This window comes from Phaseolus vulgaris, chromosome 9 (genome assembly GCF_000499845.2).
Source record: "Phaseolus vulgaris cultivar G19833 chromosome 9, P. vulgaris v2.0, whole genome shotgun sequence".
In the NCBI taxonomy this organism is placed as follows: domain Eukaryota; kingdom Viridiplantae; phylum Streptophyta; class Magnoliopsida; order Fabales; family Fabaceae; genus Phaseolus; species Phaseolus vulgaris.
In genome coordinates, this window is record NC_023751.2 from 24,769,629 (window position 1) to 24,830,576 (window position 60,948).

General features: G+C 32.2%; 5 protein-coding genes across 13 annotated transcripts; 3 read left to right on the forward strand and 2 right to left on the reverse strand.

Moving 5' to 3' along the window:
* Nucleotides 1–22,281: 22,281 nt before the first annotated feature.
* On the forward strand, nucleotides 22,282–23,732 carry LOC137820449 (F-box protein At5g50450). Its single transcript, XM_068624551.1, has 3 exons — nucleotides 22,282–22,536; nucleotides 22,644–22,806; nucleotides 22,898–23,732. The coding sequence occupies exons 1-3, from the start codon at nucleotides 22,400–22,402 to the stop codon at nucleotides 23,615–23,617; spliced, it is 1,020 nt and encodes a 339-aa protein (XP_068480652.1). The 5' UTR covers nucleotides 22,282–22,399; the 3' UTR covers nucleotides 23,618–23,732.
* Nucleotides 23,733–30,769: 7,037 nt separating this feature from the next.
* On the forward strand, nucleotides 30,770–34,983 carry LOC137821485 (uncharacterized). 4 transcript variants are annotated; one of them, XR_011082818.1, is made up of 7 exons: nucleotides 30,770–31,192; nucleotides 31,296–31,544; nucleotides 31,741–31,819; nucleotides 33,567–33,645; nucleotides 33,736–33,863; nucleotides 34,526–34,631; nucleotides 34,721–34,983. XR_011082818.1 is itself a non-coding variant. In XM_068626095.1 (5 exons), exons 1-5 carry the CDS (start codon nucleotides 30,884–30,886, stop codon nucleotides 33,791–33,793), a joined length of 774 nt encoding a protein of 257 aa, XP_068482196.1. In that variant the 5' UTR covers nucleotides 30,770–30,883; the 3' UTR covers nucleotides 33,794–34,117. The 4 variants fall into 4 exon arrangements, 1 of the variants encoding a protein (XP_068482196.1); XR_011082817.1 differs by lacking the exon at nucleotides 34,526–34,631 and having other exon boundaries at nucleotides 34,673–34,983; XR_011082816.1 differs by lacking the exon at nucleotides 34,526–34,631.
* A 7,565-nt stretch (nucleotides 34,984–42,548) lies between these two features.
* LOC137821013 (uncharacterized) lies at nucleotides 42,549–48,629 on the reverse strand. The gene is made up of 7 exons (XM_068625402.1): nucleotides 48,152–48,629; nucleotides 47,881–48,064; nucleotides 47,522–47,772; nucleotides 47,000–47,114; nucleotides 45,331–45,423; nucleotides 44,868–45,011; nucleotides 42,549–43,110 (listed from the first exon to the last, which is right to left on the reverse strand). Exons 1-7 carry the CDS (start codon nucleotides 48,544–48,546, stop codon nucleotides 42,994–42,996), a joined length of 1,299 nt encoding a protein of 432 aa, XP_068481503.1. The 5' UTR covers nucleotides 48,547–48,629; the 3' UTR covers nucleotides 42,549–42,993.
* Nucleotides 48,630–51,119: 2,490 nt separating this feature from the next.
* Nucleotides 51,120–56,786, forward strand: LOC137820103 (uncharacterized). 6 transcript variants are annotated; one of them, XM_068623920.1, is made up of 6 exons: nucleotides 51,120–51,406; nucleotides 51,674–51,844; nucleotides 51,933–52,022; nucleotides 52,236–52,355; nucleotides 52,450–52,520; nucleotides 56,089–56,434. In XM_068623920.1, exons 1-5 carry the CDS (start codon nucleotides 51,233–51,235, stop codon nucleotides 52,471–52,473), a joined length of 579 nt encoding a protein of 192 aa, XP_068480021.1. In that variant the 5' UTR covers nucleotides 51,120–51,232; the 3' UTR covers nucleotides 52,474–52,520; nucleotides 56,089–56,434. The 6 variants fall into 6 exon arrangements, with proteins under 6 accessions (XP_068480021.1, XP_068480020.1, XP_068480023.1 ...); XM_068623919.1 differs by lacking the exon at nucleotides 56,089–56,434 and adding an exon at nucleotides 56,481–56,786 and having other exon boundaries at nucleotides 51,144–51,406; nucleotides 51,665–51,844; XM_068623922.1 differs by having other exon boundaries at nucleotides 51,144–51,449.
* Nucleotides 56,787–57,067: 281 nt separating this feature from the next.
* On the reverse strand, nucleotides 57,068–60,373 carry LOC137820102 (SNF1-related protein kinase regulatory subunit gamma-1-like). The gene is made up of 6 exons (XM_068623917.1): nucleotides 59,825–60,373; nucleotides 59,148–59,320; nucleotides 58,621–58,791; nucleotides 58,247–58,522; nucleotides 57,647–57,810; nucleotides 57,068–57,540 (listed from the first exon to the last, which is right to left on the reverse strand). Exons 1-6 carry the CDS (start codon nucleotides 59,988–59,990, stop codon nucleotides 57,243–57,245), a joined length of 1,248 nt encoding a protein of 415 aa, XP_068480018.1. The 5' UTR covers nucleotides 59,991–60,373; the 3' UTR covers nucleotides 57,068–57,242.
* Nucleotides 60,374–60,948: the final 575 nt, after the last annotated feature.

Consider the following 60,948-nt stretch of genomic DNA (forward strand, 5'->3'; position numbering starts at 1 on the left):
AAATGAAGCTAAACAATAGGAAAAAAAAATTTCATTGCATTGTTTGTGTTATAAAATTGACAAACAATTCATTACCGAATTTCAATTTAAATGCAATACTCAATTGACAAGATTACTAAATTATTATCCGTAATTATTATAATATACTTTAAATTTAAATATCTTACTGGTACACGAGTCCTCCAATTCGGAATCCAAAATAACTTATTTAAATAAGTAGTCGGACAATTAGTTCTTCTTTATGTGAATGAATTTGATGAAATTAACCTTTTATTACCAACTTAGGTATATTCTTATGTACTAATTATACAATTATGTGCTTATATCTTTAATGTTCATCTTTATGAATAATTATAGGAATGAATGTACTTTTAATGTTGATTAATTTGAGATTTTGAAAATTTGTAACATCACAACATTTTCAGCCGATGCTTCCTTTTGTCTAACATGCTACCCTAGGAAGTGAAAATTTCGAATTGGTGCCTCATTTCATGAAAAATGCAATAAGTGTCCACTATTTAAAGTTTATTTTACCTCCTACTTTTATTTTAAGCTTCCTCTCAAATCTCACTCCACACTTTGACCAGCTTATTCCTTTCTATATTTGCATCATGTCATCCTTCCCACTTTGTTCAACCTAAGATGGAGGTGGTTGTTGTAAAGCCCATCCCAAGGCAAGTGACAAATGAAATGGTTGATCCGATAACCATTAGGGTGATAAATGTCTAATTTCAGCAATATTTCGTATTAAAATACAGGCACTTATGAGTATTAATTGCTAAAATACATATAAAATAATCCCTAATTTATGAATTTATATATTTTTTTTACATTTTTTATGATTTTTATTTGAATAAGAACATTTTATTCTCATATTTGGTGTTAATTTCAGGTTTCTAGGAAAGAATGGAGAGTTGGACTAAAGAATAACGATATAAGCTAAGAGGAGAAAGCTGCAAGGCCCAGAAACGCACAAAAAGAAAAAAAAGCCCAAGTTAGCAGCGGAGTATCTCGCTTGAGCGAGAATGCTCCAGTGAAAAATCTTCATTCTCAAGACAAATACCTTATTTGAATGACAAAAATGATGTAGATGAAGTACACGTTACACGTCATCATCACAATGAAGTTATATGGGATTAACATTTCCACAATAGAAATTAAGCTATGTTTTTAATAGCTTTTCTATTTAAAAATTGGTTTTATTTTATTTAAATATTTATCTTAAACATGTTTTATTTTTTGTAGGTTGATCACATGGTTGACTCATCAAAGAAGACTAGGGAGCCTACACAATCGAGAAATCTTGTCATTAGGTGTATGGGTAATAATAGAGTTCCATTTCAAATAGACCCTCAGATTGGCAAGGCTGACCTTAATCATGCTCAATTTGTAAGTTATTTAGGAGTCCTAACTCGATCTAAGGTGTCTATCTTGGTACCAGACTAGGACCACGTAACAGGAGTAGAGAAGAATCTTATTTGGAAGGATATTTGGTAAGTTATTTATTTAAAGGTTATTAAATAATTTATGTATTGAAAATGTTATTTGCATTTTAATGATTTATTTATTATAATATTTAGACAAACTTTAAGTTTGCGACTTCGAATTTGGTTTGGAGCAAGATATTGTCTTAAGTAGTTACAAAATGGAGGCAATTCAAGACAAATTTGACAGTCTATTACATCTTTGGCAAATACAAGGACAAGTCTCCTTGTGGGAAATATTGTATAGATGAAAGGGCATGGTCTCAATTTGTTCAGGGTCGAATGGATCTCTCATTGTAGGTTTGTGAATATTTCATTAAAAAATGTTATTAAATTTTATCATGAAATTCATAATTTATGTGTATGATGTACTTACAGGAAAAGAGGAAGAAAGCTCAAATCATTTCATAAAATAATGTTAACCCCCATAAACTGACTCAGGGAGGTTATGATTTGTTAGAGAAAAAGATAATGGAAGAAAAGTTCAAGAGGCAGTAGGCAAAATTTGGTTATGGTGAACTTATTGTCCTCCATCCCCTCATAGTCGACATGAGAAATGGAAGTTGACCAGAACTAAAGCAGGGGGTCAGATGTAACATCCCTAAATTTTCCCATATCTATAACCATAATCTGTATGAAATATTAAAATAAATATATAAACATAATACAAATATATCTAAAATTTCATTATTATAATTTTTCAAATTATCTCTCTCTTCATAAGACTTGAAACATTTACATAAAATTTAAAACACAATTTCAAAAGAAAAATAAACATTTTCCCTCATCCATCTTCTCACCGAGAAACTTGATCACCTGTAACATCATTTGTTCCCGTGTAAAATACACGATCATCACAGATCAAAGAAAAACAACCACAAAACAAAACAAAGGGTAAACTAGGTATTTTTAAAACTTATAACACAAATATGACTTTAAACATCCACATAAATTCATCCTTTCTCATGCATTTCACATAACCATCAAGTGTTTATCAACAATTTCAATATTCATCTTTCTTATGACAAACTTCTACTGACTCATAACACATAGATACTTGACTCTACTTCCGGAAGACTCGTGCGTTGACTTAGACTCAGAGATCTGCACCTGTCATACTACATCACTATGAAACCCACACAGCTATGCGCATAATTAATCTCAATATCATCTCTCCCCTAGTATGACAGGGTTAACTCATATAACAGGTCAAGTTAGTTATCTTTCAAACAAATTACCATTCATATGAACATCCTTCGACTCTGACCACCTGAATAACTTCATCTATATGATTTCATTATCTCAGTAGAGTCAGAATATCTCCTTCTAGACGAATCCCTAGTCAATGCACATCCTAAACAATCTTAACACAGTATTTTCTTTCCTGAAAATACTATGTCTTGATTAAAATTCATATTTTGAACCTCATAATATCCACCATTAAACAATCAAATCATACCAATGTTTAGAATTTCCAAAATACACAACAATTAATTGACTAATCATATAAATGTCTAATTAAAGAGATTTTCAATTAACTATACATGAAATAAAAGTTTACATACTTTATAAGAAAAACTATATAGAAATAAATAAATAAATCTTTTAAAAGCAAATAAAAATTAGTTTAATATTTTTATTTTTATTTATTATTATTATTATTTTAGACTTTTGCTTGAGCTAGAATTCGCTAGCTTGAGCTAAAATGCACCAGAGAGCACCCAGAATTTTAGCTTGAGCTAAAATTCGCTAGCTTGGACTAAAATCCTCCAGAGAGTATCCAGAATTTTAGCTTGAGCTAAAATCCTCCAGAAAGCACCCATAATCTTTTAGCTTGAGCTAGAACTTGCTAGCTTGAGCGAAATCTGCAGAAAAATTCTGCATAACTTAATATACTTATTAGATTATAAATCAATATCTCATTCAATTCATAAATTATAAATCTACACATTTCATTGACAGTTCCTATTCAGCATGATACAATCACTCTCATTGAATCATTGCGCTATTATGTCCATCTATACATATATATGATTTATGATTCCAAAACCATTTAAATCAAACAACCAATTCTCAATCACAACAGTTTCAATTTCAATCAAACTAAAATCTACTCAAAACAATAAATCTTGCAGCAAAATTTGGAATTGGTGACCACGTCACACTGACATTCAAATCTTCTAACCTAGGGTTCTATTAAAGATTTTAAACTAGCTTCCCTTACCTGGACTTTAGCAGATGCTCACTAAGAGCTCCAAACCCACCAAAAGCTTAAGGATACCCTAACCTGCACCATAGAGTCATGATCATAAATCTAACTACATCACTAGGACCCTGAGCTAACAGAGACTACGATCCGGTGAGAGATTTCCGTGTCAGTGGACAACTTGCCCAATCAGAATCACACCACCCAAAGAGTTGTAAGTTGTTCTCTCGAGGTAGGAGTATTCCTTGTCCAGTATGTCCCTTTAAATATCGAACAACACGAAGAGCAGCTTGCCAATACTCAGAGCGTGGATTTTGCATAAATTGAGATAAAGCTTGGACATTGTAGCAAGGTCAGGTCGAGTGAAACACAGATAAATTAACCTCCCAACAAGTCTACGATAAGTAGCCGGGTCAGAAAGAAAAGAACCAGTAGCGGAGCTCAATTTGTGATTTTCTTCACATGGTGTAGTGGCGGGCTTCGCACCCAACAATCCGACTTCAGTAATGATATCTAAGGCATATTTCCTCTGACAAAGGAAGATTCTGTTGGGGGAGCGAGCAACTTCAACCCCAGGAAGTACTTGAGGCGGCCTAAATCTTTCATATGAAAGCATTGATTTAAGTAGCCTTTAAAACATTGGATGGCAGTACCATTATTCCCTGCAATCACAAGATCATCAACGTAGACTAGCACAACCAACTGTATGTCATTATTATTGAGAGTAAACAGGGAATGATCCTTCGGGGATTGTTGGAAGCCGTAACGAGTGAGAGAAGAAGATAGTTTAGCAAACCAACACCTGGGGGCCTATCGGAGGCCATATAGAGACTTTTAAAGCTTGCACACTGCCCCTGGTTGAGATTCTTGGAAGCCAGGAGGGAGTTTCATATAAACCTCATCATCAAGATCACCATGGAGAAACGCATTGTGAACGTCCATCTGATGAAGCTCCCAATCTTTTGCGGCTGCTACTGTTAGAGTTGTGCGAATGGTTACCGTCTTTACGACAGGAGAAAACGTCTCGTTGTAATCCAAACCCTCCACTTGATGATTGCCAAGAATTACCAATCGAGCCTTGAATCTTTCAATTGTTCCATCCGAGTTGTATTTGATTTTGTAGATCCATTTACACCCAAGTGCCTTCTTTCCAGGAGGGAGAGCGGTGAGTTTCCAGGTGTCATTGAGTTCGAGAGCATGAATCTCCTGTGCCATAGCATCACGCCACCGGGGTTCTCGGACCGCTTGAGAAAAGAACAGGGGTTCCTGCTCGGTGTGTAAAGAGGCAAGAAAACTTTGATGATGGTTAGAAAAGGAATCACAATTCACAAAATCATGTATAGGATACGAAACACCTGAGGATTCTGTTGAAGGAGGTGACGGAACAGAGGGGCTTGACGGTATCGTGGTGGCTGCGACAAAATCGCGTAACCGTACGGAAGGCAGCTTCGCGCGATGCCCTCGCCCAAGGGGAACCGCGGCCGTCAACGGTGGTGAAGAAAACCGATGGCGCCGTCTCCGTCGGACGCGGCGGTGGATCCGCGGGTAGCGTCGAGGCTTCTATACACGGATCAGAGTCGTTGATAGTGTGGTCGAAGTCATCTGTGAGGGTAGCATCCTCCTTGGCTGGGATGGGAGATGCAATGGGTTGGTTGACGATGCATTCATCTAGGTTTGAGGAGGCAACTTCATGAAGAAAATGTGGGTCCGTTCCAGTTTCTAAAGAGTAGGCAATAATTGGGTTTTGCAATTGTGGTGCAGTGTCCATCTTTTTGGCTTCAAAATATGGAAATTTATTTTCGAAAAAATGTACATCACGAGAGACAAAGAAAGTTTCTGTTTCCAAATCAAATAATTTCCATCCTTTTTGGCCATATGGATACCCGACAAACACACATTTTCGGCTACGACTATCAAATTTATCCCGCTGTCTATTTTGATTATGAGCATAACATAATGAATCAAATACTCGTAAGTGCGCGTAGCTGGGTACACATCCATGGATCACTTCATAAAGGGTTTTTCCTTTTAGAATGGAGGATGGTGTGAGATTGATTAAGTAGCCTGCAGTCAAAACGCATTCCCCCCAAAATTTAATGGGAAGATTGCCTTGAAACCGTAATGACCGAGCAACATTCAGAATATGCCGATGCTTGCGTTCGACGCGTCCATTTTGTTGCGGGGTCCCGACACAGGAAGTTTGGTGAAGGATACCTTGTTGAATGAAATAGTGTTTTAGACACATGAATTCGGTTCCATTGTCAGAGCGAACCATTTTAACACATTTGTTGTATTGCCTCTCAACGAGTGTGAAATTTTTTTTCAAAGTCACTGATACCTCTGTTTTTTCTTTTAACAAATAGATCCAAACTGCCCGTGAACAATCATCCACAATTGTCAAAAAATATGAAGCACCACAGGATGAAGGAGTTTTATAAGGACCCCATAAGTCACAATGAATTAAATCAAAAATATTCAAAGCTTGATGCGCACTTAAGAAAAACTTATCTCTCGTTTGTTTCGATTTTTCACAAACTTCACAAACTGTATTCAACTCATCACGAGTACATTTCCCACTTATATCAGGAAGCATTTGCACAATCTGAAATGACGGATGTCCTAATCTTTGGTGCCAAAGTGCTAGTTGATTTTCCATCTTGACATGACATGCTTGAGTCTTCCGTACCCCACGATACCAATAAAGCCCATCTTTCCGTTCACCTGCTCCAATCAGCGTCCTCGAAGTGCGGTCCTGTATAATACACAATTTATCAGTGAATGTTACAACACAATTTTCTTCATCCGTCAATTGAGGTACTGAAAGTAAATTGCATTTTAATTTGGGAACATAAAGGACATTTTTCAATTCAAGTCCTTCTTCAAGAGTCATTGTTCCCTGTTCGCAAGCTAGAACACGTTCACCATCGGGTAACCCTACGGGGCACCTTTGTATAGTTTCCTTTTCACTCAAATTTTCCAGTGACCCGGTCATATGGTTTGATGCCCCACTGTTAATAATCCACAAATCCCAAATGCTCTTACCAGTCATTTTCTCTGATTCATTTGATTTTTGTTTGCTGATCATATCAACCAGTACCTTCCATTGTTCATTGGTCAGATCTGCCATTTCAAGTTTCTTGTCGTCATTGTTGGCTTGACTGTTGCTTCCACTAGCGTGTGCCACATTTGCACGTGTCGGGTTACCTTTGTTTCGCATCCCTTGGCGTCCCCTGCCGTTCCATTTGCCTTCACTTTTTGGTCTGTCACCCCACCATTCGGCATATATCCGATCAATTGGAAGCATCCCTTCATGTCATGACCATTTTTACCGCAATGACTGCACGTCATTAATTTTTCTACCATATCTCCACGCCCTTTTTCTTTGTAGTTGGCCTGCATCGCGAGACCCACGACCAACCCCCTTTCTTCCGTTGATTTGGCCATCATTCTCACTCTTTCTTCTTGTACCAACATAGCATGTACGCGGTTCAGAGACGACAATGGATCTGAGGCCAGAATGTTTGATCTTACTGTCCCGTAGCTTGCGTCATCCAACCCCATAAGGAGTTGATGAACCTTCTCCTCCTCCCTTCGTTTTTCCAACTGAGCACCAATCCCACACTTGCATCCACCACACGTACAAGATGGAATTTTGTCACTGTTAGCAAGCTCATCCCAAAGGACCTTCAATTTTCCAAAGTAAGTTGCCACCACCATTCCCTCCTGCTTGCATCTTGACAAGTCCGACCTTAGTTGTTGAATTCTAGGTCCATTCACGACTGAGAATCTTTCTTTAATGTCTTCCCACAAGTTATGTGCAGTCTCAACATATGCTACTGTGGATCGTAAGCTTGGTTCAATGGTGTTTAGAATCCAAGATACAATCATGGACTGCACGGTCCACCAATCTTCAAGGTCGGGTGCCTCATCCTCTGGTTGGATATGTGTTCCATCAATGAAGCCCCATTTTCTCCGGGCACGAAGCGAGATCTTTACTGCTCTTGCCCATTCGTCGTAATTTTCTCCGCGCAATTGGACTTGCGTGATTATGTTTCCGGGATTGTCACTCACGTTGAGATCATATGACGAGTAGGTCTTCTTAGCACCTCCTCCTTCGTGCTCTGCTTTGTTGGCATTATTCTTTTCTGGTGCATCTGCCATGGTTGTGCACCGTTGCCTTTGCTTTGTGTTTGTCGGGTATCAGAGTTTTGTGCTCTGATACCATGAAAGAATATTCTCTGTTTTATTCAATCTGTCCTTCATCTATAGCAATGATACATATATATAACCATAGCATTAGAACCGTACAGATTCTTTTTCTCACATAACATCTGTAATTAAGACTAATTATAAACCCATTAATAGTGATTATATTCCTATAATTAAGTCTAATAATGATTTTGTCCGGTAATAGATACCCTAATCTGCACCATAGAGTCATGATCATAAATCTAACTACATCACTAGGACCCTGAGCTAACAGAGACTAATTCTGAAGATAAAAACCTCACATGCAAACTTAAATTAAAAGGCAACCCAACCAGATCAAAACTAACTCAAAGGAAAAAGAGCCAAGAATTAACTTACTCTATCTAAGATTTTGATTGGTCAAACTTGTAGAGTTCACTGCCAGGAGTCCAATGGCAGACTCTGATCATCAAACTGATGAAAGAGGAGGTCAGAATCTAAGAGAGAAGGGAGAGGAAAGGAAAAAGGGAACAAAAATGAACATACTCTATGAAAGATTCTGATCGGTCAATCTTGTAGATCTCGCTGCCAGGAGTCCACTCGTGGACTCCCATCATCAAACAAATGACCGAGGAGGTCGGGATTTTAGAGAGAAGGCAGAGGAAAGGAAAAAGGAGTTTTTAGAGAGATAATGGTTCTTTTTTAAAATGAAACTTGAATAACTAAATTTCTATTTATATAGCCTTTTCACTTTAATAATAAAATATTCAGGTGTCATTTTAATTGTACCATTCCTACTCTAAGACTATTTTTCTCGGTCCTTACAGATCACATATAGATTTTCCAACGTATTGTAAATTCATAATTACATGTCTTATTTTTAGTATTATACACTAATCATTACATATTGTATTATTCTTACAGGATTTGCTAGTGGAGCAAAGCTCATAGGGAAGTTTTGTTCCTAAAGGTCGAGATGACATCTTGATCATGGCTATTGGGACTGAAGAACACATTGGTCGTGTACGTACAATTGATTTTGGTGTTAGGGTGAGACAATACTTTGGATCAGCTTCTCGATCCAGCTTTTCTAATGCAAATGTCAATCAGAGTTGCACAATTGATAGCGAGACTGACTCCACAACTAAATTAAAACATAAAAGAACAAGTTACTAAAAAGTTAAGAGTTGAATTCAACAATGATATAATTCACTTAAATAAGTAGATGTAATTACTTTAAGAAACTATTAAAATAATTAATAATTAAAAATATTTCATATATATTAGTCACATCAAATTAACTCCCTTATATATAAACAAAAAAAAATGTGTTTAGTAAAACCAATAAAATAGTTACTAGTTTATTTGGTTAATTTATAAGTTAGTTTGAACAACATAAAAGTGTTTGGTAAATACATAAAAAATAGTTTATTTTATGAATTTCTAACTTATAAGCTATAAGCTACTTTAGCTAAACTTCTAACTTATTTAATTTTCTTGTATTACTATCTCTTATATTTTAATTAATTTTCTTAATATCCTTACCTTTTACATTAAATGTTAAATTTACGGCCAATACACTTGTTACTAGCTTACTTGATTAATTTATAAATTAATTTGACTAACATGAAAGTGTTTAAAGTGTGTAAGTCACTACAAGAAAATCATGAAATAGAAACCAATTTGAGAGACAAAAAATAATTAGTTGTTATGTTACTAAATTAGAGACCATTTTAAAAACTAAAAATATTTATGATTTCTAAATTAGTTTCTATTATTGTTAAATGATTTCTAAATTGGTATCTAATTAGATACCAAAGTTTTTGCTACCAAAGTTAGAATCTAAATAATTAGTAGTTAAAACTTTGACAACTAATTAGATAACTATTTAACAATAATAGAAACTAATTTAGAAACCAGTTTTTTTTTAGTCTCTAAAATGGTCTCTAATTTAGTAACTATAGCAACTAATTATTTTTTTTCTAAAATTCGTTTCTATTTCATGATTTCCAATATAGTATTTTGTAAATACTTCAAAGTAGTTTATTGTAAGAACTTTTAACTTATAAACTATAAGTTATTTTAGCTATTGTTATTTGTTATTTTTTAATATATATTTTTATTGTCTTTAATTTCTTTCAATGTATTATTATCCGATTCAATTTAGAGAGATAATTAATTATTTCATTATTTTTAATATTTGTTATTTTTTTTTTAAAAATTATATATTTAAAATTAAAAAAAAATAACAGAAGAACTTGAAGTAAATAATATTTTATTATATAATGTATTGTGAAAACTTTTATACATGAAAATTACAGAAAATAAAATTAATGTATCAGCAGCTCAAATTAAGAAAATAAAAAATTTAAATTTGATTAATATTCATTATGTCAGCTCATTTAAAAAATAAATAAAATACTATTTTTTTAATAAAAAAGTAATTAATTTAATAAAATCTAAAATTATAATTACATAATAATATACATTTGTTTAGAAACATAACTTTTATTTATATAATAAATACAACTTATATAATTATATTTTTTTTTTTACATTTAGTGATTGGTTTATTTATAAGTGCAATAAACTAGTTTATTACCATATAACTTATATATAACAAATTTATTACCTAAACACGAATTTATAGGTTAATTTTGCAAAACAGACTCAAAGTCTAGTTCCTTCTGTTTTGAATCTTCCATCAAATAATGTCAACTTTAACCCCTGTTTTTAATTACCTTAAAATGAGTTTTTGGGTTTGAATTTATTAGAAGAATAAAGGTTAACAAGATTTTCCGGTGGAAAGAATAAGAGTCAGTATATTTAGCTTACTTTTAAATTTTAGATTTTGGTAGTGTTTAGTTTGACCCAATGAAGTTCAATAGTTTCTTAATTTGTTATGTTTAATGTGTGATTTGTTAGTTATGTTGTAGCTGGATGATCACGCGATCTTTCCATTTACAGGTTTTCTGTAGAAAAAATTGTAAACTGAAGTAAGGCTTAGGGTGTAGAATTGTTCCACCACTTGCAAGGTGTTTGTTTATTTGTTTGTGAGAATGTCACCTATATCTAATTTAATATTCATAGTATTAATTTATAGGGTCTTTACTTTGACACCTTTCTAGACTTGATGAGGAATAGGCAATCAAATTTGTTCACTTCGCAAACTTGTACTTTTGCGTGCAAGGGAAGGCAACAAGGCACAAACCTACAAAGTTTTCTACCTGTGTCATATATATCATTCATTTAGGCTCATGCTCAGACATTTCAGTGAAGACAAAAATATGGAATATGGTAAGAGATTTTGTTAGGTTTCCCATTGGCAGCAAACACTTTTGCAGGTGCCTCAGGATGAGAAACATGACTTGGCACTCACACACACACCTTTGTTACTATTTTGGCATGGGAACAAACTTGGTGACTATTCTCATGCATCATCTCATGCTCTTTTATAGAGGGTGGTGTGGTGGTATGCATACTAGTAGTACTGATGGAATCTACAAATCTAAAGTGACCCATGCGTGAATGGCTAATTTTCACACACACAAAAGTGCCTAAACTTCTTTGCCTCCTTTGTTTCACAGACCATGAACAACCAAAAAAGTTGATTGGTTCAATGTGGAAATCCTTAGGCAGAGGGCATCGTCTAAAATAATTTTGGTACATTTTTTCCTCTCAAATATTTGAATGTAGGTGTATGGATTGATGGCTAACCACACCATTGTGATGAGGTGCTTTTTTGCTTCTTTTGAGGCTCACATATCCAAGCATGCATGTGGAAGCAATTAGTGCTGTAATTATGCCTTGGAGTGTTTATCTCACTTACACACATTGTGATAGCATCATTTGGAAGGTGCCAAGTTCCCTTCTTCTCACTCTCCTTGTCTCAAGCATGCTCCCACCACACACCCATGTGGGGTTTCATTAATCACTACACATCTTTTGCATTCCTCTATTTTTTACCCCAACCTTAACACCTCAAACATACATTTCTTAAATGTTCATTCTTTTAACTTCACTTTGTAATCAATAAAAATTGAAAATTAGATCATATAATTACATGAATGACAAAAATTGAAAATTAGTGTGTTTTAAAATATATATTATGTTAAAAAATATAGTTTTTTCATAATATCTAGTTCATACAAACTGTATTCATAAGTAGATAGTATTACAAATTAGTTAATAGTTATAAAAATACTTTAAATTTTGTTGATTTAATATTTAATTTTTATTATGAAAGTAATTTAAAAAATTGTGAGTTTAATTTTAATTATTAAATATAATTTAAAAATAATTTAAATAAGTAATCAAAGGATAAATTTCATATGTATTTTATGTAATGTTTTTAGAGAAAACTTATTCTTTTTATTTAGGGATAAATTTAATTCACTCAACTTTGAACAATTTAAGCCTAAACAACAAGATTTTGTTTATTTCTTCCAAATTAAATATTTCTACCAATACCTTTAAAACTAACAAAAGAATAACAAAGAGCAAGAGCAAGAGAACGCGAAAATTAAATATAATCTTAGAGAACAATTTATTCAAAATTAAACTAAATTAATTACAATTAAAATTTAAAAGCATGAGAGATTAAACAGTTGTATCTAAACTATTTCTAAAAGTATTTATATTTGACAATTATCACTACCTCAAAATCAAAGTTTTGCTCGTCTTTGAAAAACAAAGAAAAATGCATTCAAATCCTAATGGAAAAAAAAAGGCATGGTATAAAATTATTGTAATCTCAAACATGATGTTCAAAATTCATATTAACTTACTTTAACACAATGTGATGTCAATGATTACAAATGATCAAATCAAACTTAAAAAGGATCATTATCTCCTTCCTTTCAAGGGTAAGACTTTAGAAACACTAGTTGGAGAATATTATTATTGTTTATGGATGGTTATTTTTTTTTTTTGGATACAATCAATTTTTTTTTTTTATAATGGACTCTAAAGGGTTGAATAGAATATTATAATTTTTTCGTAGTCAATATTATAAAAATATATTTAGACAATGGTTTTTAAAGTTCTTAGGCAGTTATTTAAGAATCGCAGTCTATGTGTATGTCATTTATAGTTTTGAATTATAGACTAAGGTTAAACAACCAGCTAAAGTTCCATTAAAGAGCGTTTCCACGTGGTAGAACCTCCTCAGGGAATATAAGGTTTTCATGAGGCTGATCTTGAGCTGCCATCCATGCACGAATACTAGTCTATAATGTAACTATAGGCGGCATTTATTAACAAAACCGATGCTTATATTGTAAGTAAAACAAAAACATAGAAGACCCAGAGGAGAGCATATACAACGATTAAGGACAAAAGCGTCATTTATACTTTTTTTTGGGTCTTCTATGTTTAACTACATGGAGTCATCATAAACTACGGTTAATCTAAAATTGTAGTCTATGATCCACTATAGGCAGCGATTATGTTCATACTTGTGGCTTATAGACTACAATTTTGGTTATGACCGTAATATATATAAAAAAAATTAATTCAAGTTGTTTAATGTGTTTCCTCATCTTAGTTAACCTGTTCATTTTAAAAGCCCAACCAGACAACCAAATTCACATCTATTCAAACAATCATATATATATATATATATATATATATATATATATATATATATATATATATATATATTGATAAATCATTTACATCCACCAATATATATTCATATCTACTCCTATCTATTTGGCTAATTTTGCATACATTAGAAGCATGTAATATAACATAACACTTAAGAATATATATAAACTAAACCTATATTATTCATCAACTATCCTGGGTGTTATAAAACATAATGAAATATGTGGCTCAAGCATTCCTCCCATAGCCGAATGTGGCCAAATTTAGTGGTTCAACTTCCATAAAATACTACAAACAGTATAAGTTGAAATTAGTGTTTAAAGTACACAAAGTTTATTATAAACAATAATTTAAATATCCTGCTCCCAACCTCTGTTAATGCCAAGTGTTATAATGGTAGTCATTCATGGCATAACCTAGTAGTCACACTCGTACCCTTTTGGTTGTTTATTACATTATAATTCAATATTAATTGTTAATATTGTATTTTGACAAACAATGAAGAGAGGAAGACATAAAAGTTAATTAATGAAAATTACAAACCTTTAGGATCAACCATTTAAGCTTATAACACTTTGAATTGTGTCAACCTCTCACTATGTTATATTCATGGTATGAGCTAATTAATAAAAAAAACTTGTTAAGAGACGTTTAAGTATTATACATAGGTAAGTTGATAATGTAAATACCCGTCCACTACTTGCTTGAGATATATGGGTGGCTTCTTGTGCAATGAGTAGAACCACACAACAGTGTTATCATTTATGGATAACACAAGTAACTGCCAGTGAACCCTGCATCATCAATGAAAATAATTAGTCAAATTTTATGACATGAAATACTAATAATTAACGACTTATTAAGTGAACTTACTTATTAATATAAGGAGCAAATATATTTTTCCCCCTTGTATGAAGACAATTGGTGATGTATGTTTGGGTTTCAACTTTCTTATTTCCCGTTGAATTAATTAAATTGGGATCCATGAATTCATAGACACCACGTTTCCCCTCATTAATAATGACTTCAAACAAATACATACATATATAATTAGTTAAAGCATAATCAATATTTAATTATATAAAGTAAAATGATTTATAGTCAAAATGACTTACATCATCTAAAACTGAATGGCGGGTATATTCAGCTCCTAGTTGTCAACTGCAAGATATAACACATCAGTCATGTATATGTATAAAGGGATGTTACTACTTCTTCCAAAAATAGTGGCATCCAACGGAACCTCAGCTGGATTTGTACCTATGAGCAATCTCTAATAATGCGATTATAGGATTGTCAATGGAAACTGGTTGTTTCTTTCCTTGTGGACTTGGTTTGACGCGGTTGCTACAAAATAAAGAAAATTTTCATTAAATTAAATATAATACATAAATATAAATTATTAACTACAAATTAATTTCTTACCAGGAATTCAGGAATAAGTCAAACAAGGTGTCTAGGCCAAGCTATAATTGTCATAAATGTCTCGACCACAACAGTGACCTCATTATTAGGTAGAGCAACATGAGTATCAACAACTCGTACTTTCTCTACCATGACCTTTACCACATCAAGGGGGAAATATACATTATGTAAGGTAGTGGCCCCTTCAAAGATATTCCCTAAGGCCACCGAGGAGTAAATTCGTCCCAGCAACATATGGAGTTCGTGGATTATTAATGACTTTTATCTCAGCAAGTGTATCGAGTCAAAAGTAATAAATTATCCCAGAGGACGGATATCGAACCCACAAGGAACAGTTCTAAACTCTTAAATATAATATTCTTTAAATATTAAAGGATGTGCAAAAGTTTGTTTGAAAGGCTGTTTATATAATGAACTTATGTAAGAAATTTAAATGAAACAAAATAAATGATTAAGATAATTCAATTGAGAAAATTAAGATTGGGGTTAATCCTTCTCACTCGTCTGTATTTTCAATGAATAAAAACATATAACATATAAAAATCATCATATCAAATTATTAAGATTGTCTCCTAAATATTGATTCCTCGCATATTTATAAAAACATTCTTATCAACAGATATTATAAAAAAAATAACATCTGAAATGATCTTGATTGGGAGAGTTTGGGCGAGTTTTCAATGTTCCAACTTTGTCTTTCTCCTTGTCTTAAACTTGTCCATTCCTCCTTTAGCCCTTTGTCTCCATCTTCCCCTAGATTCTTGAAATTAGCACAACATGGAAATAAATTGTTCTTATTCATCTCATAATCCAAAAATATGTAAAAAGGTTCAAATTCATAAATTAGAGGTTGAATTATAACTCTATTAGCAATTAAAGCTCATAAGTGCTTATCTTTTTGCATGAAATATCACTAAATTATGGTACATATCAATTGTCAGTCTCTTGAGGTCCATTAAAAGCTTTTTTTAACCTCCAGTAAGGATGATGATGACTAGATTTGGATTAGGGTGGGGTTTCTAAACCTACCCAAGGTTTAATTGGGCTTAATTTGGTCCACATAAAAACCCTAGGTTGATCATAGTAAACCCTAACATTTAGAAGCAAGGCACATGGATCACATTTCCATCACATATCATATGTGACTTGAATTAGTGCCTAGTTTTTTGAATTCAAAGTTCCCTCCATTTGCTTTGTATTTTGTCGACCAAAACACCTATAAATAAAGCTACAAGGCTTAACATAATTCAAATCATATTGAATATTGAATAGAGTTATGCTGCCAAATTTGCTAGCCAAACTCTTTTGTCTCACCTATAGCTTGGTTACACGACTCATTGATCTCTTCTCCAATTCCAAGTGATTAGACTTCACCTATAACTCATATTTGGAAGAAAAGCAAGAATGAGATCTGGAATGGATTAGTAAAGAAGATATCTACTTGATAATTCAAAACAGAGAAAGGAAACATTTGAAAACTGTAAAACAATATCATGAGACAAATTCTGAATTCAATTTTTTGCAAAGAAAAGAATATTATAAAAGTGACTTCTGAGGAAGAACCGGGATGACATTTTTCATCACATTTGTGTTGAGTTTCATAGTCGAATAACGCTTTTAGACCTAGATTTATTTTTCCTTTGCTTTCATTTTGCCTCCACGTGAAAGGTTAAACTCTTTTGGGTTAATTATCTTGTAATTTTGCAATGAATTCTGAGTTCTTAAAATTCTCTATAGCAATTTGTGTTAGAAGGTATGATCTATTTGAAATTTGGTTTTTGTTAAGGAATTGTTAATCTTTTTGAGAATTCAATTCTCTTATTTAATTAGAATTCTCTCTTAGTTCCCTAGTTCTAATCAATCTCTTAGTTCAAGGGGTAAAAGATAAACATCTCACAACTAGACGCTTGGAGACAACTAAGTTATTGAATACATCAGTAGAAGCTTATTTTTCTGATAACATTCCGTTGAATTTGATTAGCGCTTGTTTGATTAAGTTTTACATTTGTGTGATAATTGAAAGAGTGAAAATCTTAAGATAATCAGTGAATAATTCATTGCTGAATGAAATTGAGAGTCAACTTTCTTTCTTTACTGTTTTATTATCATTTATCTTAATTTTCTGCATAACACCTCAAGCCCTCTTTTATCTTTATTGTTATTTCTAACCTTTTGCTTGCAAATAAGTTTTGAACATTGATTGACTGAATTTACTATTAGATTCGTTGGAATATCATCTCTTTGGTGTTAGATGGTATAACACTGGTTAAACGGTCTAGAATTAGTTAGATGGTCCGCTAAAATTATTTTAATTTGATTGATAAACGACAACTATCAGTACCTTTCACAAATCAAAATTAAGGCTGGTCCAATTCGCAAAGTAAAAGTTTTTGCACCAACAAATGAAGGGAACTAATATTGAAGGTTGAGTGAGGAATCACACACCATATTGAATGTTGGCAGTCAAGTCCCTAGTACCATAGTTTCTACTTCTACTCTTACCTCCTACAACATCTTTCCAACATTGAATCTTTATGTTCCCTCCCATTTGTGTACTAACTAAAGATGAATTCTCTCTCCATGATATAATAATAACATCATAGTTTGTTTACAACCTCATTTAAAGCTTACGGCTAGAAAGTTAAAAGTAATGTATATTGTACAATAAAGTAAAGTTGGCAAAGTTGTAATTTTAATTTTGAACTAAACTTACCTTTTACTTTGCTTATTCTCTATCTCTCATATATCACAATAAACAACTTCCGTTGTATAGGACATTGTATCTATGGATTACTAACTAAATTGGAAGTTTCGTATTTCTTTAGATTTTATATTCAACTTAGCATCTAAAAATAATGTTGAAGCTTTAACAATGGCTTTTTCTGTATGCTAATATTTATTCAATTATGATTTTGCATAGAATTTTTTTTGTTAAACCATCTCTTACACTTGCATATCATGTTCCTTATGAATGCAACCATGCCACTTTTATAAGTTTGTTTCTCATATTGTCATTGATTAGGTGACTTCATTAGGTTCAACCTTAACTATTAAAATAGTTAGCAACACAAGAATTGAGGATTCTCAGTTTAGGTTGTACAACCTAGTAGAAATTATGTCTCAAGTTCAATACATATAGAATCAATATTAATTATTTCTTAAAAGATCGGTTAATTTTGTTTTGTGTCTGAGGCTAATTTTGATTATGCTAGCTTCACCATTCAAAATTCAAAAGTGTTTTTAAACTTTTTCTAATTTTCTTCTATATTTTTATGTCTTCGAGCAACATATTTTTATGTTTTATGTTCTGTATCTTAATTGTTTATCTTTGTATAAAGGTTAGAACATTCTAAAGTGTCTCGTTTAATTCATTAATTTGTTTCTGATAAAAAAAAACAACACAAGTTTATTCACATATATTTAAAAAAGTTAAAAGAGGAAGAGGAAACACGTGAGCTAATTATGAACCCTGTAAGATCAATCTACATTCCTAGAGGATGTTTGACAAGAAGAAGTTCTTCCCTATTATCTATCTTCGTCCTCACACACCACCATTTTTCTCTTTCTACTTTTATATTTATGTAATTTTTTGTTTTCTAAATTTGATATTTTAAGCAATAACTTTAAAATTAAGAAATAAAGGTAAAGTGTTATTAAACTTTATCTATGATTTTATACTCAGATCTCTCTCTACGTGTATATGTGTGTGAATATGGATATATACGATGAGCAAAAAAAAAAAGGATATATGTGCTAAATATTCCTTCTAGTTTGGTGTTGTGTGTTTCGTCATATTCCACAAACGAGTTAATAATTTTACAAGAAATCAGGGGAAAAGACGCACACAAACACATTAAGTAGAAAAATCATAAAGCACCACATAAATTGGCAAGCATCCAGTGACGTCACATCCTAATTCAACTTCATAACCTTTCTAGATGTCGCAAAAATTTAAAATTCAGTAAATAATATTAGGTTTAAATATGTTTTTTTATTCCTGTATTATAATATAAAATTAATTTTTTTTAATTTTAAACTTTACACTTCCTATATATTTGTATTAAGGAATGACTCATTATATTATATAATATTATAATAATTTTATGTTAAAAATTCGTTTGTTATGTAATAATAGAGTTAGATATATTTTTTGTTTTTGTATTATAATATAAAATTAATTTTTTTACCAGTTCATGTATATTAAAAAATACTCACATAAATGTTATAATATTGTAATAGAGTTAATATTAAAAATTTGTTTAAATAAAAAAATAACAAAAATTCATTCCAATTATAAGTATACAAAATTAAAATTTGGATTATAAAAAAAAGCTAATTTCACTTAAATAGAGAAAAAAAATATTATTAACTCATATATAGTAATAATAATAATAATATTAAAATATAGCGAATTGTTATGAATGAATCAATCTTTGTCCACTAATTTTATACGAAACATAAAGAGGTGAGTTTGGTAATTACAAGGTCAATTTCTTAAAGTAGTCTTTCCATTTGTGTTATTAGGTTGACCAAAGAAAACCATCTGTTACCTTAATTATTGCATTTACGTGTCCCTAAGTGCTGGAAGTTTCAGTTGTAACCAAAAGTCAGAGTTCAGAAGAGATCAAAATTAATGACCATTTCCTTTTGCTATTGTGGCCACCATCCACTTAGCATCATATAAATATCCAACCCTAACCCTAAATAATCCCTTAAACCATCAATCACGCTGAATGGTAGATGATTTTCTCTTTCGTTTGGTGCCTTTTGCTTATTCATCTAACTTTCTTCTTCTCTTGGCTCACTCAATATCTTTTATATACATATTTACATCTAATACAATCAACAAACAAAACAAAAAAGCACACAAGTTGTTTTCTACCAAAGCCTCGAATATATTCATCTCCTTTTGGTGGGACTGTGTAGGAAAGGAAAAGGATTTGTGTTTCACCAACTCCACACCTTCAAGCCTTATCCAAATCCACATTAATTTTCTATGGGATGTAACTTATTCCAAATCATTAATTTACTTTACTCTTCTTTTCTTGGCACGTCCCCACCAATGCATATAATAAATATCTATCTAATTGCTTTAACTTCATCTTCAAAATTCTTTCTCTCATCCCAACTTGTTTTTTATTCCACCATCAACAACTTGTGTTATGCGTAGAGATGTGAACGTGTAACAAAGATAAAATAAAATAAAATTGGTTATTCCTTTCATGCATATCTTCATGCCATGCTTCACCTACCATGTTAATTAAACCCTTTCCTTGTTCTCTACTTACCCGTGAAAAAGTTAGATCATGTGTGCAATGCTTTCTCCAACCAGTCCCATCATTTTACTTCGTTCCTTCTCAAACCTAATTTACATTTATATTATGAGGAAAATGATGTAAACATTAATATTTTCATTTTAGCCAAAAACGTCTTTTAAAAAATGCCGCCTAATTTGAGTGATCAATTAGGGTTGTTAAAGCTTCTTCCAACACATGACATGACGTATATCATAATTGATTAAACAACGAGCTTTGTTTTCCTCCATGCCACACCTTCTCGTGGGCCATTTTATCGTTTTTATTTATTTATTTTATTATTCTATCAGTTTTTTTATTTATTTTTTCCCTCTTCGTATGATTTTCTACATACATAAAATTTGAAAAAAACAATAGAAGTCAATCCAAACTTAGTTTATTCGAGTTGTTTTTTTTATGGTGAAACTGAATTGATAACTTGAGTGGTCCTATTTTTCAAGGATATTTATTTGGACCAACTCAAGTGTAGGCCTTTGGTAATGAAAAGACATTGAAACCTTTGAACAAAACAATAATAATAAATATATATATATATATTTATATTTATATATATATATATATATTTATATATATAATTTAATTATGGTATATAGAGGATTGAGTGTGAATGAAGGTGGTGCTTTGGTTATACGAAAGACAACAGTTTTAAATCCAATGACTCAAACAGACCAATCCAAAGGTATTAGAATTATAGAATATGATAAGATCATAATCTCATTAATTATATCATATTCTTCAGAGTTAATCAACCTATTATTATTCGGCAGCTAGGATAATAAAGTCAACTCAAATTCGACACAAATTCAATACCAAAAACTGTTGTTATTTGAAAAATTCTTAAATTAAAAAATGTCTACAAAAGAATAGTTATTTTCTTTATAGGCCAAAAAAAAAAGATCTTGCAGTAACAAGCTAATGTATTATCTAATCTAACAAATAAATTAAAATGAGGTTCAATTAGGTTTTTGTTAGATCCAATTCAATCCAACACATTCTTCGTCGAATTGGATTAAGCCAATTGAGTTTTGAATTTTTTTTAATTTATTAATTTTCAAACGCTTTATTGTTAGCATTCTAACTTTTTTTTTTAAATAATAAACTTGCTCTTTGTAAACTTAAACAAAAAAAAAGTATAACTAAAAAATAAACATCTAAATAAAAACAAATTAAAAATGAAGAAGTTTAAATGGTCAAACAATAAACATTTTTTAGTAATAATTTTGGTCAAATTACTCAACTAGTAAGAGTTTAGGTCTGCTAAAATTAAGTTAATAATTTAATTCAATTATAAAAAAATCTAACTTTATTTGTTTATACTATATTAAATTATTGATTATCTATAAATGTTTCTCCGATCCATTCAAGAGATAACAAATATACTATTAGGAGAAGAGTGAAAAAAAAAACGTATCTTTATCATATATCAATAATACAAAAAAAATATCAAATTAAAAGTGTATTGAAGCAGAAAGCTAAACGCATAGATGTTAGTTAAGAGAAGGAAAGGGCACTCGAGTCCCTCCTCATTGCAACTCCACTTGCTTAACCCAGATGAGCTTTAAAATGAACCTCGGTTTTGAAAGAAAGATTTTTCTTTATTAATTTAAATATGTTTTTCGGGTATGAGAATTTTGATTTTATTTTAAATCCCAAATTTATACTTCTTAAATTTTTATTATAGGAAAATTGTTAAATTAAATATTTTTTACATAAAAAAAAGAGCATATTTAATTTGAATTAATTAAAAAAGCTTGGTATGGTAAGAAGTTTATGATAGTTTAAGAGGGGAAATAGAAAGCGCGAAGAAGAACGCATGGTGGTGTGAGGGTGTGAGTTGAGTGGTCCCTTTGACCAGTGGTGGGCATCCACTCCAAACCAAAGCTCTTCCTTCCTGCAACTTTGCCACTCACCACTGCCACTTCATACCCATTATTGCCCTTGCTTACGTGCCATCACAATTTCACGTCTTGCCAAATACAAAACAATAATAATAACCAGTAACCACTATCATATTATCATTAATTACACAATTAATTAAAAAATAGAAAACCGACGCTTCTGATGTCTGGTGGGTCCACTAGCTTTTCCTCTTCTCCAAACTCCAATATAAACTCCTCCACCCTCTCTTCCCATTTGTTTCGCCGTTACAAACTTCCACCAATTTGAATGCCAACATGAGAGCTCCATTCAAGCACACCAAGAAGAAAAATGATCTCTTTGAATGCCTTCCCGATGATCTAGTGGTTTTCATTCTCTCCAAACTCAGCTCCACCGCTTCCTCCCCTTCCGATTTCATAAACACCGTCTTAACGTAAGTCTTCCTTCTTCTGAATCTTTACCCTTTTCTTTAAACTTCCTCTTCCAACTCCCATCTCAATGTTCCTCACGAAAAATGCTTATTTTGTTCATAAACAACAGATGCAAGAGATTAAACCGGTTAGGCCTGCACCGTCTTGTGTTATCCAAAGCTGGGTCTAAAGTGTTCTCCATAAAGCCCAGAAATTGGTCGGAAAAGACTCACACTTTCCTCAAACACTGCGTTAACGCCGGCAACGTCGACGCCTGCTACACTCTCGGAATGGTTAGTCCTTCGACATGAAATAAATTGTGAAAATCGAATATTTTATTTTAGTTTACGTGATTGTTTAATTAATTTATTTATTTGTTCGCAGATCCGATTTTACTGTCTGGAAAACCGAGGGAGCGGGCTTTCGTTGATGGCGAAGGCGGCTATGAAGCTGCATGCGCCGGCTCTGTACTCGCTGGCGGTGATACAGTTCAATGGCAGCGGCGGCTCCAAACACGACAAGGATCTACGCGCTGGCGTGGCTCTGTCGGCGCGTGCGTCGCTGCTGGGCCACATCGACGCGCTTCGGGAGTTGGGCCATTGTCTCCAGGACGGTTACGGCGTGCGGCAGAACGTTGCGGAGGGGAGGCGGATGCTGGTGCAGGCGAACGTGCGGGAGCTGGCGTATGTGCTACGCGAGGTGACTCCTTCTGCTTCTGAATCTCTCATGGTGACGTGGCGGACGCCAATGACGTGTCAGAGAGATGTCACAGCGTTGTTGAGTGACTACGGTTACAGAATTCCGGTGCCGGAAGTGCAACCGGTGAATCGTTTTTTGAGGGAGTGGTTTGAATCCGGTAAAGGAAAATTGGAGGAAGGATTGAGGTTGTGTTCCCACATTGGATGTGGCCGACCGGAAACTCGGCCGCAGGAATTTCGACGCTGTTCTGTTTGTGGAAAAGTTAATTATTGCTCACGTGGATGTCAAGCCATGGATTGGAAGTTAAAGCATAAAATGGAGTGTTCGCCCACTGAACCCTACGCCGAAGGAGATGCTGGCGTAGACCTAAATAACGAGTTTGCCATACCAAACGATGCCGTTTGAGGATGAATTTTAACCGACAAAAAAAAATAGTTTTACGTACTGCGTACATATGGGTTAATTTTTTTAATTTGTATTTTAGACAACAAATTATAAATATTATATGAATGAATGGGCAGCGATGTGTTAAGTGTTTTTTTTATTGAAAGGTGTTGGCTTTAGTAAAGTTTTTTGTTTGTTGAGAATGGGTAGATAAGTTGAGATTAGGATTTCTTAATGGTATGGTTTAGTTTAAAAGTGGAAGGTGGTGTTGTGTTATAGATTGCGAAATGAGGAATATTGATTAGGTTACTAGTTATGAGGATGCAAGGGAGATTTGGGTGGGAACTTGGTATGATTAATTAGAAATGGAATGAGTAATGGGGAAAGGGATGGGTAATATTGTGGGGAAGGGAAAGGATTGAAAAGGAATAGCATAAAGTAGAAAATCCAAAACCACATTGTCACTCCTTTCTCTCTGCTTTCTTCAGTATCTATTGAGTGGAGAGTGAGCACATCCATTAACTATTTTTGGTTCAAGTTGCGCTATCAAAAGATTATCTACGGTGCCAGTTCCCCACCAATTAAGCTACAACTTATTCATCTCCTCACTCTTTTAAAACCATTTTTCTCTACCAAAACAGTTCACTCATACGCAAGCGTTATTCACTTTTACAAATTTTTAAAACTCAAATTTTATCTGTATCCGTGTTTGCACAGAAGTTGATATAATATTTTATGGTTAGTGAAAAAGTGGTGTGTAGGTTTAAAATAGAACTGGTGGATGCACGTGGATGAGGAGCGTCGTATACGGTACCAACTACTCCTCTAGCAGCACAGTACCAGGTAGCATGATGTAGATGAATGTTGAAAAGGCGATGGTAGAGTGACATTTTCCGGAAGAGAGAGCCAACACAGCAGACAGCGGAGGTTCCATCTTGTTTACGTTATCGTTCTTGTCGCCACACCGCAGAGGACCCTTTCCTATTCAAACCCCTCATTCATCACCATTTTGACGGTTACCATTGCTCAACTTCCACATCCTTCTCTTTTCCAATTATTTAACCAATTTCCTTCTATTTTATTCTATTTATTAATAAAACCTCTATTCTATACATTTAAAACATTAATCATACTACTTTTTAAAAACTAAATCAACTTATTCACTTTTCGAAAAATATGACACGGATAAATCCTTCCTCTCACTGAAAAAATCATAAAATAAAAACAAATTTTAGATACCAAAAAAATCATAAAATAAAAATAAATTTTAGATACCAAGAATAATTAGTTGATATAGTAACTAAATTAGAAATCATTTTAAAAATTAAAAAAAATTGATTTCTAAATTGATATCTAATTAGCAACCAATGTTTTTGCTATCAAATTTAGAACCTAAATTATTGGTAGTTAAAACTTTGATAACTAATTAAATACCAATTTAAAAACTATTTAACAATAATATAAATTAATTTAAAAATCATGTTTTTAGTTTCTAAAATAGTCTATAATTTAGTCACTATAATAATTAATTATTATTTTTCTCAAAAATTGATTTCTATTTTATAATTTTTTTTTAAATTCGATTATTATTTCTTTGTTTACTATTTTTTTTATCTAAATTAAATACAAGCCAATCATGTTGTTATATTTTAAAAGTTACATTTTATTTAGGGGTGACAAAGTGGGACGGACCGGATCAGCATGCGGCCTATTGAAAAAAATGTAAGTGGGTTGTTTATTTCAACTCGTTGGCCTGCTTAGGTTTACCCCATATAACCTGCAGCCCGTGTGAGCATCCCGTGCGAGCTAAATGCAGGACGGGACAAGTTGGTCGGCATAACTCGCATAACTTTAAAATATAGATTTTTTCTACACTTTTATATTTTCTTTATCTAGCCTTATATTTAACATTATGAAAATTTTAATAATATCTTACTACACATTTCTCATAAAAATAATATTATAAGACCATTTTCTTAATTATCTAAATAAAAAAATCAAAATTTTTATTTAAAAATTATTTATTTACGAAAATATTGTCACCCCTACTTTTATTTATTCAACTTTTACCATAATACATATGAATGGAATACACTAAATAAATAATAGTCACGCGATACTGCTTTTATTATTATGTGGTTTTTTTTAGATTCCATAATTATTTTATATTTTATAGCTAATTTGATTTAAATACTCTGAGACCTTATGGTAGTCACTGGAAGAATCAGTGCAAACCCCCATAAATAAGTTTTCTATAGAACTGAAACAAGATTCTGAGTTTAATTATAATATTACAAGAGTACATATGAGTCTAAAATGGTGGTGTGTGGACAAGGATAGCCCATAGTTAGGTGGAACCTAGTTAAGTGGCTAACCATGATTAATTATATGATTAAATTAAATTAAACTGCAAATATAGTTTATTTGATGGGAATGGGGTGGAGTATCAGTCTCGTACAAAACTGGAATGAACATCATCTACTTAAGGTTATACTTATCCAATTTGCAAAATTATTATTTTTAGACTATACTAATGTGAAGATAATTTACCAGTTTAAATTATATTTGATTTGTCATGGATAGTTTGCATCTTCCAGTGAACGGGTCATGTTGATTTGACCTGAAATGACATCTTATGTACAGTAAATAAATAGTGACAAACAACATTTTTCATCCTCTAATAATATCTTTAAGAATAATAAATGGAATTTGGATTTTTTGTAAATGAAGTTCATTTTTCTATAATCTAAAATTATTTTGCATAAATTAACTTGTAAAAATTATTTCATATATTTTTTAAAAAAAAATTAAAATTTTATTTTCATATTTGTAAACTAATTTAAATGGTTGAAGAAATTCTCCACAATCATTATAAGAGTAAAAAGAAAATAAGTGTAATTCAAATAAAATCTCAAAAAATTAATATAATTTCTCTGTACTTTAACAGGCGTTTTGGATTTTAAATTTATAGTTTTTTTAAATTTTTATCACCTAAAATTACGCTACTTATAAATTTTTAATAATATATATATCTTAAAATTCTAGTATAATAGAAAAAGTGTACCAAAATATTCAATAAACGAAAAAAATAGAAATTCACAAATTTGGATCTTATCTATGCAAATAAATTGTGGCCGACACCCCACAAAAGATCAACGTAGATAAGAAGATAATTGATTAAAATAAGCACCAACTCAACAAAATAATTCTATAAAAAAATTAAATATATTTCATTGTGTGAAGTAGATTTCTTTTTGGTTCCCTAATTCAAAAATGATTTTTTTGGATTTTTAAAATATTTTAGATCTTTTATCTTCTTTTAACCTCAAAACAAATTTTATTAAAATAGTTGCAGTGTAGAAGATATACTCATATGGTCTAACCAGAAACAGATGCAATAAGTACCAAAACTTAAATTATTCCTCCCAAATTATTCATATCTATACTACATTTAGGTACATTTTGACTTTTTTTTATATTATAACCACTATTAGAGAAACTCATACTTGTAAAGACTACTTGATAATGATCTAAGCTCCTAAACAGCAGAAACAAAGACAGAAAATAGAGAAACAAAACAACAAACAACAACCTATATATACTAGCAATTAAACTTCAGTACAGATTCTCTTTAGAAAATTTCAGCCCTATTTGAAGAGCAAGATCTCTGCACTTCACCTCTCATACATTTTCATCTCATAAGCTTCACCATGAACTGATGAGATGAACTCCATCTCATCGTATAAATAAGTTTCATCTCACAAATTGTTCAAGGACTCTCTTATTATAAAACAAAATATCTCCTATCAAGCTCTTCGATCTCTTTGTCATTCGATACTTTGGCTTAGTCTATTCGCTCGTATAGCGTGGGATATAATAAATACACAATTATGTTCAAGTTAGTTATAGTTATACTCGGATTTATAAGTTTAAGATTAAAACAGTCATAACCTTGAAGGTCTCTTCCTATTCATAATTTTCTAATGGGTTTTTCTCTGCAAAAGGATTAACGCAGACTCAATACTTGTTTAACCCTCATTTAATTAGGTTTTATTTCCTAATTAGAAAGCTTAACAGTGTCTTATTTGGTCAAGAAGTCAAATAGCTCAGTATATAGTTAGTTGATCTCTAGATTTACCGAAACCTGGCAGTATAAACTCCAAATCAGCATATTTGTTTGTCATATAGAGCCTAACTCCTAGTTCTAGAACATATACCTATATTTGAGGATCATATTACAAAAGCCACTTGGAGGAATTCAATCCTAAGTTCATCATCAATAAGAGACATTGCACATAATCCATCTCAACATTTTTAAAGCAACTTCCGTTTCTAATTCCCACCTCAAAAATTGTCTACTAAAGTTTGCAACTAAGTAGATTTGTTATTGACATATACCTATATTTGAGGACCACATTACAAAAGGATATTTTGGAAGGATTTAGTCTTCAACCTCAACCATGACCAAACCATAACTTATTTCTTGCATTACACTTTCTTAATAATGAAAGGATTCATTTCTAAAAAGCATTTCATTTTCTTATCCAATTACACCACCATATAAGACCCATATGACAACATATTTCGTCCTTTCGTTGCCTGCCAAAGCCATGATGCCAGAAGTTCTCAACAGTACATAAACCTTTATATGCTCTACAAAAGAATGTGTACAAAAGTTTCTTCATAAAACCCACATAAAGTTCATAAGATCTTCTATGTGTGACAAAGTGTTTCTCTTCCTCAAGTTTTCTTTTGTTGGTAATCTATGTTTGAGGTTTGAGGAGTCTCTTATGTAACTAGTGATCGACTACACTAACACACTTCCATATAAAAACTTCATAGGCTTAAAGATCTCTGTGTTATATCAACCACACAATTAACTATTTCTAACTTTCCACTCCACACTAAACCATAAAAACTATTAGGCCTTCTTATCCACCCCAAAACCCATTGCAAGAAGACACATGAACTATATAAAATTCTATTTTGGTTGAATTTGAACCAACCACCTTACACATATCCACCAAACTTTTGAAAAAAAAACGACACATGGAGTGAATAAATGCACAGAAAATTTAAGATGCATTTTACAACCAACACCTCTCTTATCATCTCCATTCAATCTCCAAACAAAACCAACCACTTTCAATGGAACTAGTTTACTTCAAACCTTTTCCCAATCAAAACATGCCCCTCGATTTCACCCTATTTCAAGACCACCAACATGTTATATCAAACACCACCTCCAACTGTCTTTATTAGAAGCTACCAAAGATCACTGCCCTACCATGACTTCCAACCTTCTTACCAATTCCAATTCCCACCAAATCAAATCTCTATTCTACCACCAATTCCACTTCCTTTTCTCTCCTCCCAATCCCTAACATCTGACTTATTAGGACTTGCCCCAATTGGCAATACTTCATAGGCAAAATACCCCAACTTGCAATATAACACCATCCACATTCATTAGCAAGCTCTTTGTGAAGATAAACTTTTAGCCAAAAATTACCTTATGAAATACCATCTTGATAATTAGAGTGTTATATTGTAAATGAGATATTTTTGTACTCTTCAAATTTGGTTCATAACACTCGAGTTAAAATTGCCTTACATGACTATTTATTTTGACTTTACATCTTTACCCTAAAGTAATCTTTTCAAAATATTTATTCTAATTGTATTCAGGTAAACTAATATTTAGATAAAACAATTCAAAATAACTTTTCTAAAAAAAAATTAAAAATACATTTAAGTAATAAGAACAATTATTAATTTCTTTAGAATGATTACAAAGTTAAATTAGTTAGAAAAAACATCTATTTTTGTTTATTACTTCTTCTATTACTATCACATAAATTATCCTAATTCTTTTGTGAAATTATAATATGTTGATTATGATAGGTTGTCCTGTCGTGATATGTGTTTTTTTATATTTTTTTTTATTTTGTACTAATAAGGATGGTAAATATGTATGTAAACCTTTATACACAGTAAAAAATACTTAAATAAAAATTAATTTTAGAAATAAAAAGTAATTACTTATTATATTAATTAAATTAAATATTATTTTAAATTTTTTAAAAATATTAATATTTAAAATAATTTTTATTATTAATAAATAATTTTTAAATTTGTATTTAATTAGCTTTCTAAAGTTTTAACTAATAATTATAGAAAATTAAGAATTAGTAACTAAACATTAACAACTAATTAGATATTATTTATTAATCTTAAAAATTACTTAAATATTATTAATTGTTTAGTATTTAAAATAATATTTAATTCAGTTAATTTAATAATTAATTTTTTTCTAAAATTAATTAATTTAATTATTTTTTTACAATGATAATTTAGTTGAAGATCGGAAATTCTTACATGTGGAAAGGGTTCAAAGTACTATTTTCCTCCCCATTTGTCATAAGATGATACTGCACTGGTTCTATAGATCATAAGTCTCCAATAAGAAACATTTGTGTTGATAGTTTCTATTATTGGCTTTTGTACTGGGAGATTCCATAACTTTTCTTGCCATTTATCTTTTCAGAGGGAAACATGTTCTTTTTGAGGCTCACTTACATAATTAATCTGAAATTAAGGAAATGGAAATATATTCTTCTTAGTGGAAAAAAACTACAGTTTTCAAGTTTACTTCTGGCCTAATAATCTATTTCTTTAAATAAAAAACTGGATCATAAACTTTATTTGAACTAGGGATAAAAGTAAAATAAAAATGATTTGAATAAAACATGTTTATCCTAATTGATGAAGGTATTCATATTAGATATTTAATTATTCCATATAAAGATTGTATGTTGAAGCTTTGCCTAGAGTTCATGGATTCCCAAGTAAATTATAGTAATTCTTATGAATTATTATTATTATTATTATTATTATTATTATGTTAAACAATATTAAAAAAATGCATCGAGTTTAAATTGAATCATTTTAATAAAACTAAAAATTAAAAATTACATTGATTAAAAAAAGAAACGACATTAAGTAATTATAATTTTTTTTACTAAAAACTGATAGCCATGACTTGTTCCACATTATATATTCAGAAAGTTAAGTAAGTTAGTTTTAAAGATCTTTAATAGATAAAATTGTAGAACTATAAAACTAAAAGTAGTTTTTATTCTCAGTATATAGTGATTATTTTTACGAGAGAAAAAAAAAAAACAAAAAACAGAGTGAGTCCAGAAGGCAAGATAGTGTGACAGTGGGAAAGAAGAGGAAGCGTTGTCGTTTTAGTTTTAGCGTAAAACGCTAAACCCTTTGAGCCTGATGTCGACCTCCGAGGACCCAAATGTAACAACGGCACAAGAACCAGAGCTAGAGCCAGAAGCAGAAGCAGAGGCAGAGGCAGAGGCAGAGCTAGAACAAGAACAGGATCAGCAATCAGAAGAATGGGAGACGATGGCTCGAGCGTGGCTCTGTTCCTTCCCGGAGGCCAAGGAAGTGAGCATGGCCGAAGTGGAAGCGTGGATCGACTCCAACCTCGCATCTCTCCCCGAAGGCCTCCGTTCCATGCCTCGCCCTGATCTCTCAAACCGACTCATCTCCTTCCAGAATTGCATCAGACTCCCCAACCAGGTTCTAACCAATTCCACTTTTCCTTCAGATCTCGTTTCCTTTAATCGCACGCGCCGCTTCTTCTGTTCTCTCTCTCAATTTGTTACGGATTTTGGTCTTTCAGGAACGGGAAGCGAGTCAGCTTGATCTTCCGCACGCGCGGTTTCAGCGCACTGACCAGTGGATTCCGGTGTATTCGTGGCTGGAGACTTTGGATAAGGAGGAGGTGGTTAAGTCCAAGGAGATTTCTGACTGGCTAACGGAGAACCCTAAGGTCCAAGAACAGTTGTGCTCTCGGCATTCTCGATACCATTTGATGCACTACATTAAGAAATGCCATCTCAAGATATTAAAGAGAAGGGATAAGAAGAAGGTATCCAATTCCTTCCATGTTCATTTTATCACATTGTGGTTATCTGGTGCTCTTTTGATCCTTTGCATCCGCGTTTCCCTTTAACGAAAGCTCTAAAACCTAATTATCTGTATCATGGAATTGAAGATGGTTTTAATGTTTATCATGTGTGAAATTTTTGTTCAGTGTTGACTTCGTATGTTTGTTTACTTCACAGGGTGTAGAACAGCCTGACAAAGACTCGCCGTTGAAGGTTCAGAAAGATGTGGTGATGAAACACCCAGCTCCCCTTCCAAGTATGCTTTATTCATCTTACCTCTAAATTGTCTATGCTTTAGGCGGTGGAATCTTTGTTTCTTTTGGAAACTTGTTTGTGGGAAAAATTATTAGATTGCTTTCAAATAAATGCAAGTGTAAATCCTCGTGGTAATCAATTTAATTTTGTGCACGTGTAACATAAAAGTCAATAGTATGCTATGCTGACAATTGTGGGATAATGGAGCAAAGCAGCCCAGGTTTGCTACTGGACTCAAATAGCGGAGCCGTTTCAAATAGTGGCCGCAATAGTTGTTTTTTCACGTGCTATAGCCCTGATACTGTGATATAGGCTTTAAAAACTATTTTTTTATCTGTTTATTTTTTTGGGTAAAAAAATCCACACAAAACTTATCTCTGTTTGAACCTCTATTCCTTCTTTGGTTCATACTTTATAGAACTCTTTGTTTTCTCCCGTGTTCTGTTTTTTCTTCTTCCTTTAGACTTTCATAGTTCACATTCTACTCTTTTCCCCCCTAATTTATTATGTTCTTTTTCTATTAATTTCATTAATATCTTCCACTTTTGACTTCATTAATATGTTCTTATTTCTCCTACATTGATGGGGATTGTGTTTGTAAAGTGTGATTTATTGTTCATCATAAATTCCTTTAAATTCAGGATTATTTTTTTTTACTTTTTTATTATGTGTAGTATAAATTATTTAATTTGCATCATTATAATATTTAAAGTATCGCTCCTCCTGCTTCCAGCTATCCTGCTAGCGTTTTCAGAGTTAGCCGTCATGCTCAGCTATTTGAGATTGATAACTTTGACGTGTGATAAATTTTTTCTGTTTTCAATATATTGTGGATTGAGCTACTGTGTAGGGTACAATTTCCATGTTTTTTTCATTTTCCTGTAGCCTTTTACAGGCTTTTGTGTCAGTTTATGTCTGGAAAGTGTTGTGGGAAACCACTCTTAGTTGTCTGAGGAGGGAAATTGGGTGGGTTAGTAGATTATTCATGTTGTTTGATTCTGTTTATGCTCTTATATTTTTGGTCTATCTCCATATCCTTCTCTGCTGACTGGACTAGTGAAAATAAATACTGTAGATTTGTTTTACAAGGTTTGTGAGATTATATTACCCAGAAATGACATTTTCTGAAATGTTTTTCAAAATTCAGATCATGGTAGAAGTATGTGATAGAAACTAGTGAGCGGTTGTTAATCGTTCGGTTGTAAGGTTACTTCCATCCTCGTTTCCCTTGCAATGAGAATGCAGCATCTCTTATCATCTAATTAACAATACTATCCCTGGAAATGCAGAATGTCCTAGGATATCGTTCAAAAGATGTTATGACAAAAATGGGAATATCATATTTCAAAATTCTTTTTTTCCAAGAATAACTTAAATGATCATTTATCAGAAACAGCCCAACTTTTTCATTGGAATCTGGAGTTTAGTTCTCTTTACCAATTTCATAACCCCTCCCCGTATATTTGTTATTTCTACTATTATACTTTCAGAACTGCACAAATTGTATTCAAATGCTGCACTCTAGAAAGTTCCTATTTAATTTCTTTGTTCTTTAATTTTTTTATTTCCATTTCTATTCTGGCTCGTTTTTCATATTTTGAACAATATATCTCTAATTCTGCAAAATGTCAGACTGTAAAAAGATTGTGTAATTTGAATCGTGCATGTGTTCTATGAATTATTCTATAATGCTTTTTATTTATTTATACTTGTGTTATAGGTATTGATCTTTGCTCCAAATTTTCCAGGTAGTTCTGTAAGTAACCTGCCCAAAGATAGTGATTTATACTTGGCCAAAAAGAATGAAGCCTATCGTAAATATGAGATGTAAGTGAACTAGCAGATTTTCTTGGTATGGCTACGTAGGTATTACCAGTTTATCAAACTCCAGTTTTCCTCACATTAATTTTGTTTCAGTTTAGTGGAGTTGGAGAAGCTACTTTCCCCCACATTCTCAAAGCAACCTAGCATATAGATCATGAGTGTATGGTGTCTGCAGATTGTCATTCACTGTGCAATGCTGTCGCTCCTAATTATTTAACTTGGTAGGTGCCTATTCTCTTTACCTGGAATGGTAGATCATAGTTGTTAACCTATGTAAAAAGTAGTGCAGAAGAAATATTTTTATCATCATCTGACCATTATATCAACTTCAGAAATGAGGAATCTGAACTGGTCTAAAGTTTCCCAACATTAGTAATTAGAGATTTTTGTGAGCTCCTGTGAAGTGATGAATACTTGACAGTAGTTAGGGTTATTCTTGGTCAATCAATATAAATTATTACACGAATTATTTTAACCATTGCTCCAATTGCTTGTCGTAAAAATTCAAAATTTGTACTGCATACATAATGTTAATCATCCCAACCCTCGACTCATAATGGAAACAAACCACTTGTTTAACATGCTTCCAATACTTATAACTGTAAATCAATGACCCAATTCAACTTTTGATAGTTATGAAACAAATTTGTAAATTTAACCCAATAAATTTTCACGGCGTAGTTTTGTTATTTATTTTAAACTCCTTAACCCTGTCTTAACATAATTCCGAGGATAATTCTGGATATATTGTTAAACTTGGCAATGCCGCCTATGCTTTTTTTGTGGCCGATGCTTGTTATCATCCTTTGCAACAAATTGAAGTATCAACTATTACCTGTGAACTATGTGTCTTTCATAGTTTCTGCAATGGGTCCTTTTGCAGACATGTATTAAACAGGGGCAAATGTATATTGAACTCCTGGAAGTCATCAATTGTAGAACTAGTCCTTAGGACATGTTTATTTTGGAACACGAAGGCTGAAAAAACGGTGCTGTTAATTTTTCATTGTGTATATTATGCTTTATGCAGAGGAAAAAATTACAGTAAAATGGCTATGAAAAGCCATCTGTTATGCAGGCCAGCTCCAAAGAAGAGGTTTGCAGAACTAGCAAAGAGTGGATTTCATACTATTTTGGTGCACTAAGTGGTTTGTTGTATATTGCACTGTGTAAGAGAGTGCATTCCGGTGGTTAGTGGTTATAGGCAGATGAAAAATATTTCTACCTGCACGCCATCTCTCTATAAAGGCGTCTAACAATCCTTTGTATGTGTGCATATAGTTAAGCTTGACAATACCGCTATAGTTTATATGCAACCATGAGGAGCACTCATTTTATTCATTTTTCTCCTATGAATTTCAACTCATCACAATCCTACAATAACCAACCAAAATAATATTAAATTTCTAGTTTACAAAAAAGTTACCTTCACGTATCATATTTCAATATCACATCATTCCATAGTTGCCTCATCATATGGTTCTCATGACTTCCCAACAATAATCAATCCATTGGCCTTTTAGGATGCACTTCATCCTCCAGATCGGGTTGGGATTCAACCTCCACATTTTGGGCTTCTTCAGATTAATCTTCAGACTGTCTCTTCCTGCACCTCTATATCTTCTTCTGGCACCTCCATATCTTCTTCTTGTACATCCATATACAACATGAAAATACATTTTTATCCTTCTTGTGCCATTTCCATAGAATAACTTCTGGATTATGTAATCTGGAAACGCATTTGAAAAAAGACTTTTGGATTACATAATCTGGAAGCTAAAAAAAACTTTCGGATTATATAATCTGAAAAGTAATCATGCATATGAAAAAAGGTTTCTAGATTATCCGGAAATTAATTATAAATTTAAAAAATGACTTCTGGATTATGTAATCCAGAATATTATGGATGGACATTTTTGGAAATACGAAAATATATGGAGGTGAGAGAAGAAGGTATGGAGGTGCAGGAAGAAGCCTAATCTTTAATGTGGTCATGTTTATAACATGTCATCTTCTAACTAATGTTATCGGTCGTACACGATTTCCTTGTACACTTCATTCCCTAGTTTTCACCTTTTTTGCACATGCATCGTTACAATTAATACAAAACACTTTATTACACACTAAATCAAGCACTCATTCAAGAAAAAACATTGGAAAAATAAAACCATGTTTCGAATAGACTTTCCAAAACTATTTTCCATAATTCCAAATCCAAATCCAGAAGCCTATCTTAGAAAGTCCATTCCTGAAACATGTTTCGGAATTCCATTTCTTGAATTCAATTTGCCCTGCACTCTCAATGCCTTCCGGATATATGATTCTGCAAAAATTCTGAATTAAAGATTTTGGAAGTAAAAATAAAACAAAACTTAATTCATCTTCGACAAACAGCGACTCCAAACCTTACCACTAACCATCAGAATGCATTCTTACACACTGGAATATACAACAAAGGGAGGCACTGCTACGCTAGGGTTTATTTAAAACCTCCTAAGATGATTTTCGTCATTTCAAGTTTATGATGGGATCCCCAATGTTTTTCCTATATTTATTTCATATTTTGTTTATCAGGCCTAACAAAAAATATGTCTCATAAGAAACATGTGTATGTAAAGAACTCGTCTAAGAAACAATTTTACTATAAGTAATACGCAACCAAAATGTGTTCCTTTTGTGTTAGAAAGTTGTATACCTCTTATCAAAGTTGAGGTGGAACTCTTTGAGATGTAAGTTGAGATTTTAATTGAAGGTTTGTTGAACTTTGTGAATAAAGTATTGAAGGGAGATCTATCTCTTGAAGATTTTTTTACGCTCAAGTAAGTTAGAACTTATACCTTAGATAAACATAATAATAATTTAGTGAATGAGATTGAAAGCGAAGAATAAAGCTATATTTATAATTTTTTAGATTTAAATTAATATTGTGTTAAATATATTTTTCTTTCATGTACTAAGCATCACTTTCAATAAGTATCCATTAATTAGTTTGCCGCCAAAACGCAAGAATATACAGAACTATTTTAGAGAATATAAAAAATGACAAATCTTAATTAATTTATCAAAAATGATATCTAAATTGTACGGAGTAGACATAAAAAGGCTAGTCAAGTAGTCTAAGATATTTGGGTAAAATAGAGTAGTTATTTAGGTTTTGTAGTGTAGGATGGGATTGTAAATAGTTACAAGAGTCTTACTAGGGTTTAAAATTGGGCTGATCCAAACTCAATAGAAACCCTAGGTTGGTAATGGGAGAAGGTAGGTGCACATATTAATGAAAACAAGTTTATTTACCATCACTAAATAATTTAAATGCTCAAACTTATGGTTATTTACATAATTTTGAATATACAAGTGTGACACTAAGATAACCCGTGATCACATCCCACCAGTTACATCTCAAATATTCACATCAACAAATAAAAACACAACTAAATTATAACAAACTAATTACTGTAAATTTCATTTTAAAAACTAATTTGTGTAATATTAAGTTAGATTTAGATTAACCTTTTTGAAGATAATATTATAATTTAGAGTAACAAAATTTATGGGATATATTATATCATTTTCTAACGATATGTTATTAGATTATATATAAGTATTTAGTCACTCATTTAGTTCTCCGTATAAAAAAATATGTCAAAGATACTATATTAATTATAAATATTATAAAAGATCTAACTAGTTTTCAAGTCTTTAATAAATTTAGGTATTTTTAATTGAAGTTTTATTAAAAAATTGACATGTTAAGTATTTAAAATTATTATATTTTTCAATTGAATTTTTTTTTCTCTCATTGATATTGTTATCTTACTTCATTATCTTTCTTGCTTAATGTGAGATTGTGTGGTTATTAAAAAATGATATTATGACCATAAATAATTTTTATTGTTTTAATAAAAGAAACATGTTGGATAATCAAATCGTCATATTCTCTTATGACTTTCATGTCATCACGTATAACAATCAAATAATTATCTATCGTCCGATGACAACAACGTCATTCTTTTGTTAACCAATATATTTTCAATAAAATTAATAAAAATTATTTATTGTTTTATATTAACCGTAATATTATTTTATATTAATCACAAACTCATATCTCTTAACACGATGAGACAATTAAGCAAAATAAGAATGATGTCACTCACTCAATTAATAAAAAAAATTACTCAAGTTGGAAATATAGAAAAATTACTCAGCTGAAAATACAGAAAAATTAGAGTACTAAAGAGATAAAAAAAAATTAATAGAAACTCAATTAAGAAATATTCAAATTTATAAAAAATTAAAACTGAATTAAATCATAATAATATTATAATTACACTTAAAAACTCATTAAATAGCAACCAAATTTAGAGATCAACAATAATTAATCACTATATTACTAAATTATATACTATTTTAGAGACTAAAAAATTATTTATATCTAAAGTGGTTTTTATGATTAATAAAAATTTATAAAATGATTTATAAATTGATATCTAAATTAATTATCAAGATTTTAACTACTAATAGCTTAAATTCAGAGTTAGTCTCCAGAAGACTAATAGAGACTAATTTAGAATATAAAATAGTAAGTAGGTAAAACTTTGGGAGACAACTAATGGTTTAATATCAATTTAAAAACTATTTTATAAATTTTTATTAATAGTATAAATTATTTTAGATACCAATAATTCTTTTTAAATTTATAAAATAATATCTAATAATATCTAATTTAGACGAATAGTAACTAATTATTTTGATTTCTAAAATTAATTTTTATTTAATAATTTTTTTTAATGATATATAAATAATTATAAACTTTACTTGTAGTTATTTTATATTAAACTATATAAAGTTTTATTTTTTTTTTTCTAAATGTTGAATTATTTCAATTTCCTTGTGTCACGGGTTACAAAACCTGCTCTAATCAATTCTTAATTTTCTCACTTTCCTCAATTATCAGTCTTTAAACGTGTGAGGCACAATTATGTTTTAGATTAGAATACAGAACAGTGCTACTGGGAAAGGAAATTTTATACCAAAATGCTATCAAGACCTATGAAGCTTAGACACTTCTTTTAAATTGCGTGTCATAGACACCGACACCCATATGAGACTTGTAGGACATGCATATGTTAAGTGTTTAATTCAAAAATTATTTGTTGGATTTCTTATAATTCTAGTACGGTTCTAATACAATTTAAAAAAAAATATATTAATTTTCTAAAAACTCATAAATTTTTATTATAATTATAAAAATAAGAAACAAATCCTTTTGAACCAGTCATTAAAAATATCTTTCTGCTCCAAAAAATAATCTGAAACAACTTATGCACATAAATCTTTATTGTCAATTTATATAATTCATAATTATATAATATATAATTATTTTAGATACTATACGTATTTTCGTTTCAGTATTCATCTCATATTTGTATCAGACGAAGACTAAACAAGTAACCACTAAAATCAAGTTTCCTTATTATAAATTTACCACGAAGAAAGTGAAGTGCATTGCATTATTTTAGCCTACACTAAGGTTTTTATTATAACATATTAACATAATACTATTTTTAATTAAATACCAATTTATTGATAATGTTTTAAAAGATTTAATATGGACATCCAATCCTTAAGTGTTAAAACATTAAGAACAATATTTTTAAAAGCATATTTTAAATATAAAAATCAAATTGCAATTTTTTAAAAAACAATTATGACAATTTTAAATTGAAACGTGCATTTTAAATTAAAATACCCGTTTCATTGTCCCATGTTAATTAATTCGTGATTAAAACAAATAGGCTGGAATATATAACTTATTTTAAAAAAAAAACCTTATATTATCTACAAAAATACTTTTTTTCTCTCCATAAAAATTTAGCTCCTTAATTTTTTAAATTAGAGTAATATATATCATCGACTATTAGCAGAGTTATCAAATGATCTGATTCGACTAAAATATTTATTTTAAAGTGATCTAATTCATTTTCCAAATAGGTTGTAATTTTTTTTTCTAGTTCGACTCTATTTTGGGTCAAGGAATCATTTTTACTCATTTTTATTTTTTTCAAATAACAAAATAAAAAATCAAATATATTTTAAATTTTAAGTTATATTATCAAATTTTAATTTTAGATATAATTATGTGGTATAAAAATATAAATTCCTTAATATGTGTCCTACAAAAATAATATTATTCTTATTTTTTAAATATAAAAATTATTTTATAAAATGAATAGGCTTGGCATAAATTTATTTAAGCTAACAGATTAAACAAACCAGATAAAAAAAAACATCAAATTCACTTTAGGTAATAATTTTCTTAGTCTGTAATTTATTTTATGAAAAATTTAAATCGGTTTATTAGATTGAGTCTATTTTGATGTATACAAATAATTACGCATAAAAAGGAAGATTACAAGTTTTGGGCCTAGAAGTCAAAATAAAAGTAATGACATCATACAATAAATACTCTAACAAAATAAACTTGACTACTAATTTATTGTAACTTGTTTTCTTATTATGAATTTTAATTTTTCTATTGAAAATAAATTCGAAGGGTGAAGATTGGGTATTTTTCAGGGAGCAAGCTTTCAGTTGGTTTTCAATAAAAATGAGAAATTCACTTGGAAAAGACTCTCTTAATGTTTAAGTCAGTAGAAGTACAAATGTGATGATAAGTTCTTAACGGTATAAGAGTTAAGAGTATAAAATAAAATAAATTGTACTCCCTCCCTGAAAAGTAGGTATTTTTATAGATTTCTTAGGTAGCAACGCTTGGGTTGTCCATATGATTGTTATTTATTACTTCATAAATAGTCGATCATCAGTAAAGACTTATTAAATAGGTCATTTTATTCAAAATTGCCATTAATGACAATGAAGACTCGATTAGGGGATGTATCACCTGAGCTCTTTGACATTTCCAATCTTAAGGCAGGTAGGTACACAAGTCCCCCCAGCTCAGAAGTCGATGTGATAATTTGGTGATGAGAAACCAAAGGATGAACGAGTTATTGAGCATTCAGATTCATGTCCTAATGTGCCTGGTGATGGTTGGGAGAGGTGGTTTGGTTTTAACAAGCCGAGTAGGTTGTTCCGCCTATATTATTTATTTTTGAAATAATAATAATAGATATGTATAGGAGTTTTCTTTTCGTGACAACGCATCATTGTCGTGGCAGTTAACATCACATCTCCTTAATTTGACACGAGTATTCCTCTTCTCAAATCATTTATTGACGTCTTTTGAATAGACATTTTTGGCGCTTTTATAGTTTTCACTTTCTCTTTTGTTGTTTTCATTTCTTCTTCGTAGCACTTCCCATGTAACCATCTTTTTTCACACAGTTTCTTCCTCTGTAAGGTCTTTGCTTTTCGCATTAGATACATTCTCATGGCCTCTTCATTTATACCTTATGCTTCCTCTGATAGTTCCCTTTCGTCCCCTCATAACCAGAACCCCTTATATAGTGAGTCTTTGTCGATTCAGACTTTGTCTAACCGCTTGGAGGGAGTCTTTGCCTTGTAAATCATCCTTCAACTTCTATTGTTCTAAGGGATTGTGGGGAAGGGAGGCAGACCAAACAAGGTGCGATTTCCAATGAGGTTTTTAAGAAACACAAGGATATATTTACTCCCATACCCTATGAAAATTACCTCTAGGTTTCTGGTGAGGTACATGTGTATCCCTCGGAGTTTACCTCTCTTTGTCTTGTGGAAAAGCTAGTTAGTGTTCATAGTTTTTCTACCGATAGGATGAAGAAGTACGCTAAGAAAAAAGCTTGCAATGCAGAGGATAGGGTTTATCTGAGTCTTACCTGAGATGGTTTGAGCTTTACTTATGTTTGTGTTTCCATTAACCTCCTTCGAAGGTTGGATGCTAACCATGATGAACATAGCCTCAATCCAACTTCACCCTAACAGTTGGGCATTTTTTAAGTCATTTCAACTGCTTTGTGAATATTTGCACATACAACCTATTGTGAATAAGTTTATGTACTTTTATGAGTTAAATCAAAACCCCGAGGTCGATGGGTGTCTTTGAATGGTGCCTAACTCGGTTCTCTCTTCACCATCTACTCCTCCTTCAAAGGTTTCAAGACCCTAGGAGGAGGATCTTTTACCACATTGATGGTTTTGTTAAATTTCCTTTATATTGGCAAAAACTCTACAAGTTTAAGTTCAAAGTTGAACACCTTCTTAATGAGTAGTAGAAGTCGGACATCTCTGTCCTTAAGGGTTTTCCCCGACCTATCAATAGTCGAGGTCTTCTAAAGATGCCTTTGGTTAAGGACCCTATTGCCTCTTCCAAGGGTAAGACCCGAGTCTTAAGATTTTTTTCATGCCTTCTATCCATGCTTTCTGACTTTGATTTTCTGCATGCAAAACTCATGGGTTAAGGGTTTTAACTTCAGGGCGCTTCGATCCGAGAAAGGTGTTCCTTCTCTAGGTAAAGGGGTGTTATCCGATTTCAACCCTTCTAAAAGGACCAAAGTAGTCGCCAAGGGTATCTCCTAATAGGTTCTGGGATTCCCTGCGAGGTTGACTCATCCGTGCAACTTGGTAATGATACTAAAGTGATACAACCCAAATAGCTAAGCAGATGACCAAAGACAAAAGAAACACTTCACACTTTGATCAGTCATCTTAGCATTCAAGACAAGGCTCCACCAAATGCCAGAAGGACCTCAACAGAAGAAAGATTGAGCATAAACCAAAGCATCATATGTTCTTTCTTTTGGTCTTCTTACAAGACAAATTTTTGTAAATAAATTAGACTCGCTTTAAGCTAGAATAGGTTTACATAATAATGAATTAATACTAATTCTAATAATAACATGTGAACTACTAAAATTTCAAAGTTAGAAGTATTAGAAAAAAATTGAGAAAGTGGTCAATAAGTCCCAATCAGATCAAATATCATCATGATGATAAATTTAAAGTAATAGTGTTTTGAAGTGTAAGACAGAGGAAATCTGGCAAATAACCTGACATAGGTGTAGTGAATTCAACTTTAAATTTATAATAGACTGTACAATTCATATGCTACAAGGATAACTTGATCAAATGCAATGACAGGCTACCAGTATCAAATGAACCAGACACAAGATGATAACTTTATTGCGTATGCACAACTCCTTCCATCTGGGCAGAAGAAATCTCGTTTACAGATCACAGCTTAGGTATGGTTATCATAACCCTGTATCTCGGCACGTTGGTACCTGTCAATCTTCTGAATCCTCTATAAATTATTCAAGCTTTCACAGAAACAAGATTCCTTGTGAACCAAAAATTTAACGTGACATTGCACTCAGGATAAAAAACTGATGCAATCTATAGTGCATTCATTCCCAATCAACCATCCATCTCAACATCACAAGCTTTGCTTTCTTGATCAACTGGTGAGCTGACAGATTCCAACAAAACATCCATTTTTAAGGGGGAGTGTCGAATACTGTATTGGAACATAACCTGAAAGTGTAAAATTGCAGCATTGTTGTAAGCAGAACCTCCAAAATCAGATTGACAAGCAAAATAAGCAAATCAATTAGATAAAATTGTTCAACTCCTGCATTTCCAAGCTGAGCATTTACGGGTCAGTCTCAAACGAATATTAGAAAAAAGTCACAAGCAACAAAAAAAATCAATTTCATAAATTCTTCTCTCAGGAAACTGACATTTTCTTTTGCCAAGAATTGAGAAAACCTACAAAAATTTCTAGCTAAACTACCACTATGCAGTACTAAACAGATTCTGTAATCCATAACATAAATTAAAGGAAATGGGTTCAGTGTGTGTGTGGTTGGAAAGAAATGCTAATACTACTACTGGTCAAGTGACACTTTTGGAGTTCATTGGGGATAGAATTGTTTGCCTGCCTATCTTTCTTGTGGTATTCAGCTAAAGGTCTTTTCAGGAAGAATGTCTTGGATTAGTTTTTGAAGATACCTTATCCTCTTGAATTTGCATCTCTTTTCTTTCTTAATAAATTCTTTCTTTATAAAAAAAAAAAAAAGGAATCATCGCAAGTAACAAGCGGTTGAAGAAATTATAAACTTTTTGACAGATCATAGCAATAACAGAATAATCGCAAGGCACTATGTAAAATAGAACAAAAATGAGAAGAGGAAAAGAGAGGATAAACCTTAACATAGTTAAACCTGTGAATAATTTACCACTCATAAAGCATCTAAACTAGACACATTAATATTTTTACAAGGGAAATATCCAACAACACTAACACTTTGTTTGGATAGAATGATGGAATGTGAATAAATGGAAAAGGAAATAAAAGAAAAGATATAAATGAAAAAGGAGATTATTTGAAGTGAAAGAGAGTGGAAATAAGTGAAAAGTGATGATTTTTTATTAGTCATAATTTTATTTATAACTGTTTATTATTAGTAATTATCTATTATTATAATAAAAAAACGAAGAAAAAATCTCATAATTGATGATGTAAACAAATAATACTAATCAATTATGTCTTCACCATAATCAATTATGTCACCTCTTAACCTATAAGTTAGAAGTCAACCTGGCTTTCTATTCAAATCTCACCAATACAACAAATAAACTTTGCACCATGGGACCCACATAAAAATCAGCTCAAAACAACGTACATCACCAGAAACAAACACTCAACTATCGCACATCAGCGCCTCTTAATCGTCAGCAACAAATGAGAAAAAACAAAAGCATAAAGGTATAAATATAAGACCCTTAAACTGAATCCTCAAATAACCAAAAACCCAAATCCTTGAATTTTTGTTAGTCATAATTAAGCACTAATTATTAGAGTGAAGGCAGTAGGTAGAATCTAACCAAAAATCAAATGGTATATCTATTCTTATTATAATTATATTAAACCAAACTACTAATTTATTCCTCCAAAGATTGTGACATTAAATAAGTCTTCCAAAGATTAGAAGTGACATCACCACAGTTCTTCTGTCAAGCAAACTACTGTACATCGTAATAAAGTTAAATTTGACTTGACTACTAATCTTTTGAAGACATATTAATGTTAAAAACTTCAAATTGATGTCAATTAAATCTTTGGACAACTAAATTGGTAGGTAAGTAAATTATATTCCCTTAAAATTGTTTCCTAACATTGTCACATTTTTCACATTCATTTATAATCCATCCAGAGTAAAATTTTAGTCCTTAAATGAAAGGAAAAATTGCAAAAACTTTGGCGTTGTGCTGAAATATTTCCTTACAACCTTAGAGAAACTATCAGCAGAACCACGAGCTCGGTTGGCCTTGCCAAGATAATGTAGATCAGCTTTCTCAAGCTTCCCATCCATCAAAATCAATCCTCCCTCCCCAATTGAAAACCGTATAAAGCATCCTGAATGCAGCCCTGACTGCAAAATTGAAGTTAAATACCAGTTATTTAGTAAACACTAAACAATAAATTAAAAAGTGAGTGTCATGCCTAAATTTCGAGCTTTTTTATTTATAATTTTCATGACTCGAACTCTAACATACTATCCCATCCAGAATTAATATTTCACAGTCAATCACTTGTATCACTTAAGTGGTGTAAAAAAAATCTAATTTCAGGGACTGATGTAAGATTATGAAGTGGCAGATAGTGTCAATTGTTTGAGCCACATAAGTCATAACTAGATTATGCAAGAGATGCCAATTTTAGAGTCATATAGAAACCTCTTTGAAACAAACCTGTTGTATAAAGCTTCCATCTAAACAGCCAAATACGACAGGAGGATCATCCGAAGTGGTCAGTTGTCCATCTTCTTGAAGCTCCAAAACCACCTGTTTGTAAAGGCAGGTAAACTGATTAAGCAATATGATAAATATCACATATGTCAACTACGACGTATCTTTAATGCTCAAGTAAATGGATAACATGCATTTAAAAAATATTATATTTTAGACCTGCTATACATAAAGAGTCTTTAAATAACTTATTACAAAAGGTAAATTTTATCAATTCAACCGGTAGATTTAAATTTCTTATAAAGTAGATCAAGTTTATAAGATAATATCACATAATTTAATAGTTAGATTTATGTAATTTATTTTGCATAATAAAGTTGTTGAAGGTGTCTTTCTAAAAGGTTTGATACCAAGTATGAACTGATCAGAGGGATACGCACTAGTTCATAAGGCTTTCTCAAATATAGGGCAGTGGATTTTGGGAGGATGAAATTTACAGTCTTAAACTCTGGTCAGCCTCGTGTTTTAAATAATCAGTTAAAAAATAACAACATTCCACAATCAGTTTTGAATTAAAAGCGTAATGTTTCCTTAACTAATATTTCTTACCATTGTTATAATCTCCAAAACTATGCTTGCCTAAACCTCTAGAGATGCAGATGAAGAAAACACATATTTCGTTAACAAAAAGGGCAACCTAGTGCACACTGCTTCCCCCTGATGGAATCTAAGGAGGATTGATGTACAAAACCACAAACAGAGAGGGGTTGTTTCCAGGATTGGAACCCATGACCTCCCAAGTCCATAAGGAAGCAACTTTACTGCTGTATCAAGGCTAACACAAAATTAAATCTAAATTTCGTGAAGCCAAGCAATTATACAATCGCGTTTTTCATCTCATATTTGACCATCTAAAATGTAACATGAATGTGCACAACAAAAAAACATCTCGATCTATGACTTTGCAAGCTAAGTATCTGATGTCAAATAAAATTAGAACACTGAATGTAATTATATCTTTTTCTCAGTTTTAAAGTCTTCAAAAAAAATTGTCAAGATTCAAGCCACTTTCTGGTACATTCATTATAAATTTATTAGGGAGAACCAGTGCAACTAAGTTAAAAAAAAAGTATAATAGCCAATGTTAAGCCATCATATGTTCATAACACAATGATAATTTCCATTCTAAACAGAAGGAAAGAGGGAATTGAAGTCGGCTTAAACTTGAACTTAGTAGATGTCTAGGGACTTGTGAAATACTCGGGCGAGTTTCTCCTATTTCTGTAGCATCAGGAGATAAAACAACAAACTAGATGCCTAAAAAATTTAGAAGTGCAAATGCTCACACAGAGTATCTTCTCTACATCTATAAGCAACCTAAAACTGTATCAAAGCAACCGCATGTCTGCATTGGTATCACCTTTCGTAAACAGTTTTGCTTCCAGATCATGATTAACAATTTTCTTAGACGGTAGATGGCTGCAATGAACATGGAGCAAGAAATTTTTTTCTTGAAGTGCTCAACAAGGGGAACCAGTGATCCATACATACAATTTTCAATCTGAAGTCTAGAAACCCACAAAAGCAAACAATATAAATATAAATATAAGCAGCAAAGAAAAGGCATGGAAAGCAAAACAATGATAAGATGAAAAGGAAGCAAGGGAAAAACCTGCTGTTGGTTCGGAACCTGTCCTTTACTGTCCGTGTCCATAACATATTGACTACAGTTCTCATCCTTCCAAACTAATGCTAATGGCGTAATTCCTGCCTGATAGTGAGCATGCCTAAAAATAACATCAAAGCAAAAAATCAACCCAAAATACTTGCCTAAAATGAGAAAATAGAGGCAGGTTTAATAACAAATATCCCATTCCACACAACAAGTTATACGACCAAAAAGAACCATGACTTAAGTTGAAATAACCACTGAAAGATAAACTTCTTTATAAGAAGAAAGAATAAAATAACTTCTTTCATAAGTTAAAAGTAGTCTATGTATAAGTAAATCTTGAAGTTATCTCATTATAGCTTCTCAAAAAGGCGATTTTAACTTATATGAAGCCAATTGTAGCTTACGGGAGAAGCTATCGCATAATGGTTCTTAACAATTTGGCAAAACAATCCATGGCACTGGGCACTAACAGAAAGGTTTGCTTCAAGACAAAACACATAATGAAACAGTACTAATTACTTGTTATAAAAAAGAAGACCATCTTTGACAAAAGGCACCGGTGCCGAATAAGCAGCTTGAAGACCATTCGAGTCACAACCATACACCGGAACCAAACTGAACCTATACTTGTGATAATAAGAAGGAGGTTCACAAGCACCACTTTCTGCAAGCTTTGAATTCAACCAGAAGAACCGAAACTCGGCAGTGCAATCGGACAGAGAGTAACCCCTCCAACAAACCATGTCAATAACGTAATAGGTCTGATCCAGCTACCACCCCCAAAAATCCACACACAACACAAGTCAACACTCAACACTAGCATTAAAAAGTTTAAAAATTAAAAACAAAAACATCCATTCAGTTAGGGAAGTAGTAACCTCGTGAAAGATGCAATCCAATATAGAGTAAGACTGAGAAGAACCGGAATCTTTTCTCCTGGCGCCGCTCGGCAGCGCGGAGGGAAAACGACTCAGTATGGAACCGTTACGCAGACGGCTAATCGTCGTTCCGTTACACGAAACGACGAAACACCGTTTTCCGGAAGGGCGAGCGAATACGAACCTGAAAACAACGAAAATGGAGTTTCGGCTAAGGAGCAACAAATTGAGAAGAGGAGAGGTTGGAGGAAAGTTAGGTAAGGAGAAGAACCAGTCTTGGCCGAGGTTGCTGGGAACGTCGATCATCCACTCGGGGAGCATGAGCTGCTTCGCGAACCACTTGCGAGCTTCCGCGGCCTTTAGCTTCGAGGCTCCGAGGACGTCGAGGTTCTCGAGCGAGTTGGAGCCGGAAGCGGAAGCGGGTTCGGTGAGTTCGAGGTCGAGTTCGAGTTCAAGTTCGGGTTCGGGTTCGGGTTCGGGTTCGGGTTGGGATTCTGGAACGTAGGATTGGGAAGGGAGAGTGAGGACGGTGGTGACTAAGAAACGCGCGTGGCGCTGGGCGTCTTGGCGATTCTGTGCCTGGCGGAGCAGAGACTGTGTCCTGCGCTTCTCTTGATCGGAGATCGGCGGTCGCTTGAACGGACGGCGGAGATCGCTGGGTGCCATGGCACAGTCACTGTTTCAGTCTGAGGGATTCAAAAACGACGTACCAGTTCGGCGCCCACGAGTCGTTTGTGTTTGAATGTATTTTAGGTGTTGTTTCGAAACTTCTGACTGAATGGACAACTCAATAATGGGCCGGGCAGATTATCCTACGGGTTTTATCCAGATAAACAAAATTACTATTTACACCTTCCACATTTACTAAAATATCTCCATTTATTTTTTAAACATGACTCAACTCTTTAACTTGTCCCAATAAGAAAGACTCGTCACAATCATATAAATAGGAACAAAATCCAAGAATCATGTACGTTATTATGCAGTACTCAGAATACTTAATGTCGAATACTAAATCTGACTTGAGCGTCGGAATGTCTTCTACAGGTATATTCGAGGTTGGACTTTGTGGAGACCGAGAAACAGAGGAAGGATAGAAAAGTAAAGAGCTTGTTTGGAGAGAAATAGGAGTGCATACCAACAAACCGAGAAAGTAAAGAAGAAGAACAACTTAACTTTTTTTAGTGTTTGTTCTAGTGTGTATTGAGGAGTTAATGTCATGCATATGTTATTAAAGGAATTTGTACATAAAATTTTGTTAATTGGAACCAGATAAAAGGTGCAAAGAAAATTTTGTTTTCATGTTTTTCTTTACTTTTGTTGTTGTAGAGGTGAGACAATTAAGGTTGGGAAGTATTTATATTTGGAACTTGATTATGAATGCGGGCATGTGTACAAGTTAGGATTTTGTGAAAATAGTGTGTTTACAATTTTTGAAAATGGGTGGGTGTTATGAGATGTATTTAGAACCTTGAGTTAGTTGTTAGTTATTTTTTAATCTTAACTAATATTATCTAATATTTAAAATTGATATATTTTTTAAATAATTTCAAATACTACTAATAGATATCATTTTATTTTTCCTAAATTTTTTGGTAAAACTCTATTAATAATTAATAGGTCTTATAACCAATATTAGATAAATTATTAACAAGATATTATACTAACTATCTATTCAATCTCCTTCTATTCTGGTCAACTCTTCTTTCAATAACTAGTTGTTATAAAATTTCACTTGAGATTTCTAACATCCTTCTTTCAAGAACTAGTGGTTATAAAATTTCACTTGAGATTTCTAACACCCTTATGTGGACACCATCCTATCTTAGTTACATAGTTAAATTGAAGTCTGAGAATGATTGTATTAAATCTAATTATTTTACTATTATGGATGTAGAGAATTTCAACTTAGAACATCTACTTAATTTTTTTTTATATATCACGAGATAAGTATTTAAAATTTTGATGGTCTTTGAAAACTTTATATTAATAATATTTACAAATAAAATGTGTATTTACAACTTTGAAAAAATAATAAAATAATATATAAGTTACAACAAATAAAAGATTAATAAAACATAGATAACTCATTTATAACGACTTAATTTCCCTCTTCCTACTTTGATAAAAAAATATATATTGATAATAAAAGTAAAAAAAAAAATATATTGATAAAAGAAAGTGTACTGTTATGGATGAGACGAAATTCGATTTTCCTGATCGAGATTTGGTCTCCCTGATCGAGGGAAATTTGACCGAGACAAGGAAAACCACCACGGACAGTCCGACCGACCGACACATAAATACACTAACGTTCAAACTAAGGTCAGTGAAGTTAATCTGTTATTAAGGACTAGGTAATACATCCATAAGTGTGATCTATTCCACTAATCAGGTCTAATAAGGTAAGTCCATTAAAATAATATAAATAACACACATTTCAAGGAAAAAGGTACGTCATTTATTACTGTGCACCTACCCGAATGCTGATTACCCGCTTTACTGACTTGAGCGTCGAAGCGTCTTCTGCTGGTACCCCATTCGGTGTTCACCCAGGACCGAGAGCCGAAGGAGAAGCACGAAGACGAGAAGGATCCCAGTGAACCCTAGCAAGTTGCTCGACCGAAGGAGAAAGACGAAGACTTCAATAGTTTTCTAGGTTCCATCTCCCTAACAGGAACAGAAAAAAAACTAATATAAATTTAATATTTAATATTTAATATATATAGTTTGTATTTTATAGAATAGTTTCTAATAAAAATAATTTTACCATTAGTTCCGATGTATTTTTACAAGTTACAGATAATAATTTTGGCTAAAAAGTATTCATTTTATTTTTTTATAGCAATGATACTTTCGAAAAATTTGTGCTAAAAAATTCCTATAAAATTTTCAAAATTGTCATAAAATTATTTCAAAATTGTCAAAAAATTGATTTGTTTAGTTATTATTAAGAATTGATTTTAGGTATTAGGTATTTTGTTATTATAATATTTCAATATTTGAACCATAAAAAATAAAAATTATTGAATATTTTATATATTATTTTTTTATTATAATATAATTTAGTTAGATTTGTGAAATTATATTTATATATATAATATTTATATTTTAATGTTTGGAAATTGTAGAATAAAATATCTATATGTATAAGAATACATAAAGAAATTGTTAATATATATCTTTCATATTTTTTTAATTATATTATAAAAAATGTAAATATTAAAAGTAATTATATATACATTTTCTTCTTAAATTGCATTGAGAAATAGAGTAGCAGTTTGGCATAGGGTTCATAAATCTTGGAGATGCTAAACTTTGTATATCATATTTTGTGATACAGTGGTGGTTGATGGAGCAAACGATATGGGGCCATTTGCCGGTGCTGATGAGGGCAAATTCCAAAGAATCTATAGAATACATTCTTCAAGCCCTTTGGAGAACTCGAAAGAGTGGTCTTGCCACTTCTGATCGATGCATCATCCAAGACATGCTTCAACTACACAATGAATCTGATCTCGACCCAGTACTCTCTCTTCCATAGGGAATATGTTTATGGATGCTTAGCGGTAGTAATGATCTTGGTTATGTTTGGAGAAACTAAAAATGAAAAATAAAAAGAGTTTATCTATAAGCTAATTTTTAGATTTTTATTTTATTTTTTAGACTTTTTATTTTTATTTTGTATGATATAGTTTAAAGTTATTGAAAAAGACAATTTTTTTTTTCTATAGAAGTTCTTCTGTAGAAATCCTTATTATGGTATAGAATATAATTTTAACAGTATCTGCAGCTTCTGGTTTGCCTCCGAATGTTAATCCGGAGGTGTGTTTATGAGAATACTTCCAAGGAGGATATTCCCATGCTGTTTCCCGGTGAAGTTCTGCCTGAATTGCAAAAGCTGTTGACACTTTTGTTGCAGAAGTTTCAGCGAGAGTGGCAAGAAGATGTGATGAAAGATCAGGTAAGTTTTTTACTGTCTAATTTGTGAATGTGAGCTCAATTGGGTGCTTTAATCTGATATTAAACATTTAAATTGTACTGTTTTGAAGAATATTGTGCCTAGATTAAAGGCGATGACATGGAATATGGCAAATCTGGAGAAAGGATCAGCAGACCCTGCAGCGGTTATTGATTTGAAGGTAAATGCCACCTCTTGAACTTGAGTAGAGGAGGGACTTTCCTTCCTTCAATTTTATGCTGCACTTGACTTTAAAGACAAATGAGAAGTAACAGATGTGCGTATCAATTAAGTGTTCTGGCTGTATTATGGAGTAGATATGCATATGTATTGTATATAAACTAATCAAATGTTGTTTTACGTGATTTTATTGTTTTAACTGTTTCCTTTTCAGCTTCAAAATGATACTCCATTTCACTCGGGAGTGCAAGATGTGAAGTTCCAGTTGGCTACAGATTCTATGGATATGATGCTGAAAGCCATGCACTGTATTAGAGACCAGTTTTCTACCATGGTAAACATAATACTGAAGTTAGTTCTTTTATCCAGATTGAATTTTATACTTATATTGTCTGTTGTTTCCTAATGAGCTCGTTATATGTTGTCAGGATGAGGCAGTAAATGGGCATTAGCACCTGTAAACCAAAGGAGATTCTTAGAAGTTGTTTTACAAGGAATGGTATGTTTGACTAAATTGTTGCATTTTGCTTTTAGATTTACCGAGTATGCTTCTTAATGAAAAAAGTTGGAGAAATTTAACATGCTGAAGTACCTGTGTTTGAGAATTGAACTTGAGCATGGTCATCATCAGTAAACTTTAGTCAAATTGCATTTTCTTCACGATAAAATGCTCTTTCTGCATTTATAAGAGAATGAGAGGATTTTGATTTTGCTTCTTGCTTAGAATAGGACACTTGAGCTAATTATGGTTAAGTTAATTGGTCTAGTATCAATAGTCTTATTTTACTAGATGGAAAAAGCATGAACACAATGATTCTGAATTTAAAAGGTGAATTTTATTGAATTCAACAATACACTGTTTTAGATACAAAGGCTCCTCCTGCAGAGATTACTTCTCCCCTTTCACATCTGACAAAATTGCTTTTTCCTACATAAGAGAGTATAACTACATAGGAACACAACTCTCCCCTCTCACAATTTCACAATGCATTGATACAAGTGTGGTTGGTTTCATTCCTAACAATTTTTGTTAAGAAGTTTTTCAACTATCCAGCTTCACTTTTAGCCATTTCAAGAGCAACAAACTCTAATTCCATTGTTGATTCGGCTGATGCCCATGTAACTGCACTACCCATAAGTGTAATAAACACAACCATTAGTGAATTTTGTCTCATTTGAATCAGAGATCCAGTTACCATCAATATACCCTTCTAGCACAACGGAAAATCAATTATATTCAATGACATAATCCATTGTATTTGTACCTCTTTAAGTATTTCGTGAGTCTTGCAAGTGCATCCCAATGATCCTGATTAGGACATTGAGTGTACCTACTCAATCTACATACTGCATAAGCAATGTCTGGTCTAGAAAAGCTTATTAAATGCAGTAAGCTCCCAATTATCTAGGCATATTGAGACTGAGAAATAGATTCTCCTTTGTTTTTCTTTAATTTAGAATTAGCATCATAAGGGGTGCCTACTGATTTAAAGTCATAATAGCCAAACTTCCTAAGAAGTTTCTCAGAATATTGTTCTTGGGATAGTGATATAGTATCTCCCTTCCTTATGACTCTAATCCTAGAATCACATTAGTTTCACCTATGTCTTTCATTTCAAACTTAGATCCAAGATAAAATTTGCTTTAGAAACTATATCATCGCAAGTACCAAAAATCAGCATGTCATCCCCATATAAACATATAATGACACATTCACCATTTTTTGACTTAGTGTACACATATTTATTAGCATCGTTATTAGAAAACCATCACAAAGTAAAATATTGTCAAGTTTCTCATGCCATTGTTTTGGTGTTTGTTTCAAACCATCACAAAGTTTGCATAATTTTTTCTCTAGATCCGGAACTACACATCCTTCAGGTTGAGTCATATAAATTTCCTCCTCTAGTTCACCATTCAAAAAAGTTGTCTTAACATTTATTTGGGGAATAACTAACTTATGGATAGATGCTAGAGCTAACAACAGTCTAATAGAAGAAATCATAGTAACTAGGGCAAAAATATCAAAGTAATCTATATTTGGCTTTTGAGTAAAACCTTTCACTACTAATCTTGCCTTATATTTTTCTATGGATCTATAAAGATGGTACTTTTTCTTAAAGATCCACTTAACCAATGAGTTGTTCTCCTTTAGGCAAATCTATTAAAGTCTAAGTATTTTTTTTCTTAATTGAATCAATTTCAGTCCTAATGGCCTTATCCCAATGTATTGCATGAGGAGCACGGATAGCTTCTAAAAACTTGTTGGATAATTTTCATCAAGATAAGTGTACAAGATATCAGTCAGTTGCAGTCTTTTTTGCAATACTCTGTTTCTACAACACTATGCAGCCCCAGGTTGAGGAAAACTCACTCTCCAATGGAAAATTTTATTCCTAATACTTCTCATTGAAATACTTTTTCATCTGTTCTTAAGTCTTGGATAAGTGATGTTTGTGCTGTTTTAGTGCCTCACCTTCTTCCTTTAACACACAAGCCACTGAATGGAATGGAGGCTTTCTTCCATGGACCTCCTGAAATGGATTAGCACCTGTGGTTACATGAAAATTGGTGTTGTACTAAAATTCCTCCCAAAGTCGGCAGAATAGATCTTGAAATTCCAGGAAGTTCACCACCTCTTAAGCAAATAAAGGTGCTATCGATCTTGCAGTATAGGGATCTTTCAGATTGATAAAATGAGTTTTATTTTTTCAGGAATGGGGACTATATTAGGAGTGTTAACTAAGAAAATTGATGACATATTCTTGCTATGTTGATGGTGTTTACCTACAATTGAGACCAATTAGCGCTCTACTAACTTACGTTTTATAATAAAGCTTTCTTCAAAAGTCTGTGTATACATAGCTAGAATTGGGAGGAGGTGAGAAAATCATTTAAAATTGACCATTAAAATCTTGGTTATTCCTTTTAGGCACAGTACAGTTTGTAAAGTGATTACTAAAAATTGAAATTTTGAATTCGTTTTCAGCACAATTTTATATTTTATGTTGCATGGAATAAAGTACTACTGCATGTGTACGAAATTCAGCATTTTCAAACATATATATATATATATATATATATATACATAGAATATAATTAATTATAAATATGGTTAAATTTTATAAATGGTAAAAACATAACATAATTTGCAATGTAACAAAATCAACATAACCAGAATATATCTCATAATAAAAAACTAGAATATATAAATTTTAACAAAAAATACTTTGCCTGAAACATGACTGTGACATACTTTAAGAGTTTTAATCTCATCATTTCTTTCTCTATGATCTTTGAAAAGAATTCTTTCACATCTGGTTCATCAAGAGAAAGACTAGCAAACTTCAAGAGTCTGAGCCCTTTCAAGTGGATTTCATTCATCTCCACCAATTTCTCATAACTTTAACTTTTGTTTACAAGATACGATGATTTGTACATATAAAAGTTAAATCTTTAGCTCTTTTAGAATTAAACCTATTTAGATACTTATGTTATTCATCATTCAATCAAATAAGCTTCACAATGCTCTAATACCTAAAATAATTTATTGAATTAAATATATGGTTTAGAGAGGGCTATATGTAGTTACAACATATTAATAAATTAATAGATTTTGTTCCGGTAAGTCTAATATAGTCCCACATATATAGGATTCGAGACCAATGTCAGTTTATTTACACCTTCCTCCCTTGTGGATAATACCTTGGATGTAGGGATCTCAATGGATTTGAGGTTGGAACAGATTTTAACAGCAAAGAAAGCAAAATAATTCATTATTTAAATTATAATATCTAGTTATATTTTATTTTAATATTAATATATGGATATTTGTTTTAGTTGCTCTCTCATCTTGCAGACAATAATGATTGTGAAAGAGTTTCAATACAGTTTATCGAAGCCTAGGAATTGCAACACTATGAACACTATTCTTTTAGTTTCAAATGAAGTACCCAATTTTTTTAATGTAAATTTTTGTAGGTATCTGATAAAATGGTTTTAGGAGTACCTATGCTTTTGCATAATTTGAGTTACGCTGAAATCTTTGTCTCCTTTTCTTCTTTCAGAGGTTTAAATTGATTCCATGGAGGAGCTCAACTGGAAACTTATGAGTTTTGAATACATAATTTTAATGTAATTTAGATTCTCAATAGGCTGAGCCTTGGGGCAATGGGAAGGTTTACTGTCTTGTGACCTGAGCTGTGCTTTGATATTGGAAACAGTCTCTCTGCTTTTGGTGATAAGACTGCTACCACCCTCTGTACCATATGGATACCTAAACCACTGTGCCACCCATTTAACGATTTTGGGTTCACAGCTCTCTTATTTGTCACTTTTGTATATTTGATAGCCTTAAGCACAATGTAATGCCAGTCAAATACTGTGGTTGAAATTTAAAGCTGATTGTGATTATTTCTGTTTGATTTGATTTAGGTTTTTTCTTTTTTCTGGTATACAGGATGACATAGATGACAGACCCAGCAGATGTAATCAAAATTCGGGTTAGAACCTCAACTGACGAGATCATTTACATAGTTTAGTATTCCTTATCTAAGAAAGAAAAATGGTTAACAGTCACGCTCTTTGGATCAGAAAATTGCAATGCAATTAGTTAAATTTTTAGTTTAATGGATTGAGCAGTTTCCTTTTCCAAATAAGAAACTCCTTTGGTTGTGGATGTGACAGCCTCGTACATAATAACTTCTTGCGAGTCAGTTTTTTTCTCATTTTCCCTTTGCATTCTCAAGAACAAGATCTTTGCATACCCTTTATGAATTACTTTGCAGCTGCCAAAACAGGTTATCCCAATCGGCAGGGTTACTGGTTTGAAACTTCGAACGTAAGTTACAAATGTTCAAAACAAACTCTCTAGTATGAATTCTCCTGACTTTGTAACTAGTTGGTCGGTTTTTACTTTCACTTTAGGCTGTTCCAAACAAACACTCAAGAAGACTTGTGATAGGCTACTGATTGTTGGTTTTCTTGGGCATCAGTAATTGCTGCTTCGATAAACAAAACGACCAACTTGTTTAGAAGAAAAAAATGTGACCAAAACTCCCGATTATTACGTCAGAATTTACACAATTTCACAGTTTCACCTAACTCAAAAGAGCAAGAAACTTTCAAAGTGTTGCTGTTACAAAGGTCTTGTCGTCAGTTTTGATGGGAAACAGATCAATTTGTTACTGATGCATTAGAAGTCATTCTTCCTTGATGCATGTCAAACCCTGCTGTTTGGAGGCATCGGGAGAACCCCATCAAAGAAATCACCAAAATAGCCACGGGGCTCATGCACTAGCCTTGAGATGATATCTCTCAGCGTGATCAGTCCTTCCAGATTCCCATCATTGTCAACAACGTAGACCCTATGAATCTTCTCATGGTCAAGCAGTTGAATCAGTTCTTTGATTGTGCAATCCTTATTGCATGTAATCAGTTCACTTGACATTGTAAAGGTCCCTTCATGCTTCTCTAAGTAGCTTCTAACGGCTGTCAGGAAGTCTTTTGCTGTAATAGATCTGTCATAGTGAGAACTTATAAATTAGCATGTAACGGATATAGAACAGCGAAAGAAAGATGGGAATAAAGAAGTTCCTGTCTATCAGATCAAATGTGATGACAAACCTATAGTCATGGTAGATTTCTGGAGCAGTTAGGAGGAATTGAACATCTTGCAGGCTTATGTTACCAATTGCCCTGCTGCCACCCCTTTCCATCACAGGCAACCCCCCAATCCTCTTTTTCCTCATCAGTTTAAATGCTTGAAGCACTGGTTCATCTTCATAAACCTGAAAAAAAAATTAAACCTGTCTATTACAAAGTTGATAAATATAAAACAGCATTTCCACTTCAGCTTTTGTTGAAGTTAAACGAAAAGAACTTCTACTTCTACTGCAAAAAATCTCAATTTATTTTATCTTGTTATTTTCTTCTCTTGTAAAAAATGTTTATGAAAAAGTTATACAAACAAGCATAGTTCCACTAATTATAAGGTTTTGATTCAGAATTATGGGAATCCATGGTCAACCTTGACACATTTCAATGCATTAAGAAGCTTGATGTATACCATATATTATAACAAAGTAGATGAATGGTGCACTTGTGCAATCATAGAGTGATGTTGTAGGAGACGCATACCAACATGGAGAGCTTGTTTATTGGTTAAGCTGACATTCATAATTTTCCACCACGATGCAGAAATTAAAACATAAGAAAGTTACCCACCTTTATAATATGATTTGGTGCCACGATGGGAAGACCAACTTGAGATAGCTTCTTGGTTCCCCAACTCTCAAACCACTGAAGACCAGCACATTCTGCCAACATGTGAATTACAGAAGACTGTGTAATAATGTTTTGAATTCGACCAGCACCTAAGTCTACAACAGGAACACTCTTCATCTTGTACTTGGAAAGCAGCAAAAGCATGGTCAAAAATGAGTTTGATCTCTCCAAAGCGAGAAAGGGGGCCCAGCGGAATGACCCTGAAATGTCACGAACCTGTTTGCTAAACAATTAGCTACTGATATAAATTAATTATAACCAATTAAAACAAAATCGCTTATTACTAGTTTGCATTGATGAGGCCAACACACAACCTTTGTATTCTTATAAAGTTGAGAAGAAGTCAGATCCTCAAAAAAATTTCCTGAAGTTGTCATGGCAGATTCAAGGCCTAAGGCTTCATGTTCAAAAGCAGAAGTTATTCCATCCACAGCAGCCGCAATAGCAGATCCACTGGATGGACTCCTAGGAGATGTGGGTTCAGACTGTCAACAATATCGAATTGTCAAAAATCACTTCGATATCAACAAGGAAACACATCATTTTAAAAATAGTACATGATCGAATTGAACATTTAGCATCGAAGAAACTATCACATCAGCCTTCTACCCAGAACCGAGAAACAAAATTCACATCACCCCACAGACTCAATTAAACAGTCCTTTTAGCATGTTCTTGCTTCCTCTACCAAATTTCTCACTTCTGAGCTTTACTAAATTAAATCCACAAATATGTTATATACACGTCACTTTTCATATGACAACTTTTTTCTGTTGGAGAGGGGAGAAGCAGAAGGTTGACATCAAAGTAGATAACTAATTAATCAAATTGACATACCAACCTGATGCAGAATCCATACAACAATTCCAGCAAACTCGACTATTCCTATATATCTGTCGATCCAACTAGCATCTTCAGGTGCATCTACATCCACCACAGGTGCACTGAGAATGTTGTGTTGTGCAAGCATTTTCACTGCTTCTGCTAGAGTGGTATCTGATTTTATCTCAATTTCTAAAGACACAAAGTTATGAACAAAAAATAGTTACATTTTGTGGCTGAAACTGAAAGAGAGATATAACAGGGCATACTATATCAGACACCAAGAAATACTACGACATGAAACATCACATCAGCAGCCCAAAATCATTCCAAAATATCATAGATATCCCTCACTACGGAAGCCATTCCTGCTCTGGCCATGCAGAATTACAATCTTTCTCTTAATGTCAGTTGATCCAAACACTGGTGTTCAGCAGTTCAAAACATTTGTATAGTTTGGCATCAAATACTAGAGATTAATTTTCATGTGGGTATAATCAAAATCTTTTTTTTTTCATCCCTAAGAATTAAGGTTTTAAAAATTATAACTGCGAGTACTGTATAAAAAACTGCACACAAATACAATTGATGTGGTCACAATTACTTCAAAAAAGTTAATCAGGCAAAATCCCAGTCACCCTATTCTAAAAAGTTGGTGAAAATTGATAACTGAACTGATGTGAGTGGAATGAGTACCTTGATTTGAAGGAGGTAGAGGGAAGGCAGAGACAGGGATGCTCTCAAAGCAAGCATTGAGCTTCTCATCAGGACTCAGCTGAGGCTCCTGAACGTCCCATAGATCCTCCACTCTCAACCCCACCTTCGCCTCTGGACTCCGTGGACTCTCTTCCATTGTCACCATAACTCTCACTCTTTCTTCCTCTAACACCAATGCTAAAAAACTAATCTTTACACATCCCCATAAATAGCTGAACAGAAGAACACAGAATCCAACACTTCACAAGCTACTTCCTATACACCAAAGATCACCACCGCTTGATTTGAAAACTTGGAACTCAGTTCGTTGACTTGGGAAAATGGGAAAACGTGGAGGAACACGATGAGAGTAGATATTGTGCGATGAAGTGTTTGTTGTACACGTAATGTCTCATTGTCTTGTCCTACGTTGTCTAGCGACAAATCACAGAGCTTATCCAAACTCTGTATTATATTTTCCTCATCCCACATACCACTCTTATGCTAATAATGGTGTGCGGTGCTATCATGCGCCATAGGAGCTTTCTCACATTACTTCATTTTCTAGGAATGGTTGATTTTCTTTTTAGCTACTGTTATTTTTTTGAGTTCTAGTATTTTGCAAACAGAAAAAAATAAAATAAAATAAAGAAAAAAAACCCTTTAATGAAAATTCAAAACGTAAAAAATTATTTTTTTAAAAAATTAATAAAATTATAATTTTTTATAAATAATTAAAATATTAATATTTATTGGCTTGTAGGATGAAACATAATTGTTAAATAAATATTAATTTATTTTTTTCTTAATAAAAAAGAGTCATATTATTCATATACCATATTTTTGTGATGTTATTTATTATTTAACTTACCCTTTTCCTTATGTTTTAAAACATTATTCACAATATTTTATTTACTTAGAGTATTTGTGAGAGAAAAGTAACAATAAAGTTAATTTATGCACAATTTAAAAAATTAAAAAAAAATTACAATTAATTTATATATAAACTAATTTTGACTTAAAATAACTCATTCCTTTTTTTTTCTTTTTGCTTGAAATTCTTAGTAAGAAACTTGTCCAAACATATTTTACACACATTTTAATCTATTTTAGTAGGATAAGAA

Bases quoted from the DNA above. Each gene is read 5' to 3' on its own strand.
- LOC137821013 (XM_068625402.1), bottom strand. From the start codon at position 48,546: ATGGCACCCAGCGATCTCCGCCGTCCGTTCAAGCGACCGCCGATCTCC. The intron at 48,065-48,151 runs GTTCTTCTCCTT...CGTTGTTTTCAG, and splicing joins AGCAACCTCGGCCAAGACTG to GTTCGTATTCGCTCGCCCTT. The intron at 47,773-47,880 runs GTTACTACTTCC...TGGGGGTGGTAG, and splicing joins TGGATTGCATCTTTCACGAG to CTGGATCAGACCTATTACGT.
- LOC137820449 (XM_068624551.1), top strand. From the start codon at position 22,400: ATGAGAGCTCCATTCAAGCACACCAAGAAGAAAAATGATCTCTTTGAA. The intron at 22,537-22,643 runs GTAAGTCTTCCT...CATAAACAACAG, and splicing joins TTCATAAACACCGTCTTAAC to ATGCAAGAGATTAAACCGGT. The intron at 22,807-22,897 runs GTTAGTCCTTCG...ATTTGTTCGCAG, and splicing joins CCTGCTACACTCTCGGAATG to ATCCGATTTTACTGTCTGGA.
- LOC137821485 (XM_068626095.1), top strand. From the start codon at position 30,884: ATGTCGACCTCCGAGGACCCAAATGTAACAACGGCACAAGAACCAGAG. The intron at 31,193-31,295 runs GTTCTAACCAAT...TTGGTCTTTCAG, and splicing joins GCATCAGACTCCCCAACCAG to GAACGGGAAGCGAGTCAGCT. The intron at 31,820-33,566 runs GTATGCTTTATT...CAAATTTTCCAG, and splicing joins ACACCCAGCTCCCCTTCCAA to GTAGTTCTGTAAGTAACCTG.
- LOC137820102 (XM_068623917.1), bottom strand. From the start codon at position 59,990: ATGGTGACAATGGAAGAGAGTCCACGGAGTCCAGAGGCGAAGGTGGGG. The intron at 58,792-59,147 runs GTTGGTATGTCA...TATTGTTGACAG, and splicing joins TTGTATGGATTCTGCATCAG to TCTGAACCCACATCTCCTAG. The intron at 57,541-57,646 runs GTTTGTCATCAC...TCACTATGACAG, and splicing joins GAAATCTACCATGACTATAG to ATCTATTACAGCAAAAGACT.
- LOC137820103 (XM_068623919.1), top strand. From the start codon at position 51,233: ATGGAGCAAACGATATGGGGCCATTTGCCGGTGCTGATGAGGGCAAAT. The intron at 51,407-51,664 runs GTACTCTCTCTT...TAATTTTAACAG, and splicing joins ATGAATCTGATCTCGACCCA to TATCTGCAGCTTCTGGTTTG. The intron at 52,356-52,449 runs GTAAACATAATA...ATATGTTGTCAG, and splicing joins GAGACCAGTTTTCTACCATG to GATGAGGCAGTAAATGGGCA.